General features: G+C 37.4%; 5 protein-coding genes and 1 pseudogene across 9 annotated transcripts; 4 read left to right on the top strand and 2 right to left on the bottom strand.

Annotated features, from left to right (window-relative positions):
* Positions 1–377: 377 nt before the first annotated feature.
* LOC103438902 (APO protein 3, mitochondrial) lies at positions 378–4,505 on the top strand. Of its 3 annotated transcripts, none has more exons than XM_008377441.4 (3): positions 378–517; positions 2,013–2,410; positions 3,006–4,505. In XM_008377441.4, the coding sequence occupies exons 2-3, from the start codon at positions 2,028–2,030 to the stop codon at positions 3,901–3,903; spliced, it is 1,281 nt and encodes a 426-aa protein (XP_008375663.3). In that variant the 5' UTR covers positions 378–517; positions 2,013–2,027; the 3' UTR covers positions 3,904–4,505. The 3 variants fall into 3 exon arrangements, with proteins under 3 accessions (XP_008375663.3, XP_070680679.1, XP_028961299.2); XM_070824578.1 differs by having other exon boundaries at positions 426–569; XM_029105466.2 differs by lacking the exon at positions 378–517 and adding an exon at positions 911–1,111.
* Positions 4,506–5,561: 1,056 nt separating this feature from the next.
* On the bottom strand, positions 5,562–8,658 carry LOC103438903 (uncharacterized). Of its 3 annotated transcripts, none has more exons than XM_008377442.4 (7): positions 8,386–8,658; positions 7,945–8,117; positions 7,749–7,801; positions 7,117–7,231; positions 6,832–6,954; positions 6,421–6,604; positions 5,562–6,210 (listed from the first exon to the last, which is right to left on the bottom strand). In XM_008377442.4, exons 1-7 carry the CDS (start codon positions 8,575–8,577, stop codon positions 6,025–6,027), a joined length of 1,026 nt encoding a protein of 341 aa, XP_008375664.3. In that variant the 5' UTR covers positions 8,578–8,658; the 3' UTR covers positions 5,562–6,024. The 3 variants fall into 3 exon arrangements, with proteins under 3 accessions (XP_008375664.3, XP_028961301.2, XP_028961300.2); XM_029105468.2 differs by having other exon boundaries at positions 7,945–8,269; positions 8,386–8,570; XM_029105467.2 differs by having other exon boundaries at positions 7,704–7,801; positions 7,945–8,269; positions 8,386–8,538.
* Positions 8,659–14,952: 6,294 nt separating this feature from the next.
* Positions 14,953–17,292, top strand: LOC103438901 (pentatricopeptide repeat-containing protein At5g16420, mitochondrial-like; annotated as a pseudogene).
* A 429-nt stretch (positions 17,293–17,721) lies between these two features.
* LOC139197658 (uncharacterized) lies at positions 17,722–18,666 on the bottom strand. Its single transcript, XM_070825602.1, has 2 exons — positions 18,321–18,666; positions 17,722–18,026 (listed from the first exon to the last, which is right to left on the bottom strand). The coding sequence occupies exons 1-2, from the start codon at positions 18,664–18,666 to the stop codon at positions 17,722–17,724; spliced, it is 651 nt and encodes a 216-aa protein (XP_070681703.1).
* A 14,749-nt stretch (positions 18,667–33,415) lies between these two features.
* LOC103438900 (glycine-rich protein A3-like) lies at positions 33,416–35,492 on the top strand. Its single transcript, XM_008377440.4, has 3 exons — positions 33,416–33,524; positions 34,226–34,462; positions 35,065–35,492. Exons 2-3 carry the CDS (start codon positions 34,255–34,257, stop codon positions 35,301–35,303), a joined length of 447 nt encoding a protein of 148 aa, XP_008375662.3. The 5' UTR covers positions 33,416–33,524; positions 34,226–34,254; the 3' UTR covers positions 35,304–35,492.
* Positions 35,493–45,885: 10,393 nt separating this feature from the next.
* On the top strand, positions 45,886–47,593 carry LOC114825991 (glycine-rich protein A3-like). Its single transcript, XM_070824577.1, has 3 exons — positions 45,886–45,911; positions 46,308–46,544; positions 47,189–47,593. The coding sequence occupies exons 2-3, from the start codon at positions 46,337–46,339 to the stop codon at positions 47,380–47,382; spliced, it is 402 nt and encodes a 133-aa protein (XP_070680678.1). The 5' UTR covers positions 45,886–45,911; positions 46,308–46,336; the 3' UTR covers positions 47,383–47,593.
* The last annotated feature ends 13,878 nt before the right edge of the window (positions 47,594–61,471 follow it).

The raw sequence follows: 61,471 nt of genomic DNA, 5'->3' as shown, positions 1-61,471 counted from the left end.
AAATAGAATATGGATAAGAAATATAGAGCAGAAATGTAATTTCATACAACTAAATTTTGTTTTTTGTTTTTTAAAACCTCATATACATATAATCATAATATATCTCTATTAAGAAAAAAAAAAACTTTCCACTTCCACATTCTTTATTACTCCCTCCCTCTCTCCTATTTCAAAAACAAAAATAAAAAATTTTCCATCCACTTTTATGTGTGCCCATATACGAGTTCTTTATAAGATTTCTAAACACAGGAAAACTTTTAGTTGTGATGGGGGCACAGATGATACACCATATATTTTTATGAAAGTGGTGAAAAATTTTAATTTTTAAATCATTAACCTTTAACACACATAACTCATCATTTATATATGAAGTACCAGAACACTGCAAAATCTCTCCTAAACACAAAACCTCTTCCTCCAAATCAGACTCTCTCTCTCTCCCTCTTCTCCGGTTCTCCTCTCGAATTTCTTCAAGGACGGTATCGGCCTCGGCGGCATCTTCCACAGCGCCGTTCAGGTTCGTCCTCCTCCTCTCTCTGTGTCTTCCTCTTGTGTACTCGCGGTTGCAGGTATATGTATGTAATCTGAAAGTGGACGTGTAATTGGTAGTTGGAGTGCTGTGAATTTGGGGGAGATTTAGGGCTTTAATCTGAAAGTAGACATCTAATTGCTAGTTGAAGTTAATAATTTTCCTGATTGATTGTAAACCTTTGATTTGAGTTTGATCTGAATACTGAAAAAGTTTCAATTTTCGCTATGTTAGTTTGGATTTTCCGTATTTAAGTGCCGAGGGGTTGTTGAGTTTACCTTTATGATTTGCGTTTGCGGTTTATAATTTTCAGTAAACTGCTTTATGTTGCCTCAATAGATGTTTCAGATGCCTTTATGTTGAATTTTCGTTCTCAGTCAAGAAACTCTGATGATTCTTATATGGAGAATGACTAGAGTTTGCCTCAATAGATGTTTCAGATGCCTTTATGTTTAGGCAAAAAACCGAACCGTTTTGAACCGAACCCAGCCCTAACTAGAAGGAATGAAGTCAATGTGGAGCAAGTAGGCCAACATTTTGACAAGTTGATTGAACTCGAACACTACCGAATTGAATTTTGAGGTAGCGGGATTCGGAAAGGGAGATACTTGGAGATTTGTTATTGCATTTTTTAATTAGTTGCGAGTTATTTGGATTTGTTTCAAACTTTTATTTAGTGACCGTTTTCTTATTAGTAATGAGTAATGACAACGAGGGGTTGCTATTTTACGCCATGAACGTATATCAAAACACTGTGGTAAAGAATATTTGATAATCATGTGCCCGAAAAGAATATCTGAAAATCAAAATAATCATGTTTTGAAAAATAAAAATAAACTGTAGTCTTAGTCCGGCCTTGTGCCAAACTTCGGCATGATAATACTTAGTCCAGCTTAAATCAAGCCAAGCTAGCTTAGTCCCTGAAATAGTCCAGTACACGACAGAGGCTTTGGACCAAGGGGTAGAGGAAGACCTAGGAAGACTTGGAAAGAGACTCTAAGAAAAGACTTGGAGTACTTGGATCTAACGGAACACTTGGCACAAAACCGAGCGCTGTGGCGTTCTAGGATTCATACAGCTGACTCCACTTAGTGGGATAAGGCTTTGTTGTTGTTGTTGTGGGAGGAGCGACTTCAAATCTCAAGATTTAGCTGATATTTATAGCTAAACTCCTATATCTATATTTGAATGAAAGAAATAATAGATAAAAAAACATATGGATATCAAATATTTTGTACCTAAGTTATTTCAAGTACATGCTGCCTGAGTGTATAGTTTTTATTTTCAACAAATGTAGCCTAACGATCAGATTTTAATCCTTTTATTGTAAAATACATCCAAAAAATTAGGTTTTACAATGGAAGTATTGCAATCGATTGAACTATGCTTGCATTCTTGGAAGATGAAATTAGTTGAGACCTGATAACCCAATGCACTGTTATTAGATTGACTTTAATTTTCATTTCTATTTCAAATGGTGCAGGGCTCTACGCACAATATGCAGAGAAGAATAATATGGAAGCCTTGTCATTTTGCAAGAATTCGTTGCCTAGTTGATCAAAAGGCGTGTTTTACATCCGAGAGAGCCCTTACTTTAGGAGGAGAAACAGATGATCCTGTGTATGCTGATGTACCAAGACCTCCTAAAAAAATGTCAGAAAGGAAGCCTTACCCTACACCCATGAAGGTTTTGATTCGAAGAGCCAAGGAGGAGAAAGAAGCCCGGAAGGTTGAACCTTGCAGGATGCTTGAAGAATCACCTGATAATGGATTGTTGGTCCCTGAATTGGTTGAGGTAGCTCATCAAGTTTACCAAGCTCGAAAGTCCGTCCTGTTTGGCTTGTCAAAACTTTTTCAAGTTGTTCCTGTCCAACGGTGCAGGTATCCAGAGGTTGCCTTTTGTTTTTGTTTCCTTTTTTTCATTCCTTGAGTTTGTTTACAAGTTTATGTGTCAACTCTTATTTGCCAATTTCACCTTAGTGAACCAAATTTGTATGTTCCTATACATCGAGGTTCCTCTTTTGTCCAAATTGCTTAGGATCGTGGATTTAGACTCATATACACTGGGAATCTCCTTTCATCTGTTAGTTGGATTTTGATTTTTTAAGGGGTTGAACGGTTATTGAGGTTGACTTGTATTGATCATGCAGGCGGGATATCGTTGCCTAACGTTTAGATTCTCTTTCTGGCCTGTAATCTCAATATTTTATGTGTATTGCTTGGTGCTTTCAACTTGTAAAAGCAATTTCCTGTATGGATGGCAGGGCTTAGTGTGAAGCTAATTGAGGGAAGATAATTAGAGTCTATGGTAACACATGGAAACATTTTACTGAAAACTATAAGTCAATGGCTAACAAAAATATGCAGGCTCTGAATCTACTTCCTGTAGTTGGTTGATTAACCGTGCCATCCTGATCAGATATATAATATCCTTATGCTTGTTAGTTCGTCGTCTAATTTAAATAATTATTCTCAGGTTTTGCTCCGAAGTTCACATTGGACGTGTCAGTCATGAAATCCGAACTTGTACGGGCCCAAACAGTGGTTTTAGGAGTGGGACACATGTTTGGAGGAAGGGAGGAGTTCAACATGTGGTTTCCTTTCCTAAATGTTTCCATCTTTATGACCGTGTTGGAAAACCAAGAGTTGGGCATGATGAGAGGTTTGAAATCCCGCGAATCCCTGCCATTTTGGAGCTCTGTATACAGGCTGGTTTAGAGATTGACAAGTACCCAACAAAGAGAAGAACGAGACCTGTATATAGTATCGAAGGAAGAATTGTAGACTTTGAGTCGGTCAACAAAATGGATGATGTGGATAGGAACTCATATTCTGGGATTGTTGATCTCGTAGTACATTCTGATATTAAAACTGATGTTGAGGAATTGAGGAATTCAGATTCACAGAGTGATACTAACCTTGTGGATAAAGCATTACCGAGCGATAAAGTGGGGAAGTCTTTGAGCGAGTTAAGTATTATTACAATGGACTCATGGTTTGAGATGATATCGGGAGCAAAGAAGATCATGGAGAAATACAGTGTGAAGACTTGTGGATATTGTTTAGAGGTTCAGGTAGGTCCCAAGGGGCACAAAGTGAGGATGTGCAAGGCTTCAAAGCATCAATCTCGTAATGGTTTGCATGCTTGGCAAGAAGCAACAATAGACGACCTTGTGGGTCCGAATTATGTTTGGCATGTCCGTGACATAGATGGTCCTGCTCTGGATAACAACCTGAAGAGGTATTACGGGAAGGCTCCAGCTGTGGTGGAGCTATGCGTGCAGGCAGGTGCACCTGTGCCAAATGAATATAGGAGTATGATGAGATTAGATGTAGCTTCTCTAGAGCGTGACGAGGTTGATCTGGTGGCTTGAGATAATGTTCCTCTATGTAGATGAATCGGATGTAGTAAAAGAGATGTAAACCTCCATATTGTGACGCAACTGCTAGCAAGGGGAGGTCTCTCGCTAGAACTCCTGGTGTATTAGATTGAAGAAGTATCTACTTCCCTATTGTGGCTTATAAATGCGAGTGTTTTGTCTGCAGTATTAGTAGTCCACAAGGTTAGTAGTCCACAGGGCTAGTGTCTTCTCTGGATTCTGTTGCTCGAATTTGTCAAGTGAAAGAGAGCGAAAGGATGAGGTAAAGAAATATGACTTGTGGGCTGATCGTGCATGAAAAGGTTGTAGGTATGAAAAAAAAAGTCCACAGGGCTAAGAGATGTTATGCAAGGTCTTCTTTTATCGACACAAGTATTTCTTTGGGCAGATGAAGAAAGTTATGCTATATGAACTTCTGGCCCCCAAGATCTTCTCTGTCTTGTCTAAACGTGTGAAACATGATGATTGAAGACCCAATCTCTAGTCTGTGTATTGAGACAATGCTACATGTCAATTAGTATAGCCAATAAGAAGAAACATGCAACAATGTAAGCCTTGGCAATTACCGAAAGGGTTGGAAGACTTTTTAAGTGTTATGTTTTGGACTTACATTGTTGCTTGTTTCTTTTGACGTGAGCACCTAGATGCTGATGGCACGAGACTGTGCGGCCTTGTGGCCTTAATACCTGGAATTTCCGTCCGTGCAACGGTGCAATTCAAATGAGTTGTGCCCTTACATGTCTGTGGGTTGGGTTTGTGTATCAAACTAGTTGGTCTGGGTTTGTGTATCGAACTTCACCAGCAAAGACCCTTCGTCGATTTCGTCAGTTGGTGAGGCCCAAATTTTTTTAATTTTTTTTTTAACATGCGATATTATTTACAAGGGAAAGAGGGTGGGCTTAACTTTACAATAAGTTAGCAATGATGTGGTTCAAATTTGTCTTTAGCAAGAATCAAATCTAAGATCTCTCACTTATAAGTGAAAAGGGATATCACTAGATTGTAGTAGTAAGTGGCTGACAGTCCAAATTAAATATTAATAAAATAAAATAAATAGTGGAGATGGTGAGAGAGAGAGAGAGAGAGAGAGAGAGAGAGAGAGAGAGAGAGAGAGAGAATTAGAGGCGGCTAGGGGTGAGCGGAGGCTGTGGCTATGGAGGCAGGAGTAGATCTATTCATGGACCTTCGAGGATCACCCAACAGTCGGGCGATGGTGGAGGAGAGAAGACCACAATGGCTGTGCATATATTCTTCAAAAGAAGTTTTGAACAAAGAAGAAAGGTCTAATTTTAGCTGATAGGAGCAAAGCCCTGCTGTTTTTTGGACCTTGTTCGGTTGTTCCAACAAAGAAGAAAGACAAAATGACTTTCTTTCTCCATTTTTCTTGTGACGGACTCCCAACTGTCGGCGATGGTGGAGGAGAGGAGACCACAATAGCTGTGCATATATTCTTCAAGAGAAGTTTTGAACAAAGAAGAAATGTCTAATTTTAGCTAATAGGAGCAAAGCTCGGCTGTTTTTGGGACCTTGTTCCAACACAGAAGAAACGGAAAATGACTTTCTTTCTCCATTTTCCATGTGACCGACTCCCAATTTTTTGTTGTCTAATCAGGTTGTGCCACTTAGCATTTCAGTTAATAAACAATGATGCATTACCCAACTAGTATTTTTATTCCACATGTTTGACATCGTTATTTCTTTTAAAATCCATTATAATTCATACGACCTCTAAAATATTTTGTAAAATACTACAGACTTGTAATCACTTGAAATTTCATTTTATACTATCAACTTTACTAAAATACTAAAGCAAAAATTCTGATATCTCATTCCCTTGTTGGTGTTGGTTTCTTCTCTAAAATGGATGGAGAGTGATGACTGATGAGGAAGCCAACAAGAAGGAAGGAGGAAGGAGGATGTTTGCCACCGTCGACGCCACTCTCTCAGCCTCCCTCTACTCTCTTTCCGTCTTTACATGAATCATTACCAGAGCAACGCCAAGGAGTGGCAAGTAAACAGGAATTGCAGTAAACAGATAGCAAGGAGACTGCTGAATATATTCTTAAAAAGGTTCCAGTTATAAATCGTTTTTTCATGAATGTACCTCAGAAATCGTTAGTTAAGGAGATGATTTATCCATTGCTCTACGATGGCAGGAGACCCGTACCATGGTCTCAACATATCATCTGAACCAACTGGTGAGTGGTAAACACCGTCGAAGCTAATGTTGAGGGCACCCTCCAGATGGGCGGATGCTTCTGGTACAACCCCGTCTCCCCAAACATCTGCCTGCCCACATACCTGAAACCAAATGGTAGTCTCATTATCGGCATTCAGCCTGCAACTTTGATACTCGATCGGCTTACAAGAAATGTCAGAGGACATAACACCCAGAAACATAACTATCACAAGATATCAATGCAAACTGTATTCTGTATTTCAATTGATATTCGTAATTTTAATTTGATTGGAAGTGACTGTTTAAACTGCTGAGACAATGGGGAGTTTTACCTGCTTGTACCCTTGCCCGACAAAGCGCGCACGCAAGGTGGTTGTGGTTGTGGTTGATGTTGGAGTGCTCACAGTCGCATCATTTATGAGAGCAACATCTGATGAGGATTCTACACCCTCTATTGGGAGTGCAGAATCAATGGTTTCGTTTGAGTTGCCAAATAAACGAGCACCTTGAATATACCTGCATTATACATATACATGTCTCATATATATTTTGAGGATTTTTCATTCAAGCAACTACTATTGCATAGAAGGTCAAAATCGATAACAGTGACACAAACAGGTACGTGCCATTTCACACCTTTTAATTTGTCCCCAAAAAAAAAAGGTTATTTAAAGTAATTTCATTCAGATAATAACAGAAGCAATCTGAACTAGGACAAAATCAGAATCAAATTATGATTTTACCTCCCTGCGATACATACATATTTCAGTTCGGGAGTGTAAACAGCTTTCGAGCAATGCTTATTAACATAATCCAGGAGACCCCTCGTTTGATCAATGACCCCCGACACGCCTTTTGGTGGTGGCCTGAAACAACAGATAGGTCGTAGTTATGATGAAATTTGAAGTAATTAAGATTATACAGATGGAATAACAGAAGCACCTAAGGATGTCATCGCCAAATAAACCTTAGCTTTACATACGTAGTCATCAGCAAGAAATTATTAAGATAAGAGTTTGATAACATACTGGTGGGGGGTTCCAAGGGTCAATAATAACGAAATATCTGAAAACCCGAATTCTTCCATGTAAAGACGCGCAAGCCATCCTCCTGCTGAGTGTCCAACGAGGGATAAAGTCCCACCTGCAACGAAGTATGTCCAACGGTTTTAGAACTACAACAAATGAAACAAACAATTATACTAGTGTACTTGCTGGAGAACTCGAGTATGCAGTCTAATTAAGTAAAGGTCTTCTAGCATAGCTTAATGGTTGCTTCATGGGGCGGTACTGGATGCCTTCTGGCGTAGAAAAACTGGATATAAATTTCCATTTAAAGCATAAGCTAAGCTGCATTTCAAAAGCTCCTAAAGCATGAGAATTCTGAAATCAAGCAACGCCATTTAAGATCTAGCAGAACGGTAAGAGGTTGACAGAGATGAAATCAATTATCTTTTAGTATCATCTAATAAGATAGGACAAGGCAGCATGTAACAAATGATTTGATGCAGACCCTCATCTCAACAACCCTCAAGGAAACGTTAGTTTTAGGTTTAGCGAGATTCACGGTGAATACAAGTATTCTGGATTCAAAAGAAGTAAACAGGAAGACGTACATAATAACATGTATTGCATAGCAGTAAGACAGAGTTGAGCAAGACCTTGTGACAGCTCCTTGGCCTCTTGTACTGCCTCGTCCACCCTCTTTAAATACCTGCCAACGCAACCTCAGTCGTTGTTAGTTCGAATTCAATCCAGTAATCTAACCTATTATATATTTATAATGTGAGTCAAATTCCGAAGGTTTACTCATAAAGAAACAGACATTAACAATTACTGGAGAGTGAGTCGACATACCAGTCGAGTACAGGCCGAGGACTGAGAGTTCCTCGCCAGTAATTGGGGTCAACCAAGCCGGCGGCATTCCTCAGCCAATCAATTCTTGACACCTTAGCAACCACTGTGCTCACTCCATACCCTCTCAGAGTCTGCTCCAACTTCTGGTAGTCAGCTGAATTGTTCCCCAAACCCTGAAACCAGACAACCACAAAACAGGAATTAAGCTTTGTACAAAATGCCATAATCCAAAGTGCGTGCATAAAATCTTAGTGCAAATTTGGAGATATTGGTTAGATCATTTGGTTATGGCAGTGCGGCTGGCATGGAGTTCGGATCCGGCTCCCTGTAAATTAAAATAGTTTAAAATATCGCTGCCTTGTCAAAAAGGAAATATTATTGCAGATTTTTATAGTAAGTGAAAACTCCAGATGAGGAAAAGAGAGCAATTATGAACTTAACTGGAAGAAGAACAGCAGGTCGGTATGACGAAGACGACGACGATGATGTGTCCTGCGAGAATGCAGAGGTGGAGAAGGCCAGTGGCTTTAAAGGGGATAAAAGCATAGCCATTCCCATAGCCAGACCAGAACAAAGGGAAAGGGGATGTTGGGGTTGGCATTTTGTAGTTGTAGCAAAAATGGAGGGACACATTCCACTGGCTTTCTTTGCAAGTTCGACGGTTGAGGTTAGGTTCAAGGACACGTGGCCTATTGCAATCCTCTATCTCCAATAGGCTTCTTTATTCTTTAAATACTTTGGAACTTTAACGAAAAGCACCCGATACTGTTCACTTTAACGAAAAACCACATTTTTACACTAAAAAGTCAATCCTGGGATTGCTCTCGCGCGAACTCGCTTAAAGTCAATACTAGGGAACTCACACGAGAACTTCCCAGTGAGTCACCTATCATGGGATTGCTCTCGCGCGAACTCGCTTAACTTCAGAGTTCCGATGGAACCCGAAGCCAGTGAGCTCCCAAAAGGCCTTGTGCTAGATAGAGGTGAGAATATACATATAAAGCTTACAGGATCCACTCCCCTGGACGATGTGGGATGTTATAATTCGGGTTTGGTAGTAATGTTTTTGTAATATAAATTTTAAGATGATGACAGTGATAGTGATAATGATGATGGTAGCGAGAGGTGGTGGTCATGGTGGAGGGGTTGATGGTGGTGGTAGGTAGTAACAAAAGTACATGATCAACAACTTTCCTTTCAAGTTTATTTTTAAGATGAAAAATTCTTATTATCAATCCTATTGTTTTATGCGATATGTTATTTTACGTGATATATACAAATACATTTAAGACATTTCACATATTACGTTCTGCGTGGTGACGTTGTTTTTCCTATTTCAACAAAAATGATTTGTAACTTAACTTTCATGGGCGAATTTTCCAAAACAAAAGGATGATGTGTCTTTTTTAATCCGTGTTCTTGTAGTAGCCGAGCTGTGGGTGCTCAACTGTAGATATGCTCTTGTTGCACAATTTAGCCCCATTTAGCCTCATGAAGTGTAGGAGGAGAAATTTTTATGCACCGAGTGTTACAATAAGAGTATATCCAATGCACGCAAACTAGTTTAAGGAAATGTATTTTCTCACTTGAGATGACAAAATTTAATTTCTAACGAAATATATCTAGCCTAGGCTAAAATAGCCAGGGCTTTTCAAGGGGCCAATTTGGCCTTGCTTCTTCAAGGGACCAGTTTAGCCCCGAGTCGTAAATGGTCAACTTAGAAAGAAATTGATAGTCAGTGAAAGCTAGTCATCAAACACTTTTTAGCCTCAACGTCTCAAGAAACAAAATTTTGAAAGGCTCAAATTTCATAAATAATGACATTTTGAGAGGATTAAAGCTTTTAACCTAACGTTGCCCTTTCAACTTGACTTTAAGTGGAGGACATGGTTAGTATGTCCCAGTTTAAGAAATTTTTCTATGAACATTCACTGATATTATAACACGTGAAGTACCCGACTTGCAAGACCATCTCTAACCGAGGGCTGACCAGAGGGCTCGTTTTAGCCCTCTGGCCCTCCAAGATATTAATAATTTAATGAACAATACATGACCATATTTGCCTCCATCTCCAACTGAGGGCCAAAGGGCCATATGGCCAAACATAATTTATTATTTAAAAACTACAACTTATATTCAAATCCAACAGCTAAGTGACGTCAGCTAGCCGTTGGATTTGAATTTTTTTGGGCTATAAATAGGGTGGATATTGGGTTATAATTCACACAACTTTGAATTCAATCTATTTTAATGCAATCTCTTTCAATTCAATATCTTTCAATAGACAACTTGAATGGGATGGCTCTGTTGGTGGTCGCCAAAAGAAGAATGGAGTAGGCGTTTAAGTTTTATGTTGTTAAATGTTTTTAAAAATGTTGTTTAAGTTTCATGTTGTTAAATGTTTTTTTATGTTGTATAATAATTTGTATGTTGGTTAATGTTATTTAATGTTGTTTCATATTGTTTAATGTTGTTTCATGTTACTTAATTTAATTTAATGTTGTATAATGGCTTAGGAAGTTATAGGAAAAAAATAATTTAAAAAAAATATGAAACAAATTTTGTGAAATAGAAGTTATAGGAAAAAATGGAATTTAAAAAAAATATGAAACAAATTTTGGAAAATAAAAGTTATAGGAAAAAAAAATAGAATTTAAGAAAAAATATGAAAAATAGAAGTTATAGGAAAAATTTTGTAAATAAAAAAAAATTGTTAAAAAAAAAAAATCAAATGCAACGGCATCAGCTAGCCGTTGCATTTGAATTTTAGCTTAAGCATTCTTGTTGGTTATAACCGACATGATTAATGTTTTTTCTGGCCAGCCTTCCAGCCCTTTGGCCCTTTCAGATTCCGTGGGGCCACCACTACAAAAGAGGCTATCACTGGCGGTGTAAAAACCGACAATAAAACCCAATTACTGTTGGATTTTTGGTAAAAATCTGACATAAAGTCGTGCAATGTCGGATAGGTGAAGCGACACCATTGCTACCGTTACCAAAAGGGTATTGACGTTGGTTAGTCGCTTTAATCCGCCACCAAGAAGCAAAGTAATATAAAATAAAAAAGAATAACAGCGTCGCTTGACATCCAACATTACGTCGGTTAGAAGCGACGTTAAGTTCTGACATGATGACGGTTCTAAGCGACATCAACCAACAATTAAAGAATTAAAATATCAAACCTATTGTCGGTCTTAAACGACATCACGTAACAGTTAAACAAATAAAATACTCAAACTACTGTCAGTTTTAACCGACATTATATAAAATATGGATACATAAAATAATTATTATGTTGTCGTTCATAAGCGACACCAAATATATTAATAATAAAAAATATATTTTTCCATTTTTAATTAATAATAATTAAAAAAATTATATAAAAATAAATCCCACCATATGTCAATGAAAAAGCAAACAATTTTAAGCAAACTTCATATTAAAAATAAAACTTCTACCAACTATATATTAAATTTAAAATTAACTACAATTCCTAAAAATGTACAACCCATAAAAATTCTTCCCGAACTCTTGCAAAAGATTTTGAACTGGTTGTATGGTTCATAGTTTTCAACTACCGATTATGCTTATTTTTTTAGGCAATCTCCTGAAAAATAAAAGAATTTATTAGACAAATTTCAAGGTATAATAAAATAAATCATGAAACGTTTACCTTTGTTTTTTCTTTATTCCAGTATGCCACCATCAGAATATTTCTGTAATCTCTAACCTCTGCCGCTACATGTTTTGAAAACGCACTAGAATTATTACTAATGCATTTTCCAGGCGAATCAAACGAACAAGGATGTTCTTTTCAATTCGGAATTGAGGGTCCGCATCTCCGTTGAGTTGATCCTTATAAATACATAAAAAACAATTAAAAACCAAGAAACAAAAATAAATTTTCAATTTAAGCATAAAACTAGTTAAAATAAAAAATAGAAACTATAATTAATAATCATAATAATTTAAAAATGAACCACCTTCGAGCTCTTCCTCTTCGAATTGGAGTTCCTTAGAATGTTGATCTTCAAAATGGTGATCCATAGAAAATCGGGAAGGAGAAGAGGAAAAACAGAAAAGGAGAAAGAAAGGGACGCACGTATGAAATGGGGAAGGAGAAGAAGAAAGACTGAAATTGGGGGAGAAATGAAAGCACAGATGAAATGGGAAAGAGAGGGGTTTAAATATGGGTACTGAGTTGGCGTCGGTTTAAACTGACATTAATTGACTGACGTCGGATTAAATGTACATGGCGTCGGTTTTAACCGACATCAACCTGACACACTTTACTGCTATTCACGTCGAGTTAAATGAACCAATCAACTTTTTGGTACTCTTTATTGAAAATACGGCGTCGATTTAAATTAATGTTGGTGTCGGTCTTAATCGACACCAACTTCTGACACACTTTTTGAAATTTATGTAGCGTCGGTTTAATGAAACTTGTGTCGAATTAAAAGATAATAACGTCGGTTAAAACCAACACTAAGTTTGAGAATACATTTCGAGCGGGAAATTTCCCACCTAATATTTCAACATATCCATCCATTTCCCGCCTAATGTTTATCCATCCATTTCAAATTATCTCATATAACATTTTAAGATTTTAATAAATAAAATTTAACTTAAATAAAATACGTAATAAAAAACATAAATATAATTTTATTATAAAATATCATCACATACTAATTGAAACATAGTCTAATTAATATTTAAAATATATAAAATAATTAATATCGATTTTAAATTGAAGATCGAATTCATTCATAAATATAATTTTATTATAAAATATCGATTTTGTGGTATCCACTAGTGTAAATATTTTAAATTGAAGATTGAATTCATTCATTGTATTCATATAGGGTCAAGGAGTGTAGATATCAAAAGTCATCAAAATCAGAGTTAAAATAACCATTAAATTGTGAGTTAAAATAACCATTAAATTGTGATTTTTCGTTTATAACCGTTGAAAAGTTTTGTCCCGTTACTTGATCTTTGAATGTTTGTTTTTTTTGATTTTTGGGGTATACGATCTCGAAGCATATACAAACAAGTTAGACAGTTGGATTGTTGAAATTAGTTTTGTAGGATGTGTATCCCATCAAAATCATAGATTCACTAACACTTAGAGTTTATTTATACTTTCATTAAGTATAACATAAGATTTTGTGGTATCCACTAGTGTAAATATTTTAAATTGAAGATCAAATTCATTCATTGTATTCATATAGGGTCAAGGAGTGTAGCTATAAAAAATAATCAAAATCGGAGTTAAAATAACCGTTAAATCGTGATTTTTCGTTTTATAACCGTCAAAAAGTTTTGTCCCGTTACTTGATCTCTGAATGTTTTTTTTCTTTCAATTTTTTGTGTATACGATCTCGAAGTATATATAAACATGTTTGACGGTTGGATTGTTGAAACTAGTTTTGTAGAATGCGTATCCCATCAAAATCATAGATTCACTAACACTTAGAGTTTATTTATACTTTCATTAAGTATAACATAAGATTTTGTGGTATCCACTAGTGTAAATATTTTAAATTGAAGATCGAATTCATTCATTGTATTCATATAGGGTCAAGGAGTGTAGCTGTAAAAAATAATCAAAATCGGAGTTAAAATAACCGTTAAATCGTGATTTTTCGTTTATAACTTTCGAAATTTTTTTTCCCGTTACTTGATCTCTGAATATTTATTTTTTGTGATTTTTGGCGTATGTGATCTCGAAGCATATACAAACAAGTTTGACGGTTGGATCATTGAAATTAGTTTCGTAGGATGCTTATCCCATCAAAACGATATATTCACTAACACGTTTATTTATACTTTCGTTAAGTATAACATAAGATTTTGTGGTATCCACTTGTGTAAATATTTTAAATTGAAGATCGAAATCTTATGTCATGATGATCGATGAATAAAATTTATCTCATATAACATTTTAAGATTTCAATTAAAATATTGACAGAAGTGGATACCACAAAATCTTATGTCATGATGATCGATGAAAATTGAGGATTTTGTAAAAGGAATAACATGCAAGCTTTGAGTTCCATTGGCAAAGTTTAAACTTTTGAGAAAGGCTTCACAACCTTGAAAACAAAAACTCTTTCATTTTGCATATCCTTGCACATTTAACATTTTGTAATAGAGTAGTAGTGTATAGATGTTTGTTTATTAGGCTCTTATTTTCAAGTATAGATGTAGTACTTAAACGACAAATGTGTTTTAATGGTTTGAAGTAATATTTTTGTGGCAATGTGTGGTATATGCAAATTTAAGAATTTTTTTTTTTCTTAACGGGTCATAACGGGTCACCTGTTAAGGATCCGTTAAGATAATGGGTGAGAAACGACACGACCCGTTAAGATAACAGGTGTTACACGAAAACGATAGACACGACTCGTTTACCAGGCCTAGTTGTGTGCCATCTCATAAACTCATCCTTAAGAAAGATGCAAGAGAGGAAGAAGAAAACACAGGGGATAGTATATAAAGACCATTAATATGTCGCTTACAATCGACACCGGGTTTCAAAATATTAAAAAAAAAAAAATTCTATGTCGCTGAGAACTCATGCAGGCTTTAAAATATTTAAAGATAATAATTAGTGTCAGCTAGAAGCGACACTATTTTTTTTAAAGCAACACCATTATTTAAAAATTATTAAAATGTATGTCGGTTAAAAGCGACATTAAATGTTTACGTCGGTTAAAAGCGACATAGACAGTTTATGACACTTACAAGCGATAATAAATCTGACGTCATATTTAGTAGGTGTCGCAAATGTCTTGTCCTCCACTATATTATATTAAAGCGACATCACCCAGTGACACAATAAGTCCATTTTGTAGTAGTGGGCCCTCTCAGATTCTATGAGCCCTCTGGCCTAGCTTTCGGTTGGAGACGGTTTTCAGGCTATTTTTGGCCCTCTGGCCCTCTAGACCATTCAGTTAGAGATGGCCTAAACATCTTTACTGGCCATGACCCAAATCTTGGGGTAGTAAAATTCGAAACAATGGTCATATAATGTTCAAATGTGGAGGCCATTCGCGGATGCCACTGTCTTCAACTCTTCAACATGCTGTGTCTGAAGATCTCAGCCAAACCCTCCTATCTCCTGCACTCTATTACCACCGTCTCCTTTTCCTCCTCCACCTCCACCTCCACCTCCACCCCAACCCCCACCGTCGATTTCCTCCACTCCTACACCGTGACCATTCCAATCCAACGCTGGCCCTGATGGCTCTACCCAAAACTCCTCATCTCCCTTATCGCTCACCAACCTAACCTCGACCTCGCCCTCAAAATCTTCTTCCACGCCTCCAAATTCCACCCCGGATTCTCACACAATTACCATACCTACCACGCCATCCTTAACTGCCTCTCCCGTTCCCACTCTTTCCACCCCATGATCGACCCCCTCCTCTCCGACCTCAAAAACTCACAAATCCAATGCTCTAAAGACATTTTCATCACCCTAATTTGCAATTTTGGCGTCTTGGGTCGCCCCATACTCGCCTTCAAAGCCTTTCTCGACGTGCTAAATTTTGGAGTTCAACGTTCTGCGAAGGCCCTGAATGCATTGTTGAACTATTTGGTTCAGAACAATGAGTTTAGTTTGTTCACTCTGTGTTAAAAAATTGTGGGCAGAGATTTGAGGTTAGGCCCAATTTGTCCACTTGTAATATACTGATCAAAACGCTCTGCAAAAAGAATGATGTGGAGACTGCGCTTAAGGTGCTTGACGAAATGCCTGCGATGGGGTTTGTCCCGAATATGGTGACTTATACCACGATTATCGGCTGGTATGTTTCGCGGGGTGATATGGTTGGCGCCAGGAGGGTTTTTGGGTAGATTTTGGATAGAGGGTGGTATTCGGATACGACTACTTATACAGGTTTGATGGATGGGTTTGTTAAGCAAGGGAAGTTGGTTGATGCCGTTAAGGTCATGGATGATATGGAGGAAAATAAGGTTGGAGCAAATGAGGTTACTTATGGGGTAATGGTTGAAGCTTACTGTAAGAGAAGTCTTGTGAAGCGGTTATTTTGCTCAGTGATATGATTGCGAAAGGGTATATACCAAGCTTGGCGATTTGCTGTAAGGTGATTGATGTTTTGTGTCGAGAAGGGAAGGTGGATGATGGTCATGAATTGTGGAAGAAGCTTTTAAAGAAAAATTGCACACTAGATAATCCAATCTCAAGCAAGCTCATACACTAGTTTTGTGAGAAGGGAAAAGTCTGGGAAGCTAAGAAACTGTTTGATCAGCTTGGCACATATTTGATTCTAACCGTCATGACTTACAACATGCTTATTGCGGGAATGTGTGAAGTGGGGGAGTTATGTGAGGAAAGGGAGGTTGTGGAATGACATGGTGGAGAAAGGGTGTGCTCCGAATTCTTTTACGTATAGTATGTTGATCAAAGGATTTTGTAAGATTGGAAAACCAGATGAGGGTATTAAGATTTTAGAAGAGATGATGGATAAAGGCTGCTTGCCTAACAAGTCTACATATAATATGTTGATTGAGGGGCTCTGTGACTTAGGAGCAGAAGCTGAAGTCGCAGAAGTTGTTTCAATGGAAATGTCAAGTGGAGGCACAAACATTGCTTCTTGGGATCTTTACGTTACTAGGTTTGTTAGCGATTTGGATACTAGGGAAAGTCTTATGGACAAGATGCTAGTGGAGAACGTTCAACATATACTCTCATTGGAGGAGGAGGAGCCTAAACATTGTAAGAACTGAACTCGGATGCACAAACCATAATCTCGTGCGCCAGAAGCATTTCGTTGCTTGGGGGGAAGTTGAATCCTCTTGTGCATAGAAAGATGAAAGCTTTATGGATGAGGTTCGTGTTCAAGCCCAGAAATAAAAGCCCAATCTCAAAGAGTTGGGTTATGCAAAAAAAAAAAATGAAAATAAGACTAGTGTTGTAGGCCTATTTGATTGAACCAATCTAAGGGATTACAGAGAGGGGGCCGTCGGTATTGAGGGAGAAGAGAAAGTGATTTAATTGTGAGGTGTGTTTGTATTACCCTATTATGCCTTTATTTATAGTAGTAGGATAGGCAAAAACCTTACCCCTTTAGGATTACAACTCTTAATAGGTAATCAACTCCTAATAGGAATATAAGATAGATTCCTATATCTACTAGGATTTACACAATCACATTCCTATTCTAAATATGATTGCAACACTCCCCCTTGAGTGTGTAAATACTCAACAAACAATTGCATCAGATCTTTAGCAGATAAGGTAGAATAGTTGATGCAGTCATTGGCACAATGAGTGAATGCGAGTCTCAAATGTAAAGAAAGTATTCATTGGTAGTAAAACTCACAAAACCTCACTATGGTACAACCCAAGGCATGAGGAAAAACCCATAGGCTAAGGATAAAAGTGAGAAATATGCATAATGTCTAAAACAAACGCCAGACATGACGAAAGTAGTGAACTCAACAGAGTATGATCATCCCAGGATGGGTGCCTCATCAAAAGCTTGTTAGGTAGAAAAAACCCAGTGGGAAAAATGCTCCTAATCATAGGAAAAATAGTACATTAAGATCAAGTAGTATGCTTTAGGATACTCCCCCTGAGTTAGACATAACTTTTAAATAAGAGAACTACAAGCGATTCAACTTAGATAATTTACACATACCGATTCCTTGAACGAGCTTCTGAATAGTAGAATTGGGCAATGACTTGGTGAAGAGAATGGCCAGGTTCTCTTGGGAACAAATTTGCTTAACTTCAATGTTTTGATGCTATTGCTGCTGGTGTGAGTAAAAGAATATTCGCGATATGTACTTGGTATTGTCTCCCTTGATGTATCCCTTTTTTAACTGCTCAATAAATGCTTTATTGTCTTCAAAGATCGTCGTAGGAAGGTCAACGATGGATGTAAGACCATTAGTGCTTCTAATATGTTCTATAACTGCTTTCAGCCAAAAGCATTCACGCGATGCTTCATGCAGGGCGAGAATCTCAGTATGGTTCGAAGAAGTCACAACTAGCATTTGCTTGGTAGACCTTAAAGATATAGCAGTGTCTTTAACGGTAAAGACATAGCCTGTTTGAGAACATGCCCTATATGGGTAGACAGATATCTAGCATCTGCGTAACTAACAACGTGAGAATCAATCCGAGAACCATATGAGGCTGCAACACTCGAAGATTCATGTGTATAGAACAAGCCCAAATCCGTTGTACCCTTGAGGTAGCTGAAAATATCTTTAACACCATTCTAGTACCTGTGTGTGGGGCGCATTGTTGTATCTTGCCAAAAAATTAATAGTGAAGGAGATGTTGGGTCTAGTGCGTTGAGCCAAGTACACTAAAGCCCCAACTGCACTTAGATATGGACCTTTGGGTTCCAAAATCTCATCCTTATCCTCATTTGGACAGAAGGGATCTCGTTTAACATCTAAAGTATGAAAGGTCATATGAGTACTTGAAAGCTTCGCTTTATCCTCATTAAAACGACACAACACCTTTTGGGTGTATTTCGATTGATGTACTAGGATTTCATCTGAACAATGCTCGATCTTCAAGTAGAGGTAGTATTGAGTTTCCCCAAGATCCTTCATCTCAAATTCCAATTTCAAATGCGTAGAAATTTCTTCAAGCTTTGCAGGAGTTCCGATGAGGTTCATGTCATCGACATAAATTGCAACGATTGCAAATTCGGAATGTGACTTCTTTATGAACATGCATGGGAATAATTCGTTGTTCATAACCCTGACTTGTTAAATATTCACTCAAACGGTTATTCCGCATCCGCCTGGATTGTTTCAATCCGTAGAGTGACCTTCTCAACCTAATTGAGAGAGTGTTCCGTGGTCTAGAACTATTTGAACTAGTCAATGTAAGTCTTCCTGGAACGTTCATGTATATTTCCGTATCTAGATCCCCATAGAGATACGCGGTTACCACGTCCATAAGCTGCGTATTCAGTTTTTTAGAAACTACCAAACTGATAAGGTAGCGGAACGTTATAACGTCCATTATAGGGGAATACGTCTCATCGTAATCAATCCTAGGGAGCTAAGAGAAGCCTTGTGCTACGAGGCGTGCTTTGTATTGCACAATTTCATTCATCTCATTACGCTTCCTTACGAAATTCCATTTGTAGCCAACGGGTTTCATGCGTGGTGGTGTAAGAACAATAGGTCCAAACACTTTATGTTTCGTGAGTGAATCGAGTTCGACCTGGATTGTTTATTTCCAGTTTGACCAATCTGTTCTATGTTGGCATTCATCAATGGAACGTGGTTCAATGACATCGCTAAGCATGATGTCAGTAGCTACTGTGTACGCAAATACATCGTCGACGATCATCTCATTCTGATTCCAAACCTCATCCAATATTGCGTATGGACCGAAATCTCACGATTCTCTAGAGGCTGGGTTGTCTCGTCTAAGACATCATTTTAATCTAGAATAACCTCATGCGTTGGAATGGATGAGTAAGCGATGGTCGATTCAAACTAGGGTCACTAGTTGGTGCTGTTTTCCTATTTCGGGGTTGTGAATCCTTTGAACCAAGGGGTTTGCCATGCTTCAGGGTTAGAGCAAATGATTGGCTAACTGCTAATATACGTGCCGCGTGGAAGGTGGGGCCTCCTTATCTTCGAGGAAGGTCTGGCCTTCCCAGACTGGTTATTGATGTACGCGGGGTACATCTATCCTTGCATGTGTGTTTGTAGCGGGTATATGTGATCTTGTCACCTTAGCTAGATCATTAAAAGCATCTGGCATGCTCTGTGTAATGCTCTGAAGAACTATAATTTGTCTCAGCTCAGTTTTAAATTGGATAGTGCAGGAATCTAAATGAGACGTAGTGGGAGCATACCATGACAATTTATGGCATTATTCAGGAATGTTAGCATGCTTATCTCCCCATAACGACATGAAGATTGTCTCATCAAAGTGATATCCGCAAAATGTGCGGCAAAGGGATCTTCTGTCAATGGTTCTAAATAGCGAACAATTAATGGCGAATTATAACTGACATAGATTCCTATTTTTCTCTGAGGACCCATTTTGGTACATAGTGGTGGTGCTATTGGCACATAAATGGCGCATCCAAACACCTGTAAATGTGAGATGTCAGGCTTGTATCCAGTAACCAACTGTAACGGTGAATGTGGTTGGGTAGGGGTGGGCCTCAGGCTGACCAACATAGTTGTGTGCAATATTGCATAACCCAGGCGGATATCAGCAATTGGGTTCTCATAACCAAATTCTGAGCTATCAATTGAAGGCACTTTAAGAAAGCTTCTGCTAGGCCATTTTGGGTGTGAACATAGGGTACATGATGTTCCACATCAATCCCTACTGACATGCAACAATCGTTAAAAGTCTGTGACGTAAACTCTTTAGCGTTATCCAATCGAATTAGCTTAATCGGATAATCAGGGTGTGAGCCCTTAGCTTAATAATTTGTGCTAGGAGTTTAGCAAATGCAGCATTGCGTGTGGACAACAAGCAAACATGTGACCATCATGTCGATGTATAAACTAACACCATAAAATATCTAAATGGTCTGCATGTTGGTTGGATAGGTCCACAAATGTCCCTTTGAATCATCTGAAGAAACTTACGGGGGGAGGTCGTGCATGATCTTTGTAATTGAGAATTAAGTATTTAACTTCCCTAAAGAAAAAGCTTTGCATGGAGGGAATGCAACATATGGAGGTAACCGATGCCCATGTGATGATTTGAGGATACGGTGCATCATATACATCTGGGATGTTCCAAACTGTCCTGGAACTTAAGCATAGGGCCGACCATATAATGGGCTTCTATGCCTCAAATGGTTGTGATGTACAACCTACTCGGGAGACGTTCCAATAATATGTTTCTGGCCATATTTGTACAAAGTGATACAAAGAAATTCAGAACCATTATCTTCAGTGGTTTCAATATTATATTGATTATCACGAATATCTCTAAAACTCAACAACGTTCTTTTGGAACGTGGAGAATAGAGTGCCTCCTTAATGGTTAAGATTATACCATTGGACAACATGATACGAGCCTTTTCGTATCCTTCAATTAGGTTGGATGGGCCTGAGAAAGTTGTCAGAATAGCTTTCTTGGGTATAAAGTTAGTAAAATAATGTCGCTCACACAAGATGGTGTGCGTGGTAGTACAATCAACAAAACAACTAACTTCCCCACTTGACATACTTAGAAATAAATTGATTGAATTGGTCACATGCATAAATATAATTCCATTCATTCAATTAAGCAATTCAAGAAATAATATCCATCAAATAACAATCCATATTTCAAAAAAAAACCAAAACCAAACAAATTATTCCAAATACTTAGAAAAATTGTTCAAAATTAAACCATAAACCTAGGAAAATAGAGGAGATAGGCCGCTACTCCTAGTGGTTTCAACCACTAGGCATAAACACCCTAAAACATGTCTAATTTATTCGTCCATAGGTGCTGAAGCCTCTTGAAAATCCGATATCTCTATAGATGTAGTAGCATATTCCGGATGATCCACATGTGCAAAGTTAGACTCACGACCTGCATGATACTTGGCAATAGCCTCAGGGATAGCTCGGCATACGCGTGACCAATGATAATTTGATCCACAATGGTATCACATGTCCATTTTACTGGAAGTTGACTGAACGAGAGCTTTTTCCTTGTTCTTGAAGTTTGAGGCCTTAGGGGTAAGTGGTGGATGATGTTGGGTCACATTTCCTCCCTTGGGGTCGGTGCTCTGTTGATCTTGGGCACGTGGTTGGGCTTGATGCCCATTTCCATGGCCACGATGATTCTTGCGTCGTTTGTGGTTGCTAGAATTGGTCGCAGCACTTTAGGTGCGACGTTGGAGCTAGTCGGTTGAGCTTGATGATTCTTCATCAAAAGCTGGTTTTGCTTTTTAGAGAGAAGTAAAACAAAGATCAAATCAAAAAATTTGGTGAACTTTTGTGCCTTATATTATTGTTGCAAGACAATATTGGTGGCATGGAAGGTTGAATAGGTATTCTCTAAGATATCTGATTTGGTTAGTTCCACTTTACAGAATTTCAGCTGTGATCGAATTTTACAAACTTCAGAGTTGTATTCATTCACGGACTTAAAGTCTTGGAAGCAAAGATGAAGCCAGTCATGTCTTGCTTCAAGTAAGTAGATGTCTTTCTGGTGATCGAAATGGTCGGCCAAAGCAAGCTAGAGGGTGCGTGGGTCTTCCTCAGGTACTTAGTCTGCAGCGCATCATGGATGTGTCTTCGAATGAAGATCATTGCATTAGCTTTCTGATCTTCGTCGATAGGTTTGTCATCGGTAGATGCCTCAATGGTGGCTCTAATACCTTTTGCAGTAAGATGAAGCTTCACGTCTTGAACCCACTTCAGGTAGTTTCTTCCAGATACTTCTAGAGTGGTGAAATCGAGCTTGTTCAAGTTCGACATGTCCCTAAAACGAAGGGTACAAAAAAAAATGTGATTAGCCATATGGTGATCCATAGATATATATTGTAGAACATTCGGGTTCTATAGACATGTATTTGTTTAATTTATGCATGAAAACTATAGGTTTCATGTGGTATGTTTTGAATGAAAATTTCGGATTTCAAAGGCACTAAATATGAAACTACAGTTCAATTTAGTTTTTATGAATGATTAGTTCATAAAGGAGAGGTTCCTGCAAGAAACACATAATGCAATATGTTGATTTAAGTGTAATGGATTTGAGTTTCTTTGGGAACTCAAGCGTGAGAGCTTCGTTACTACGAAAGTATGTCAACGGTTCAAAGTATAAAAATAAATTATTGAATCATTAATGTCCAAAAGTGATCTTTAGGTTAATAATTTTGGATTCATTATCAGATCAATGGACTGCAGGTTACTTTTAATTAATTCAATAGATCGGGACCAAACATGGTTGATTGTGGAAGCCAAAATAATAATAACATTCGGGTTAAAATTATTTAAAAAGGCAGCCCACGAGCCGAGGGAACTGGGTGAGCCTAGCAGCCAAGGCTGCTGGTATTGGGCCAAAGGGGCGCGCATGGACAAACCCAGCCAAAGTTGGCTTGTGGGTTAGGACACAGAAGGCCTAACCGAAGTTGGAGCCTGGTTTTTGGGCTGGGGAAGAAACCAAACCTACTGGGCTAGCTGTTTGGTTGTGGGCTGAGGCCAAAGCCCAGCAAGTGCAAAGGTTGGCTGGCAAGTTGGGCTAAGCTGCAGGTGGGCTTGGGGCTTTAGGCCCGTTGAAACTGACCCTAGGCTGAAGCCCGGTTGTCATGTGCATGAGTAGGAAGCCCAAAAGGCTACTGCAATAGTCCATGCAGCTGGGCTTCACGCCAGCGACGGTGCATGGTGTTGTCGAAGGTGGTGCCACGGCGGTGGTGCTGCACCATGCCCAATTTTCTTTCCTTTTTTTTTTTCGAAATCCCTAGGGTTTGAAAAACTATAAATTGCTTTTAATTTATTTATATGCTTTGGCTCACAAATTCCACAAAGCAATTTAATTGCGTAATGCATGAAACAAATATATATTGACAAATATATGATTATATACAATATATATATATATATATATATATATATATATATATATATATATCGGAATGAAAATATAAACATAGAGAGGTTCATGCATCATGGGGAATGTTTTCATGATTCGTGGACATTTCAAATATCTTCCTTTATTTTAACTGTACCTAATTGGCAGAAAACAAAGAAGTACCTTTGAATTTTGTGGAAGATAGCTTCTTCCTACGATTCGTCAATTCCTCAGCTTCTGGCAAGAGCATGTTGATAACGTGTTATAAGCCTATTTGATTGAACTAATCTAAGGGATTAGAGAGAGGGGGCCGACGGTATTGAGGGAGAAGAGAGAATGATTTAATTGTTTGGTGTGTTTGTATCATCCTATTGTGCCTTTATTTATAGTAGTTGGATAGGTAAAAACCTTACACTTTTAGGATTACAACTCTTAATAGGTAATCAACTCCTACTAGGAATATAAGATACATTTCTATATCTACTAGGATTTACACAATCACATTCCTATTCTAAATATGACTGCAACAACTAAGGCTATAAGACACACTTTTTGCTATATTTTATTTTAGGGAAAATTAGATTTAATTCCAAAAATGGATAATATTTTTCTTTTCTTTTTTGTTGATAAAATACAAATTTATTGACTAAAAGAAAATAGAGCCCCATCTTTATTGCTACTTTACGTTTCAAATTTGCATCTATGCATGATTGGAGATGCATTGAGAATTTTTAGTGTACAGATGGCAAATGTGAGTATAAAAATCACATTTAAATCTCATTTTCTTTTCAAGGATGTAAGTGTGAGTCTTACATCTCATATTTTAGTCCTAAAAATATAAAATTATATTTTTATTAGTTTTTTATCACTGTTCTAAAAATCTTTGCTAGTGCTGCTAAGGCTCTCAGCAGCTAGTTATCACCTCGACTAATTCCTAGGTATTTAAAAATTAAGGAAGGACGCCCACCTACACCCGTCTAGGCACCCACTGAGGTCGTGACTCTCACTTAGACAAAAAATAGATAACTTTTATTTTGCATTTTATTTTTTTAATAAATTGTAAGCGACTTATTAAATACTTGGATGAACATTCATTATATTCTAGTTCTCCATGTTTTCAATATGTTCTAATACTTTTTAATCTATATGTCATTCTCTTTTTCAATTTATGTATCTCAAAACAATTATAATAAGTTTACTTAAATTTGCCTAATCCACCTAGGTCCCGCCTAACCACCTAGGCGCTAGGCACTAATTCACAGCCAAACTAGCACCTAGCGTCTTTTGAAACCTTGGTTTTTAGTATATCCCAAATATTTCTACATCAATCTAGCAAAAAAAAAAAAAATCATTTCTAAGTAGTGGGTTCTAAGAAAATGAAATGTTCAAATGCCTGGGGCAGGGCCAGCCTTGAGGGTAGCCCAAGTAGGCGCCCGCCTAGGGCCCCCACTTTGGAAGAGCCCAAATTTTTTTTATATCCTGTAATTAACATATAAATATATACAAAAGTAAGAAATATCATAATTCATTTGTTAGTGCAGTGGAAATGTTGGCTTCATTTTTCTTTGGGGTGTTGAGTTCGAAACATGAAGCTGCCTTTTAGTCACTAGATTTTTCTTGATTTTTATTGTTTTTCAAATTTACTGCCAATCCATCTGTCCAACTCCCAATCCATCTGTCAAAATGCATATAAAGTTATAAAACTCAAGTCTCTTTGCAATCTTTTTTCTTTCAACTTCTCATTCTCTCAATTTTTATCGAATGTTTAAACCAACTTCCCATTTTCTCCATTTCTATTGAATGTTTAAACCAACTATCATATGGTCTTAAAGATTGTACTTTAAGGTAATCAAAACTTTGAATTATATATTTTTCTTTTCAATAACTTTTTATTCAATGGATTATTTTAATATTCAATTTGTTAGTGTGATGTTGATTTTAGAAGAAAAAAAAACACAAGAGAAACAATTGGCGTTGAATTTATTATATTTGTCAATCAAGTTTTATTGTTATTTACTCTCTTGATCATCAAGTTTAATTGTTCTTCACTCTCAATCTTGAACTTTTGACTGCAAACATTTAGTATATTTGTGTCTAAAAACGTGAATCGTGTAATGTTTAAATAATGTTTGTATATTTATCTTCTTTTGATATTAATTTTTAATGATATTTGATGTGAAAATAGAACTTTTTATGTATTTAGCGAAATTTTTTTTTTATACAAATCAATATACAAAGAACCGGAGATCAGAGAATTTTAGGACCCCACTTAGAAGGCTCGCCTAGGGCCTCATATTCTCAGGGTCGGCCCTGGCATGGGGGCTTACACTATTTAGTTCTTCTAGGGCTTGATTTGAGCTCCAAAATTTGCCCATTTGCAAAATGCTCTTCATTGCAGACTGTTTTATTCAGTTTTGGGCTAATAGTGGTCTAATGCCCTTGGTTACATTGGAGATGCTCTTAAAACTTTGTATCTTTGTTAGGGGTGGTTTGGGTTAGGATTTCGTACCGAAACTCACAACCCAAATCTCAAACCGATCACTTTTAGAACAAGATTTTGAAAGTTGAAACTGAACCGAAATTTTGGTATTCTTGAAAAAATTTCGGGATTTCATTACGGTTTGGAGTTTCAATTCAATTCCTATTTGCCTTCTTGCAAAATCCAAATCCAGAAATCAAAAATCCAAATCCATGCATATAAAAAACTCAATTACCAAACACCTTCAGATTTCACATAACCATCCATCCATTCATACAGAGTGCACTATTCAGGACATCAGGTTGAAGATTTATACCTTTTGGATCTGAGCATTTTGTGATGTCCATTGCTCTTATTCTTTGTTGAATCTGTGATTTTCGTTTTGAACGTAAACATACTGGGATGTTACTCTCAAATTCTTTTTATCCCAAAGATGGACATAGGAATGAAAGAATCAGATAGGGTTTTGCTAAATTTTACCTTTTTTGGGGTTGTACTTGTTGGGGAAAAACTTAGAGTACAAAACTCTAACACAAGTGTTGGAGAGACAAAACAAATTACTTGTATTAAACTCACAAAATATTACAACACTTAAACTCTCAAGAACACACTTGAGAAGCTATGACACTCACTCACCTTCTAGAGACAAACTCTAGATCACTCACACTCCTCACAAGACTACTCTTACTTCTCACTCTCACTTGGTTGGTTGGTTGATTGGTTGCTTGATTGATACAAATGGTGTGGATGCCTTCTCCTTTTATAGGCATGGATGGAACCTTGGAAAAACATGTAATCATCATGCTAGAGATATCTAGATAATTCTACTAACTACTAATCTTGCATGTTGGTGGAAACCTAATCATTCTTCTAGACTCTTCCACCAACTTGAACTTTGCTAGAATTCTCCAGCATATGTATGGATCTTTCTTTGTCCATGGCCTGGATCTATCTTGGGACAAGGCAAGATTACACTTCAACACAAACACCAATTGGGCTAGTGTTGATCTTCAACACTCCCCCTTAACACTAGCTCATTCTTTCCTCTATGCTGAGTTAACAACGAAATTTTTCAAACTTGCCAGTACTCAAACCTTTAGTGAACAAGTCCGCAACTTGTTCATCTGTATTAATTTGTCTCATCTCAATCTCTTCTTGCAAGGCATTCTCTCTAATGAAATGATAGTGCACCTCCACATGTTTAGTTCTTGCATGAAAGAATGGATTTTCCGCCAAGCGAATTGCCGATTGGTTATCACAGTACAATGGTACTATTGATAAGAGTGGCAAGTTGCCAAATAATATTAGAGTACAGGTTATACATTTCATCACCTGATTGGTGGCACGAAGGTGAGTTCCTTATTCACCTGGTTGGTGATAAGAGTGGCAAGTTGCTAAATAATATTAAAGTACAAGTTGTACATTTCATCACCTGGTTGGTGGCACAAAAGTGAGTTCATTCTTCACCTAGTTGGTGATAAGAATGGCAAGTTGCCAAATAATATTAGAGTACGGGTTGTACATTTCATCACTTGATTGGTGGCACGAAAAAAGGGCAAGGTGTCAAAGCACATTGTAGCAAGTGTCGAATGACACAAAGTATGTTGAACCCTTTCAAAGCACAGTTGGCTTATGTATGGATGTGTTGGAATGTATGAAGTTTATGAATGAATGTGTTGGAATGTATGATGTTTATGTATGAATGTATTGGAATGTATGATGTTTATGTTGATTGGCATAAGTGATGTTTATGAAAGTTTTGTTATGCATGAAGGGATCCATGCTTTCAATATGTGAACCATGTTGGTTGTAACACTTAGTATCACATACTTTGTGTCAAAGTACGCATGTTGAAGCTCTGAGTTAGAGTATAAAGGTAGGTCAGCGTAAACCAAGTGTTCCAGTGTTAGGAATGCAAAAGACTCAGAAGAAGTTGTCTGAATTCCCTCTTTTTTAAATATTTGTCGAATGACTTGTGTGACAAAAGATCTTAAGCGGTTAAGGGTCAAAACATTTATAATATGTATGCCTTCTTATAATAACATTTCATTCAGTACCTAGTCCTCCACTTTGAAAGAGTGAGGCTTGGCCCTATAGTCATAATAGTCGATGGTACATTCACCCCTGATTGTCTTGATACGAACTTTTATCCCTCTTGTTGTAATGGGCTTGCTGAGAGAAAATCCTTCCTCTTACCAAGAGACAAATTTGTTTGGTGACTTAATAAGTAGCTAAATAGGGCAGTAGATGATGCAATGGGTGTCTGAATGGCCAAGATCCCTTCACTTGGTAGAACTGGACTTCCACTTCCCACTTGTTGATAGGGGTTAATCATATGGGGGTTCCCTTGGTATGTCATTGCTTCAGCGAAGGCGTGGTTGTAAGCATGTGCCATCACCTCAGAGTAAGTCTTCCAAGTGTTGGCAATGATTATGTACTTGAAGAAACAATCATGTAGGCCTACTGTGAAGGCCTTTAGGGTGGTCTTATCATCTGCCTCAGCGCAGCGAGAATACTCATGGCTAAAGTGACCGACATACTCTTGTAGTGACTCATCCGGCTTCTGGTGAATAGTGTACAAGTCATCTGCAGAATGTAAGTGATCGGTCTGGAAGATGTGTTGAAAGACAAACAGTTTTCTTAGTTCCTCAAATGAGTCTATTGTCTCAGGTGGAAGACGACAATACCAGTTTAGAGCTCCGCCAAAGAGGGTGGAAGGGAAGAGAAGACATCGCTCTTCGTCGGTCTGCATCCGATATGCCATGGTGGACTTAAAGAGGTTAAGGTGTTCAATCGGGTTCTCCCTTCCAGTATAGAGTTGTAAACCTAGCTTTTGTTTAGTCTTCCCTGGAAAGGGGTGTCGAGGATCCTACTTATGAGAGGGCCAGGCTTGGGTTGGTTCCAGTCAGGTATCTCGGCCTAACGTTTAGCCTTTAACTTGTTTACTTCCTCAAGGAGCTATAGGACAAAGGGGTCTTGAGTGGAGTCATGTACCACTGGAATTTTCTTCCGTAAGTCTTCATCGCCTCTTGGAAGTAGGAAAGTTTGAGCAAGAGTGTGTGGTTTTTCTTTGGACTCGCCGTACTGACTTCTAAGGTGAGTTTTTCGGAATACATCTGAGTCCCTTTTACCTTTATGTTCCTCTGGGACCTGTCATTCCTTCCTTAGATTGGAAGCTGGCCTGGGTCGTGGGAGGGGACCGAGTCTTTCAGAAACCCTTGGGTCATTAATCTTCGAGCTTATGTAGAAGGGATTTTCTTGACGTTACTTTAGGAAGTCTCGGTAGTCATGATAAACGACTTTCGATTCTTATAACCCTTTTGCAAGGAGGTGTCTTCCTCCACTTCTCCTACTTCGGGTCGAAGCAGTTGGGTTAAGAGAAGTCTCATGTTGATCAATGTTTTGTTGATTAGCTCGTTCCTCATCAAGGATACTCATGTCGAATGAAGGTGACCCTCTGTGTTGGGGGCACCCAGATGATGGTTGATGTCCACATGTGCAACAAGCTCACGTGTTTGAGTACGCCTAGTCTTGTGGAACGTCTTAAAGAGCTTCTCATATCGTTCTTGAATGATCTCATTCTTTATTGCTATCTTGTTGTTCTAAGCCTCCAACTCCTCGACTTTAGCTTGAAGAACGAGCTTCTTTCGTTCCTTTTTTCATTGCTTCGCACTAGGTGCGAGTGGGTGTCGTTCTACGTGCTATGGCTTCCTTCGCTCCCCATGTTGGATAGGGATGCCTGGTCAAAAGAGAGAGTAGGAATAAATACATTTGCCACAGACGGCGCCTAATGTTGATGCACAAAATCAGTGAAGACTTTGGTACAACAGAAAGTGTCAACTTTGTGACCTTCGCTAGATTGCTCCGGTCACTAATGTGGATAAGTATGAAAATGGATAGAGACAAGGAAACAAACACAAGATGTACGTGGTTCACCCAGATTGGCTACGTTCACGGAGTAGAGGAGTTCTCATTAATTGTGAAGGGTTTACACAAGTATATAGGCTCAAGCTTTCCTTTAGTGAGTACTAGTGAATGATTTAGTACAAATGACATTAGGAAATATTGTGGGAGAATGATCTCTTTTTATAGAAGAGAGTTTCTAGCAATGTTCTGACATTGACACGTGTTGTGTTGTGATTGGCTTCTGATGTTGACACATGTTGCACTATGATTGGCTTCTGATGTCGATACGTGTCGCTGTGATTGGCCTCCTGGTTGGAAGGAAACTCTTCTGGATCCTTGACGGTATAACTTTGATCGGTGCTCGGTAGTTTCGGGATTGGTCAAGTATGGTACAAACAAACCTCTTTTAAGAAAACGAAGGAAGAAATAATAAAGCTTAAGCCAAGGAATATAACCATATTAAACTCAAAATATTTGACTTTCATGACACAAATTCAATCTCGTATAACCAGGCATAAACTTTATCCTAGAGGCTCATAGCGCTACAACCAATACATTTAGAAAACCAGGCGTCTTCTAAGTAAAGCAACATGTCCTCCTAATTCAATTAAATTTTCCAATGAACTAGAATCAATAACGAAGGTAATCAAGATGGTAAACCATGGACTATTGAATAAATTTTGAACACCCACTTTAAATGTGATAACCATGCACAACAATATATATAAAATAGGCTTTGAATAAAACTAAGGCATATAATTATATACCTCAATATCCTTAGGAACCAACCTTCTCCCTCCAACGACTCAAATTCCTGAAATTCCATTAGTACTATATAAATGAAAACACAATTGAAATCCATCAAACAAAACAATCCTGCAATTTAAACGATTCAATCCTACTACAATTGAAAATCCCTAGAGAGGAACTTCAGCACAAATTTGCATATATATTGAAAAGGAAGTTCAATAAGTATTCAACATCTGGAACTTGACAGACATAAACCATCTAGTCTATTGTTCTTCCATAGGTACGCTAATTGAATTACATATACCTTTAAATAAGAATCAACATTTTCTATGCGAACTATTACCGAAGATTCATCGTAAGTTAGGTCTACTCAACTCAAATCTTTTTGTTTTTCGACAACTTCATAGGAACGAAATTATATATCTCACTTTCTCTCTCTCTCTTCAAAGAGAAATTCTCAACCAATACAAAGAACTCAGTAGGTGCTGATGAATGAAATAACTCAGAATTTTTTTTTACATTTGTATTATTTTCCCATTTTTCACATAGACAAATTAAACCAATATGCTTAAAAAAATTGATACATGTAAAGCCGGAGACTGCTTTCAACGCCTTTTACTTTTCATTGTCATTACGTAAATCCAATTTCAGCACCATCTTCAGCAGAAAGAAAACAATTTTCAATTAACAAATTGTTTTGGAAGAGAATGGAAATCCATTAATTCAAATGCCAATACCGATTTCTGGGATTTTAGGGTTCTTTGTTACCCTTGCAACTGAAAGCCTAAAATCCCAAAAAAATGAGCAAGAAGCTTAAGCAGAAAAAATCATATTAATACTTCCAACTGGTCCTTCAGCTTCAGCCCATATTGGCTGTGGAGGTTTCAAACCAAACAGAGAACTTAGAAGTTGACTCCAAATGTCATGTTTAAGAAGAATATGCAGATACTGTTTAGCATGTCCAAATACTTGCTACCTAACACTCCTGTAAAATGTTCTAAAGAATCCAATTACAATAAACCCTATACACAAAAGCACCAAAAAACTACACCCACACTCAAAATCCGAACGCAGGAACAAAAATAAAAAGTTTACAGAAAACGGATGTACAAATGGAACATATAACTTTGTGATCCAGGTAAATGTTGTAAATTAGACTTCTAATTGCAATTTTCTTTCTTTATGAATTTTTAATTGTAAGTTTACCCTGTGGCTTTTGAAATTTTGGTTGAAATTGTGAATGTTGTTATGTTAATTAAATGTTGAATGGATTTTGCAAAAACAATTTATATATGTTTTCTAGAGACCCAGAATATACCAAATCTCTACCCACCAATAAAAACAGAGAAGACCATCACATAAGCAACAGAAGCCGAAAATAAATCCCACATTTTACAACCAAATCATTACATCCTAAAACAAAAACACAAAAGCATGTAACTTCGAAAGTTTGAAACATTAAACTCTAAGAACAAAAAAGAATAATAACGGTACCTTGAAATGAACCGTCAGGTCAAAACCTCTTGCTTTGCAAGCTGAAACAAATGAAAGAAATCAAAACCCACGAACCCACAATCAGATCAAAACAATTTTCCATGAAAAACAAAACCAAGATTGGTATACAAAAACCCATTACATTTGTAAATTGATAAGACGACATATGGTTTTCTCTGACCATCCCCACTCTTCCACTTGTGAAATCAATCACCCATCCCCCTCCCCATCAAATTGTAATCTTTGATGGCAGAACTGTAATTAAATCATTGAGGGCCTGACTGAGGGCTGGGCTTCTTAGCGAAACCAACACAAAGCTCATGAAGAGAAGGGGGAGCCTAAACCCCAGCCCAACACAGATTTGGTGGCAGCATTGTGTAAATAAAACAAAATCAAAGGGCAAAAATTTGACTGTAGCTCAACTTTAGAATAGATAATATTAATAAATATATCAAGCATTATAAAGTTGCGGATTGATAACAACAGTGGTAGCATACCTCAAATTTGTCGATCCAAACCAATGGTTTGGCTTAGACCATCTCCAACCCTTGGGCTAAAAGCCAAATTTTTTAGCCCGGAAAATTTAGCTTTTAGCCCAGAAACATCTTTTCTGCTCCAACCCTTCTACCCTAAAATTTTAGTCCGGAATTATTAAAGAATGAAATTAGCCTAAATTTTTTTCTTAAATCAATTTTAAAAAAATAAATAAATATGTAGATTATTGTAAATTAATTTTATGAACATTTTAATCTAAACAAATTTAAATTCCGATAAACATTTCGCATTTAGCCCGGGGGGAAAGCTGGGGGGTATTTGGCCCAGAAATAACATTTGGCATTTAGCCTAAAATTTTAGCATGAGTTAGAAAGTGTTTGGGGGGGTAATTTGGGGGGTAATTTGGCTTTTAGCCCAGGGTTGGAGATGGTCTTAGTTTTGAATAAAAAGTTAAGCAATTACTTTTTAAGTTGTTAATTTTATAATACAAGTATCTCACAACTTATACAATGATACGTAGTATACTACCTTATGTTTCGAGTACACTGAAAATATCTCCTACTTATCCTAGAAAAATCACATGTCATTAAGTGTTAGTGGTTGACCAAAAAAAAAAGTGTTAGTAGTACTTTACTATAGGGCATAAAATAAAGCAAATGCACGTTGAACAAACGCTGTGCATCAACTTTATGGAATCTATCATTTTAACATGTCCATTGGTATCAAATTGATAAGAATATATACTTGTTTATTTATATCATCTCATATTCATTGGGATCAAATTCATAAGAACATATACTTATTTACTTTATGATCCCTATAAATACGTACTTCATTTATTCAAGTTTCACATAAGCGTTTCTTTGAGTAGTGTTGAGGGCAAACTTATTAAGAGTCCCAGCACAACTGTTTGTGAGCCATCTCTCTCTCTCTCTAATCTCTAGTTGTCTTCTGTTTCTGCATTAACATATATGCTTTATACAGGGATCATCGCATCATAACTGTTCATTGTACGTGCGGTCAGTTTCGTTAGGTATTATTTGTGTTTAATTTTAAATAAAAAAATTCAAATGATTTCTAACCACACGATATACAATGAATGACTAAAAGATGTGAGGATTCCTAGAATTTCCTCAATTTGAATCCGGATGGAATCCAAATCCTTTAAAGATGGATTTCTTATTATTTGTAGCTTAATAGCTGGTTAGTTACATAAGCTCACACAAATGTTTTGAGATTTACGTCCTACTTAATTGGAAATAATTTTCTTTGTCTAGGGTTCTGAAGATTGGTCCCATCTGAGTAATATATCTTTTATTATTTAAAGCTGATCAGCATAACAATTGTTACAATAAGAAATGCTGAGGAGACTCTCTTATAAATATATGAACTTTCCGCTATTTCATCTTTGTGGCACAATACTAGTGCTAATATTATAAAACAATGTGCCAAAAAGATAAAGTGGCAGAGAGTCATTAAAAAGTCTTACTTTAAGAGAGTTTCCTTAGCATTTATTGCTTGTTGCAATTATCTATGATATGTTACAACAAAATTCTCTAACATGGTGCCTCCCATTTGATAAGTAGATGTTCATTTTGAATAATGATATGCAGCTAGGTATCAACCTTACGCACTTGATAAGATGGGAGGTGGAAAGGACGAGAAACATGAGACAACTGAGAAAGCACTATTTTCATATGGTAGTGGGTATGGATCATACCCTCCACAAGGATATGGATACCCCCCGCAAGCACATCAAGCATACCCTTCTCCTGGCGGGTATCCTCCAGCTGCCTATCCTTCTTATGGGGGATATCCACCAACCTCCTATCCACCGGCTGGTTATTCTGGTACATCAGCGTCTTTATCATTCTGCATGCAATCGAATCCCATCACGGTCGTCCCTAATCATTTTTGTAACTTTACCAGTTTTCTGGGTTATAATTATTCTGAAGTATATACATGGGCACTACAAAATTATAGGGCCAATAATATTCATGGGTATATTAATCAAGACCAAATTCAAAATTTTATTGAAGGATGGCAATCTGATTTTCCCCCCCCTTGTTTTTTTCAATGGAATCGATAGAGAAGAGATAATATAAAAGAAAATGCTGTGGATATACAACATTTTTGTAAGACATGACAATAAATTAAACAAGAAAAGGGAAAATATTATTGGCACTTCAAAATTCTCATTGTACATATTTCTCACGTGTGTATTTTCTTTCTAAATAAATAAAATTTGGAGTGCACAATGAGTATTTTAGATTGTCAATAACAATTACGTTTTGAAAATATATTTTCTCATTTCGCATCGACATCTATCAATTGATGTTCTTAATTTTATTCCAGCTAGTGATCATCTTATATGAAGAACCAATTGGAATGACATTAAAGTAGAATATTATTTTCGTTTTCTTGGTGACCAATGAAAGATTATCACGTACAGGGCATGGAGCTCCTGGTATCGGAATGGGAGGAATGTTAGCTGGGGTTCCTGTCGCAGCTGCTCCTGCGAATGGGGCTAACCATCTTGTGCATGGAGGTGGGGCCCACCATGGCTATGGTGCTTACCATGGTCATGGTGGTTCCCATGACTTTGGGGTTGGCCACGGCTACGGTCATGGCAAATTTCAGCATGGGAAGTTTGGCAAGCCCTTTGGTGGCAAGTTCAACAAATGGCATTAAAACATATGATATGGTGGATCTAAGGCAAATATCATGGTCGCTTCATCAAGATTCAAATCTAGTCTAAAATAATCTTCTTACGAGTTACGCCCTTTCTAATAATTACTTTAAAAATAAATAAGGGCGTATTTGTATTTTGTACTGTATTTCCATACAAAAAATAAATAATAACGTATTTATATTTTTGTATTTTTCTCTTTCCAAGAGCCCATAGACTATCGTTTAGGACTGGCTTAGCCATTTTAGCTCATGAAACAAAAAATATTGGAATCGATTGAACTTAGACAAGGGTATCTATAAATCAACGGTGACTGAGCTGACCAACTTTAATCTCCCCCCATAAGTTAAAACTTTTGCTAGACTTTTTGTTTAAGGGACGGGCTAAAATCTCAAACCAGGCTTGCTTCACATATTAACCATGTTGATTTGATCCCACATGCCCTCTATGCGTCATTCTTTCCGTGAAATAGTGGATCAGTTATTTAACACTTGTCCCTTCACTCAATTTAATTAGACTGTCCTTGGAGGCTTAAAACTGTCCTAAAAGATATCAAAGAGTTTAAATGTTATTTCTGTTTCAATTAGGGGCCGTTTGATAAACATACTGCTTTCAGTTTTTATTTTCATTTTTTTTTTTATATTTGAAAGTTGAAATCTGAGAACCAAAAACGGAAAACTAAATTTGGACACGGCCAAAACTCTGGTTGTACTTGGATTCGCGTCTCTTCCCTTCTATTGGAAATTCTCTTCATCTTGAAACTGCTTGTATTGGTTGACCGCATAGCTTTTTGCTATTCACACTTCAAAAATCTGTGCACTCCTAGTAAGTTTTTTTTTTTTTTTTTTTTTCTAAATATAGAAAGTTTGAAGTGCTAATAGCACTACCCATAATTTATTCTCCTTTCAAAATCCATCTTTTTTCTCTGTTTTCATTTCAATTCACCTACAAGTGATAGATTGCTTTGGTGGTTAAAAGCTTAAAACCTTTCTTTTTAATCAACCGTGTCTCGAGTTCAAACTCCCCATTTCTTTTTTAGTGTACAATGTCACTTGTATAATTGGATATAACACGAATTTTTTATTCTCATATTTTGCCCAATTTGTTCGGGGAGTATAGTTGGTATGACTCGGCACTTTAGAATTAAACAACTGAAGTTTCTATTTAGGCCAACCATAAACTTAGGATGGTGCTATCCACACGTCATTTTTTACTTTTCACACACCATTTTCAATTTCTGTCCGTCGAATAGAATGGATTGAAGAAGATTAAAGGATGAAAATTAACAAAAAGCATGTGGGAAGTAAAATAAGTGTATAAATAGCATTACCCTAAACTTATAACAGTTCGTGTGCATTCAGCTAGCTCTGAAATATTTCTTTTCTATGAAAATAATAATTATCTAATATTTTTTCTAATTTACTATAAAAATTTATGTCACGGTTTCAAAGGACCATTAGAAGTTTTTGTGGATGACATATAAAGTACAGGCGTTGATTTAACGCAGCGCAATATTAGTTCTTGACTTATTGGTGATTTGTTCGTTGAACTTGTATAGAGTTTTGATGGCTCATTCACATAGAAAGTGTACGAAAACAACTAGAGGAAGAAAAGAAGAATAAAAAAGCAATATGCCCATATTAGGGATAAATTTGTTGTAAACATTCCTAGTTTAAGTATGATTGTGTAAATCCTAAATAAGATTTGATTCTAGTTATCCTTTCCTATTACAACTTGTATTACTTGGAGGAGAAGGAATATCTTCTCTCCCTTTACTACTATAAATAAAGGCACAATGTAGGAGGGATAACAACACACACATTCCCCTACAATTCTACAAACACACATCTCTCTCCTCTCTCTCTCTGCCGCCGGCCCTAGTCCCTCTGTCAGATAAAATAGACCACAACACGTTATCAGCACGCTCCTACCGCTGCGCTTAGGAATCTGACGTTGGAGATTTTTTTTTCTGCATCAAACCAGTTCATCCATATCATCACGCAATCAGGTTCTTTCCAAACAACGGCTTTTAACTCGATATTTTGCAAGCCCTGATAGCATGAACATTCACCATGATGCATGACCCAACTTTACGTTTTACGTATTTTAGATTCTACGTAAATTGTGTATGCTTCATAATCAAAATTGCTACAATTATGTGAATTTGATATTTGTCATGAATTGAATCCTACATATGTACATGCATTGAAACTATTATTTGCATATGCATCAACGTAAATATGTGATTCATTAACATTATACATGCATATAATATAATTGAATTGAAACAAAAAACATTTTTTTTGCGATTGGGATATGAGTTCTTTCGAACCCGTGACCACCATCCTGCAGATGGGGTATCACACGCAAATCAGAGAGCATTCAGCTCTCCTTGTTCCCAGAAACCCACGGAGCCAAGCCCCAAAAACCCAAAATCCCGACACCCTTCATGGTGTCCCCCGATCATGGAGTGGCCTACAGCCACAACCACGAACCTATTGGTTCTTGCTATAAACGACCTGAAGTCGTCCCATGTCGGTAATTGAACCGAGATTCACCAGAATCTCGTCGGAATTTTTTTTTTTTGAAAAATTCGATTTCAATTTTTTTTAGGGTTTTATAGTTGTTGAAACGTTGAGATTTTCTTATCTCCGTGATTGTCCACGACAACCATGACTCACCCTAAGTCCTAACAACCCCGATGCCGTCAAAATTTTCCGGCTTTCTTCTTCGGCATTGCACACCCAGCACGGCTGGGATTTCTTTTGGGTCTCTTTCCCGAACCCTACTCGGGCTCTGTCTCTCGGCCCGTGTAACAAAAGAAAAAAACAATTTTTTTTTGCTGGGCTCGCTTGCAGCGGCCCAGCCCACAAAGAAAACAATTTGTTTTTTTTATTTTCCTGGGCTCGCCTGCAGCGGCCCATACCGAAAAAAAAAGAGAAATTTTTTTTAGGGCTGCACACAGCAGCCCATTCCCTTCTCACCCCGTGGGCCTGCAGCCTACACCCGGGGGTCCTCGGCCTATATTTTTAGGCCCCGAGATTTTATTATTTAATTTTTTTAAATAATATTGGTTTTTATATTTTCACCCACACTTTGATTTGGCCCCGAAGACCAAAAATAAATTAATTCACTTATCATTATACAATATTTCTGCATATATTCTTTGCATATTTGTTTGCATATATATTTGTGTTTGCCTGCAGGAATATATGAACCTGAAGTTCATAATTACTTTGAAACCCGAAGTTTCTTATACACATGCCTTGTTAGAAAACCCGAAGTTTTCACTTAAACATATCACCCATGAAAACCCGAAGTTTTTCATGCAAAATTAAACCAATACATGTCTATTAGAACCTGTATGTTCTACTCCTATGTGAATGGATTGATTTTTCTCCATTACACTAACCACTTCTTGTCCATCTATTTTGTGATAGGAACATGTCGAACTTGAACAAACTCGACTTCACCGCTTTAGAGGTTTCTGGTAGGAACTACCTCAAGTGGGTTCAAGATGTGAAGCTCCACCTCACTGCAAAGAACTTGCGTCCTGCTATTGAAGAAGCAACAGATAAACCTGTTGGCGAAGCTGAAAAAGCCACTGCTATGATCTTCATCCGAAGACATATCCATGACGCTCTGCAAACTGAGTACCTTGCTGAGGAGGATCCACGTGCATTATGGGTCGCTTTGGCTGATCGTTTCGATCACCAAAAGGACATATTCTTGCCTGAAGCAAGACACGACTGGCAGCACTTGCGCTTCCAAGACTTTAAGTCTGTGAATGAATATAATTCTGAAGTTTGTCGAATCCGATCACTTCTCAAGTTTTACAATGAAACTTTGACTGAAGAGGATCTCCTGGAGAAGACCTACTCGACCTTCTCTGCTTCTAATATTGTCCTGCAGCAATAATATAGAGCTCAGAAGTTCACTAAGTTCTCGGATTTGATCTCTGTTTTACTTCTTGCTGAAAAGCAGAACCAGCTGTTGATGAAGAATCATTAAGCTCGACCTACTGGGGCTACTGCTGTGCCTGAAGCACATTATAGCACTAATCAGCACCCAAAACGCCAAAAGAGGCGTGGTAAGGGCGGCCAGAAGCCATCCCACCAAGGTTAACAGAGCCAAGGCCCATCCAAGGGAGGAAACAAAGCCCAAAAGCGCCCAAACCTCGCTCCCAAGGCCCCGAACTTCAAGAATAAGGGCAAAGCACCTGCCACAATGAATGACGATATGTGCTATCGTTGTGGTTCCAAGGACCATTGGTCCCGTATTTGCCGTGCTCCCAAGAAGGTTGTGGATGCATATCATTCTCGTCGTACGAAGTTTGAATCAAACTTCCTGCAAGTGGACGAACCGGAGACTACAAAGATGGAGGTTTCTGATTTTCAGGAGGATACCACTCCTATGGAAGATTAGAATCTTAGAAATAGACTTATTTTTCAGTTAAAATAAGACAAATGGGGCCGAATTCCACCTTGTGGCCGAACCCCACCTTGTTTTTGGTTGATTTTGAACAATTTTCCTTTATGTTTTGGATTATTAGTTGGCGATTTATTTTGGATATTAAGTTTTTTCCTTGAATAAATGAAATTATTTTGAATTGATACTTGTTTTTATAAACTTTTATGCATATGACCGATTCAAATTAATTTTTCATTCTAGGTATGACTAGTGGGAAAGTTAGTTGTCTGGCAGATAGTGCAACCACGCATACTGTTTTGCGTGAACGCATCTATTTCACTAACTTCGTACCTAAGAATGCACCTCTGACAACCCTCTCAGGCCCATCTAACCTGATCGAAGGATACGGTAAGGCACGTATAATGTTGTCCAATGGTACAATCTTGACCATTGCTGAGGCACTCTATTCTCCACGTTCCGGAAGAACGTTACTAAGTTTCAAGGACATTAGAGATAACAATTACCACGCTGAAACCCACGTAGAAAACGGAGTTGAATTTCTGTGCGTAACTTCCTACGAATATGGCCAGAAGCGTATTCTAGAGAAGATGGAGCGTAACCCGAGTGGTCTGTATACAACGACCATACGCCCCATAGAATGCCACTATGTGGCCGGCCCTACCACAGGGACCGCGCACGAAATTACACTTTGGCATGATCGTTTGGGACATCCTGGACGAATAGCGATGCGCCGTATCCTCAAAACTTCACACGGGCATCCACTAACCCGAAGCTTAGGTTCGATCCATGAAATTGCATGTCAAACATGTTCTATGGGAAAGCTTATTACTAAGCCTTCTTATAACAAGATTCGTTCGAATCCTCCCATTTTTCTACAACGGATTTAGGGGGACATTTGTGGACCGATTCAACCTCCCTGCGGACCATTTAGATATTTTATGGTTTTGGTTGACGCTTCTACACGTTGGTCACACGTGTGCTTGTTGTCCACAAGGAACGCTGCATTCTCCAAACTGTTGGCTCAGGTTATCAAGCTCAGGGCTCACCACCCTGATTATCCGATCAAATCTATTCGATTGGATAATGCTGGAGAATTCACATCTAAAACTTTTGATGACTATTGCATGTCGGTTGGGGTTGAAGTTGAACATCTTGTACCCCATGTTCACACCCAGAACGGCCTGGCAGAGGCTTTCATTAAGCGTTTACAAATGATTGCTCGATCGTTGGTCATACGTACCAAGCTCCCGATCGCTGCTTGGGGCCATGCAATATTGCACGTAGCAAAGTTGGTCCGCCTGAGGCCTGTTGCGACACAACCATTTAGTGCCCTTCAGTTGGTCACCGGATGCGAACCTGACATATCACATCTGCGCGTTTTTGGTTGTGCGGTCTATGTGCCGATCTCGCCGCCCTTACGTACAAAAATGGGGCCTCAGCGAAGGATGGGAATCTATGTCGGATATGATTCTCCTTCGATTATTCGTTACTTAGAACCTTTGACAGGCGATCTGTTTACCGCTCGTTTCGCGGATTGTCACTTCTATGAGACCGTCTTCCCGTCGTTAGGGGGAGATAAGAACGTCAACGTTCCTAATGAACGACGCGAATTATCGTGGACGACTCCCACTTTGTCTCATTTAGATCCCCGCACCGCTCAGTCTGAAGCTGAAGTGCAGCGCATATTAGATCTCCAGAGTATGCCAGATGCTTTCACCGATCTAGCGCGCGTGACAAGATCACATATTCCAGCTGCGAATACGCCTGCAAAGATGGATGTACCAAATGTACGACGGACTACCCTCCTGGAAGCCCGGGACGCCAATTCTGGTGATCCACGTACATTAGCGGCTAGCCAATCATCTGCCCCTACACAAAAGCGTGGCAGACCCCTTGGTTCAAAGGATTCACACCCCCGGAAGAGGAAAACCATGGCACAAGGTCCTGAAGAGCCTACCGTGAATCCGACTATCGCTTACTCATTTTACCCAACTCATGAGGAAATTCTAGATTATGGAAGCGTCCTTGAAGAGACGAATCCTCCTCCCGAGAATCGTGAGATTTCGGTCTATTATGCTAGCTTAGATGATGTGTGGCGTAGAAATGAGATGATTGTCGACGATGCATTAGCATTTGCAGTAGCTACTGAGATCATGTTGAGCGATGACATTGAACCGCGTTCCGTTGATGAATGTCGACGTAGAGCTGATTGGTCAAACTGGAAAACAAGCAATCCAAGTCGAACTTGATTCACTTGCGAAACGTAAGGTGTTTGGACCTGTAGTTCCTACTCCTCCACATGTGACGCCCGTTGGCTACAAGTGGGTTTTCGTTCGGAAGCGTAATGAGAAGAACAAAATTGTGCGTTACAAAGCTCGTCTTGTAGCACAAGGTTTCTCACAACGCCCCGGGATTGACTATGACGAAACTTACTCACCCGTTATGGATGTGATTACTTTTCGATACCTTATTAGTTTGGTAGTTTCCGAAAAACTGGATATGCAGCTGATGGACGTAGTAACCGCGTATCTCTATGGGGATCTTGATACGGAAATTTATATGAAAGTTCCCGAAGGACTTACATTGACTGGTTCAAATATTTCCAAACCCCGGAACACGCTCTCAATTCGGCTGAGGCGTTCACTATACGGTTTGAAACAATCCGGAAGAATGTGGTATAACCGTTTAAGTGAGTATTTGACTAGTCAGGGATATGTGAATAACGAACTATGCCCTTGTGTGTTCATTAAGAAGTCACATTCTGGATTTGCGATTGTTGCAGTATATGTCGATGACATGAATCTCATCGGAACTCCTGAAGAGATCGCGAGAACTGCTTCGCACCTGAAGTCGGAATTTGAGATGAAAGATCTAGGTAAGACTCGATACTGTCTCGGCCTCGAGATAGAGCATTGTTCGGATGGAATCCTAGTACATCAATCGAACTACACCCAGAAGGTGTTGCGCCGTTTTAATGAGGATAAAGCGAAGTCTTCGAGTACTCCTATGGTCGTTCGTACGCTAGATGCAAAGCGAGATCCCTTCCGTCCGAAGGAGGATGATGAAGAGATTTTGGAGCCTGAAGTTCCTTATCTAAGTGCGATAGGCGCTTTATTGTACTTAGCTCAATGCACTAGACCCGACATCTCATTCGCTGTTAATCTTTTAGCAAGATACAGCAATGCACCAACACGCAGACATTGGACTGGCGTGAAAGACATCTTCCGTTACCTTAAGGGTACTACGGATTTGGGCTTATTCTATCCCTACGAATCCTCGAGTGATGCCGCACCCTATGCTCATCGGGTTGATTCTCGCCTTGTTGGTTATGTCGACGCTGGATACTTATCTGATCCGCACAAGGCGCGTTCTCAAACGGGTTATGTCTTTACCGTTGGAGGCACCGCAATATCTTGGAGGTCAACTAAACAGACCTTAGTTGCCACTTCGTCTAACCATGCTGAAATTCTCGCCTTACATGAAGCAACTCGGGAATGCTTTTGGTTGAGAGCAGTAGTGGGCCATATTCGAAGCTCCTGTGATCTTCATCCCACCGTTAATGCCCCGACGACGATTTTTGAAGACAACGCAGCTTGCATCGAACAGCTCAAGAAGGGTTACATCAAAGGAGACAACACCAAGCATATTGCGCCGAAGTTCTTCTTTACACATCAACAACAAGAGCATCAGAAGTTTGAAGTCACGCAAATCCGATCACAAGACAATCTGGCCGACCTCTTCACCAAATCACTACCGAAGGCGACGTTTCAGAAGCTTGTTCATGGAATTGGTATGCGTAAACTTTCTGAGTTGTAACTTTGCTATTTCTCTTTGGAATTATGTCAAACTCAGGGGGAGTATCTTCTAGATACTTGCTTGATCTTAATGTACTCTTTTTCCCTACGATTAGGAGCATTTTTCCCACTGGGTTTTTGCTACCTAACTAGGTTTTAACGAGGCACCCACCTTGGGCTGGTCATATCCCTGATGACGTCCTGTAGACGTTTCTTTTGACTTTGCATTTCTCACGCATTTTTCCTTAGACTATGGATTTTGTCCCTACTTGGGTTTTTGCCATAGCCTTAGAGTTTTTTAGTGAGACTTACTACTTATGCAAGTTCCTACCTTATTGAGAATAAGCGTTGTTCCTTGGAATCAATGCCGACGAGTCGACTTCCTCAACTTCTGCATGATGCTGAATCTACCTTGAGTATTTACCCACTCAAGGGGGAGTGTTGTAAACATTCCTAGTTTAAGTATGATTGTGTAAATCCTAGATAAGATTTGATTCTAGTTATCCTTTCCTATTACAACTTGTATTACTTGGAGGAGAAGGAATATCTTCTCTCCCTTTACTACTATAAATAAAGGCACAATGTAGGAGGGATAACAACACACACATTCCCCTACAATTCTACAAACACACATCTCTCTCCTCTCTCTCTCTGCCGCCGGCCCTAGTCCCTCTGTCAGATAAAATAGACCACAACAAAATTAACTCTATCGCCCCAAATATTTGCATTGTGACCAAAATTGGATGGGAAATTTCCAAATCTAACGTCAGGGGGAGTTGACCAATCATAAAAGTCCAGGCAGGGAAGTAATCGACTAATTTAAAGTTTAGAAGAGAAATTAGCAACTCTTTACAAGTTCGGAGAGGGGGGAATAGACAAGTACCTCTTACTTCTTATCTAGTATCCTAACTTTATGTATTTTATTATATATATATGGTGATAGATTCGTATCTCATTTTGCGCTTCTCACACGTTTATTTTTCTTTCTAAATATAAAAAGTTTGGAGTGTAAAAATGAGAATATTGAAGTGCTAATAACAATTTAAAAAAAAAGGAATGGATTTTACATGAAAAGAAAAATAGGTACATTTTATATTTTAAAAAACTGTGTAGATTTTACCTATATAAGATTGGTATATTTAAGAATGGGTGCATTTAATAAATTAAAAAAAAAATTATATGCTTGGTTACATTTATGATTCAAAACTCAAAAATATTTTATATTAAATTAATAAGTACAAACTGTAACATCCCACATCGCCCAGGGGAGTGGATCTTGTAAGCCTTATATGTATATTCTCATCTCTACCTAGCACGAGGCTTTTTAGGAGTTCACTGGCTTTGGGTTCCGTTGGAACTTCGAAGTTAAGCGAGAAAGGGGCCATAGCATTCTCAGGATGGGTGACCCATTGGGAAGTTCTGCTCTTGTGAGTTCCCAAAAACAAAACCGTGAGGGCGTGGTCGGGGCTCAAAGCGGATAATATTGTGCTTCGGTGGAGTTGAGCCTGGGATGCGGTGAGGGCCCAGGCGGGGATTTGACACAAACTTCTTTTTTTATGTATTTTGGAAATGTTTTAAATTGAAAATTAATTAGCAATTGATGAAGGTGTGAGGATTAAAATTCTAAATCAACTATTAATTTTTATTTAAAAAAATTATGTAATTGAGATGTACTAAATTCATTAACACCTTAATATTAGGGACTTGCAAAATCTGAAAAACAATAAGATCTTACTAAGAACATTAGTAGTTAGAGACCAAATAATAATTTTTCCTAAATTAAAATACAAAGCATTAAGCTTGGGCTCCAAAGCCTAAACTGGTTTTAACCAAACCGCATAACAACGGTTTGTTTGGGTTGTCTTCACCTGTATTTTAGTTAAAATCAAAGCGATTCAACCGGGCTGTATCGCCCCTACTTATACTAGAGAAATCACATTCAGTCCCCCTACTTATACTAGAGAAATCACATGTCATTATTAGTGGTCTTTTTTTTTTTTGACCAAAAAAAATAGTGGTCTTTTTACTATATAGGGCATAAAATAAAGCGCACACGTTGAAGTAATGCGGTGCATCAACTTTAAGGAATCTATCATTGTATTATATTCATTGGGACCAAATTCAAAAGAATATATGCTTGTTTACTTTATGATCCCTATATATACGTATATACTTCATTTCTTCAAGTTTCACACAGGCGTTCGCTTGAGTAGTGTTGAGGGCAAACTTAAGTGTCCCAACGCAACTGTTTGTGAGCCATCTCTATCTCTATAATCTCTAGTTATTGTCTTCTGTTTCTGCATTAACATATATGCTTTATTTTTATTTTATTTTTTGGTCCAACAATATATATGGGCAAACTTAAGTGTCCCAACGCAACTGTTTGTGAGCCATCTCTATCTCTATAATCTCTAGTTATTGTCTTCTGTTTCTGCATTAACATATATGCTTTATTTTTATTTTATTTTTTGGTCCAACAATATATATGCTTTATATATGAACATGGATTTCATATTTTTTGTAGCTTAATAGCTGGTTAGTTACATAAGCTCGTGAGATATATAAGCTTGTAATATATGCACCCAAATGTTTAGAGATTTACGTCCTGCTTAATTGGAAAGAATTTTCTTTGTGTAGGGTTTTGAAGATTGGTCCCCCAGCTGGGTAATATCTTTTATTATTTAAAGCTGAGCATATATAACAATATTATTGCAATCATGTATGCTGAATTAAGTAAAATCATGACTTAAGTAGATGGTCATTTTGAGTAATGATATGCAGCTAGGTGTCAATCTTACGTACTTGATAAGATGGGAGGTGGAAATGACGAGAAACATGAGACAACTGAGAAAGCACTATTTTCATATGGTGGTGTGTATGGATCATACCCTCCCCAAGGATATGGATATCCCCCGCAAGCACATCATGCATACCCTTCTTCTGGCGGGTATCCTCCACCTGCCTATCCTTCTTATTTGGGATATCCACCAACCTCCTATCCACCAACTGGTTATCCAGGTAAATCAGCGTCTTATCATTATGCTTATTGCAATCGAATCACATCACAATCGTCCCTAATCTATTTTGTAACTTTACCAGTTTCTGGTTTATAATTAGTCTGAATTGTATGCTTAGGTACTACAAAATTATAGGCCAATAATACTCATGGTTATATTAATCATATTAATCGAAAGACTAAATTATAATTTTATTGAAGGATGGCAATCCGATTTTTTTCCCCCTTCTTTTCAATGGAAGATACAGAGAAGAGCAATATATAAAGGAAATGTTAAGGATAATAAATTTGTAAGTCAGCATGATAATAATTAGTCACCAAATGATGAAACAGAAGAAAATACATAGATATATATAATTTTAAAAATGAAACTGCTATTGATATTCCAAAAATCTCATTATACACTTCACAAAAGTATTTTTTTTTTCTTCTAAATATCATTAAATCTAGAGTGCACAATAAAAATTTTGGAGTGTAAACCAATAACAATTTCCTTTTGAAAATATATTTTCTCATTTCGCATTGAAATTTATCAAGTGATGTTCTTAATTTTATTCCTGCTACATATGAAGAACCAATTAAATTGACATTAGGTAGATTATTATTTTTGTTTTCTTGATGACTGATGAATGATTATTACGTACAGTGCATGGAGCTGCTGGCATGGGAATGGGAGGGATGTTATCTGGGGGTGCTGCCGCAGCTGTTCCTGCGTATGAGGCCGACCATCTTGTGTATGAAGGTGGGGGCAACCATAACTATGGCGCTTACCATGGATATGGTGGTTGCCGTGGCTATGGGGGTGCCCCCGGCTATATTGGCAAGCCCTTTGTGGGCTAGTTCAACAAATGGAAGTAAAACATATGATATGGTAGATCTGCCGATCTAAGGCAAATTTCATGATCCCTGGACCCTGCATCAAGGTCCAAAACTAGTCTAAGATAATCTACTTACGCCCTTTCTAATAATTACTCTAAAAATAAATACAAACTCATTTGTATTTTATATTGTATTTATATACATAAAAATAAATAAAGGGCGTATTTGTATATTGTATTTTTCTCTCTTCCAAGAGCCCCTATCTTAATATTTGCGACTTTAAATCTCGTTTACCTATGATTAGGGCTAGCCATTTTAGCTAATGAAACCAAATTAACCGGTCTGGTCAGTTCAAACTAGTGTGTTTTTTTTAATGAAAAAAAATCATTATGTTGTCTAAAAATATTGAATCAATTTAACTCGAACAAGGATATTTGTAAATCAGTAACGACAGAGCTGACTAACTTTAACCTCTCCCCATAAGTTAAAATCTCGAGCTAGGCTTGCTTCACATATGAACTATGTTGATTTGATCCCACACGCCCTCTGTGTGTCGCTCTTCCCCTGAAATAGTGAATCAATTATTTTAACACTTGCAGTCAATTTAATTAGACAGTCTTTGGAGGCATAACGAAAATATGCCTCTCCAAACTTAATTCAGTAGGCATAGGTCAATGAGGTAGGCACATGGTAGTTCACCAATTTACTCCTCAACCGTTAAGAGTCAAGCATCTCCAAGTTTTTCTACAAATTATTTCCCTCCCCAAACTTAAAAAATAAAATAAAATAAAAAGTATTGAGTAATTATCTGGATTTTGGAATAACGTTGTTCATTGTTTTGGGTAATTACAAAAAGTAACCCGTCCAAGTACTCCCCACCATCTTCTTCCATCTCCATCATATGTCATCCCTCGTCTTCCATGATGGCAATTATCCATCCATTCTTTAAATAGATGCTTTATTTCACTTCAAAATTAAAGCATTATTTCAAAGTCATGGAATCTATCCTGGATTTCTCCACCTGGGTTTAATTCTCAAGTTATGCAATGATCTACCCATTCTTTAAGTAGGAGCAACACCAGCCATCAACAAGATTCTTGATGAGATTGAGATTGTCGGATCTCATGAGCTAGAATTGCGAAGTCACATTGCGTAAAGCTTCTCGGCTTCCGCTCTATTTGGATCCATGGTTCTCCAATGCTGACGAAGATGTTTGCTAGTTTTAGAATTAGGGAAAAGAAAATGCCAAAAATCGAAATGGGAAAATTGAAAATAGAAATGTTTCTTCATCATACCAAAGAGAGAGATCATCCCCGATTCGAGCGGTCCGCGGATGAGGAGGTGCAACTACTGGAGGATGATTGGATCAGAAAACGAAAATTTCTTCATGAAGCAATCACACTTGTTCGGATTTGAGCGAAGCTCGGCATCAGAGTATAGCGAACGATGGTGACGCTGCAACTATGCCCCAGATCAGACACTACATTGCAGTTTCTGTTGTAGCGTTGTAAATTCAGACTCTGCATTGTAGTTTCTGTTTTTTTATAGTCAAATTATTCACATTTAATATTAGATTTAATTAAGTCTTATATAAAGGAGTCAGACTCACTCATACTAAAGCCCCAATACTCGATACGACTAATTGGACTTCAATAAAATAGAAATTGTATCGCAGCAGAGTCTGGATTCACAAAATTGTAAAACAAAAACTGCAATGATGTGTTTAATGTCAGGTTGACCTACTCCTAAATATAAAAAAATATAAGAAGAGGGCTGCCAACTCTAATGCCCGCTGTGATGTAATGGCATTTGGTAATTTTGTTTGATTTAAGTGGAACAATATACATTAAAGTCTTATTGACATGTTTATAATTAACATAAATATTATTGACATATTCTCAACATATAACTTTTTCTTGTTTTTAAAGAAATCACCCTTTTAAAAAATTACGAACTGAGATATACTAAATCATTAACACATTAATATTAGGAACTTGCAAAATCTGAAAACCAATAATGTCTTAACCAAAAAATATTAGTAGCTAGAGACCAAATACTAAATTTTCCTAAAATAAAATGCTTTGATTAGGCTCCAAAGCCTCAACTGGTTTAATAAAACAGCATAACAATGGTTTGTTTGGGTGGGCTTCACCTGTAATTTTAATTAAAATCAATCCAATATGTTATACAATAATTAGTTTAGCTATATTTTGAGTGTCAGAGCGAATCAAACCAAACTGTATCGCCCCTACTTATACTGGAGAAATCACATGTCATCAAATGTTAGTGGTCCTTTACTGTATGGAATAAATAAAAAACACACGTTGAAGTAACGCAGTGCTATCATTATATCATATTCATTGGATTGGGATCATATTGACAAGAAATATATACTTGTTTATTTATCATTGTATCATTCATTGGGATCAAATTAACAAGAATATATACTTGTTTTTCGTTTCTTCAAGTTTCACACACACGTTTGTTTGAGCAGTGTTGAGGGCAAACTTAAGAGTCCCCACAAAGCTGTTTGTGAGCCATCTCCATCTCTCTAATCTCTAGTTCTTGTCTTCTGTTTCTGCATTAATAGATATGCTTTATTTTAATTTTTTTGGTCCAACAATGTGTATGCATGCTAACATGGATTTCTTATTATTTGTAGCTTAATAAGCTCGTGACATGTATAAACTGTTTTGAGATTTACGTCCTGCTTAATTGGAAAGGATTATCTTTGTCTAGGGTTCTGAAGAATGATCCCAGCTGGGTAATATATATCTTTTATTATTTAAATCCGATCAGCATAACAATTGTTTGTAATTATGTGTGATACGTTACGACAAAACTCTCTAACATGTTTTGTTCTTTGAACCATGAATTAAGTCGTGCCTCCCATTTGGATAATGATATGCAGCTAGGTGTCAATCTTACCTACTTGATAACATGGGAGGCGGAAAGCACGAGAACCATGAGACAACTAAGAAAGCACTATCAGAAGAGAAGGTTTTTGGAATAGTATTGTGTGTCTATTCATCCCTCAAGGAGGAATTTATAGGATGTTACAATCATATCAATAAGGAAAGAAATAATTACAGGAAATCATACTATGCTAAGAATCCCAAGATTACAGGAATATACACAAAAGTCAACGTCCCCCTCAAGTTGGTGCATACAAGTCACAAATGCCCAACTTGTGTAAGAAACTTGAAAACTTTTGACTTGAAACAACAATAAGTGTAGTCAACTTTCCATTTTTTCTTTTAAAAAATAAAGTATGATCAGAATTACTTTGCTTGTAACCAAACGCTCTCATAGATTTTGTGAATCTTCCAAACCATGCTCGAGGGGACTACTTCAAACCATATAAGGATTTCTTCAACCTACAAACCTTTCTTTTGTATTTATCTGGAGCATTACATCTTGGTGGAAGATCCAACTAAATCTTTTATGTCAAATCTCCATGCAAGAAGGCATTCTTCACATCGAATTGTTGTAAGGGCCAATTAAGATTTGCAGCCAAAGATAACAAAACACGGATCGTGTTGATTTTGGCCACAGGAGCAAAAGTATCCATATAATCGATTCCATATTTTTTAATGTACCCTTTTGCTACCAGTCTCGCCTTGAAGCGATCCATCGTCTCATTGGCTTTATACTTCACAGTATAAACTAGGCCTGGCAATTCCTGACACGACCCGATAACCCGACACGACACGACACGAAATTAACATGTGTTCAGGTCAACACGATAACGAATCGAGTTTTATCGGGTAACCCGATAAGCACCTGTTAAGATAACGGGTTGGTTCAGATATACACGTGGGTAACACGATACACGATAAGCAAAATATTAATTTTATAATTTTATAACCCTAAAAAAATACTATAATAAATATATATATATATATATATATATTAATTTAACAATTTTATACCCCTAATAACTATAATAATTATATATAATAATTATTATATATATATATATATATATTAAATTAAATATTAAAAATTGGTGACCATTGGATCGGTTTAAATATACATACCATTCAATTTCTTAACTGTTATATGTACAAAATAAATAAATAAATTTAAATCTACTTAATAAATATATATATATATATATATATATATCATTGAACTTGATGGGATACGAATTCTACGAAACTAATTTCAACGATCCAACCGTCAACCTTGTTTGTATATGCTTCGAGATCGCATCAGCAAAAAATTGCAAAAAACAAACATTCAGAGATCAAGTAACGGGACAAAACTTTTCGACAGTTATCAACGAAAAATCACGATTTAGCGGTTATTTTAACTCCGATTTTGATGATTTTTTACAGCTACACTCCTTGACCTAAATGAATACAATGAATGAATTCGATCTTCAATTTAAAATATTCACACTAGTGGATACCACAAAATCTTATGTTATACTTAATGAAAGTATGAATAAATTCTTAAGTGTTAGTGAATATATTGTTTTGATAGGATACGCATTCTACGAAACTAGTTTCAACGATCCAACCGTCAAACATGTTTGTATATACTTCGAGATCGCATACGCCAAAAATTGCAAAAAACAAACATTTAGAGATCAAGTAACGGGATAAAACTTTTCGACGGTTATCAACTAAAAATCACGATTTAACGGTTATTTTAACTCCGATTTTGATGATTTTTTACAGTTACACTCCTTGACCCTATATGAATACAATGAATGAATTCGATCTTTAATTTAAAATATTGACACTAGTGGATGTGGATACCACAAAATCTTATGTTATATTTAATGAAAGTATAAATAAACTCTAAGTGTTAGTGAATCTATCGTTTTGATGAGATACGCATTCTACGAAACTAATTTCAACAACCCAACCGTCAAACTTGTTTGTGTATGCTTCAAGATCGCATGCACTAAAAATCGCAAAAAATAAACATTCAGAAGTAACAGGACACAACTTTTCGACTATTATCAACAAAAAATCATGATTTAACGGTTATTTTAACTCCGATTTTGATGATTTTTTACAGCTACACTCCTTGACCCTATACGAATACAATGAATGAACTTGATCTTCAATTTAAAATATTTACACTAGTGGATACCACAAAATCTTATGTTATACTTAATGAAAGTATGAATAAACTCTTAAGTGTTAGTGAATTGTTTTGATGGGATACACATTCTACGAAACTAGTTTCAACGATCCAACTGTCAAACATGTTTGTATATACTTCGAGATAGCATACACAAAAAATTGTAGAAAACAAACATTCATAGATCAAGTAACGGGACAAAACTTTTCGACGGTTATCAACGAAAAATCATGATTTAACGGTTATTTTAACTCCGATTTTGATGATTTTTTACAGCTACACTCTTTGACCCTATATGAATACAATCAATGAACTTGATCTTCAATTTAAAGTATTCACACTAGTGGATACCACAAAATCTTATGTTATACTTAATGAAAGTATGAATAGACTCTTAAGTATTAGTGAATATATTGTTTTGATGGGATACATATTTTACGAAACTAGTTTCAACTATCCAACCGTCAAACATTATTGTATATACGTCGAGATCGCATACGCTAAAAATTGCAAAAAACAAACATTCAGAGATCAAGTAACAAGATAAAACTTTTCGACAGTTATCAACTAAAAATCACGATTTAACGATTATTTTAACTCCGATTTTGATGATTTTTTACAGCTACCCTGCTTGACCCTATATGAATACAATGAATGAATTTGATCTTCAAATTAAAATATTTACACTAGTGGATACCACAAAATCTTATGTTATACTTAATGAAAGTATAAATAAACTCTAAGTGTTAGTGAATCTATCGTTTTGATGGGATACACATTCTACAAAGCCAATTTCAACAATCCAACCGTCAAACTTGTTTGTATATGCTTCAAGATCGCATATGCCAAAAATCGCAAAAAACAAACATTCAGAGATCAAGTAACGGGACAAAAAATTTCGACGATTATCAACTAAAAATCACGATTTAACGGTTATTTTAACTCCGATTTTGATGATTTTTACAGCTACACTCATTGACTCTATATGAATACAATGAATGAATTTGATCTTCAATTTAAAATATTTATACTAGTGGATATCACAAAATCTTATGTCATGATGATTGATGAAAATTGAGGATTTTGTAAAAGGAATAACATGCAAGCTTTAAGTTCCATTGGCAAGGTTTAAACGTTTGAGAAAGGCTTCACAGCCTTGAAAACAAAAACTCTTTTATTTTGCATATCCTTGCACATTTAATATTTTGTAATAGACTACTAGTGTATGGATGTTTGTTTATTATGCTCTTATTTTCGAGATGTAGTACTTAAACGAAAAATGTGTTTTAATGTTTTGAAGTAATATTTATGTGGCAATGTGTGGTATGTGCAAATTTAAGAAAAAAAATATTTTTCTTAACGGGTCATAACGGGTCGGGTCACTTTACCCGTTGGGTAAAGTGACTCGACCTGTTAAGGACCCGTTAAGATAACGGGTGTGACACGACACGACCCGTTAAGATAACAGGTGTTACACGAAAATGACACAAACATGACAGACACGACCTGTTTGCCAGGCCTAGTATAAACCCAGTTACATCCCACAGGTTTCTTGCTAGCTGGCAAGTCTGTGATCTCCCAGGTAGCATTCTTCTTCAAATACTCATTGTTGCTTGCCAATATGGATCAGCTAATGTAACAACCCGTCCCGATTTTATTGGAATGAAGGAGGTATTTTCGTTAAATTTGACCTTGGGCTAGATCTTTTTCTTTTAAAATTGTTTTTGGATCTTAATAGGTGAGCCCAAGGGGCCCACCTCCTGATTTGTCCCTCGGTTCCCTTCCCATTTTCTTTCTTTTTATGATTTTTATAACTATTTCTCTCTCTCATCTCTCTTCTCCCCGTAACCTCATATTTCTCTCCCTCTTCTTCTGCTTTCTTTCACTCTCATATATGACTCTCGGACCTCTCTCTTCCTCTGTCATCTCTCTCTCTCTTCTTAAGTTTGTCACTCACATAAGCAACAACAACCCCAAACCCACACCACTGGACGTAGGAACCTCGAGAAAACTTAAGCAAACCTTCATGGAACCCCAACAATGACGGTGTCACTGTTCATCTTCTCCGACGTGTTTCGTGTTTTTCCAACATTGGTAAGCTTCTAGAAACCCTTGGGTTATGTTATAAGGTTATATCAAAGGTTGTTTTAAGTGGTGTATATGTGTGAACCGCAGAAAATAACTCGGAGTAGCTTTTCCAAATTTTTCGGCAAGCACCACCCTTTTTGAGGCAATTTTCAGCCAAACCACAGTGAGTTGGCAGACATGTAAGGTATCAATCTCTTTATCTCGTTGAGTACTACAACTTTTCTTTTTGAATCACCCAATTTCGTTGAGTATTGAAGAAGTTATGTTCATTTGAATCTTACCTAGTTTTCGGCGACCTCCGAGGCTTTCAAGGCATTTGCCGGCCAAACCACAGCGAGTTAGCCGTTGTACGAAGTACCATTCTCTTCGTCTCGTCGAGAACTATGAATTTTGAATCCCTCGATTTGGTTGAGTAACGAATTAGTTATGAGCCTTGGAAAATCAACTTAGAAACCAGCAAAAACTTGGCCTGAAAACTGATCACCCCAACCCGTTAACACCCAAAGCCCTTAACCCAATTATTAAAACCCATCAGAAAACCTTCAGAGCCTAGCCCATTTTTCCCTAACCCAAAAAACTTTTAGTTTAGGCATTTGGGCCTTGGAACCCAGCCACTTTTAGGACCATAACCCAAGCCCAAAACCCAGTTGGAACCTTCCAAGAATAATCTCGTGTTGACTTTTGTTGACTTCTTCAAAATTTACCTGGGACCCCTCTCATAGTAAATCAACGTCCTGAATCCGTTTTTGATGTTTGCTTTCCCAAATTAAATTGTTTGGATAGAGCTTCATTAACTGTACCATTTATGTGCTTTGGTGCATATATTGTGACAATTTTGTCTTCGCTAGTTTATGTGGCTCTTCAGCAGCTAAGTATTTGTGAGTGGACCCCTTCTAAAAATGCATTTTTTAATAATAGAAATGCATAAATGAAAAGCATGATTTAATGATTACGTTTTATGAGATAACATGCTTACTGAGCCTATTTTGAATTATTACTATTTTTCCTATAACCCGTGTTCTTTATAGAATATCTAATGAATGACAATATAATATTTAAAACATGTTTCAAACACCTCTTTATAGTATAGACGATGGATGACTTTATATGTTCAATGGTTTTGTACTTACCTAGTGGTCCCTATTCCACTACAGGGCGAGGGATAGATTCCGTCACGGGCGAAGTTATGGTGTTGGCATAGGGCCTAAAGGTTATTTTCCTCTGGCAATTAGCCCAGGGACGGGGAGCTGGCACGGGGCCTAAAGGTGATTTTCCTCTGGCAATTGGCACAGGGACGGGGAGCTGGCACGGGGCCTGGGGTGAGATTGGACATTCACTAGCGATTACGATATATACGAGATATGTTTTGAGACATTGCACAACATGCTAGGTTTCGGAAAACCTATTTTAATCATGTTATATAAGTTTTCATAAAACCTGGGGGTTAGTATGTTGATAAATGTTTTATTATATCTATATCAACTTGATCCACTCATGTTTGTTTTGCGCCCTTTTCAGTACTAGAATCGAGACATACAATCCTCGCGTCAAGGCACTTCCGCATCAGCATCTTCGAGTCCTCTCGGTGTAGGACCCATCTCTTTGTTCATTCAATTTTATATTAATTCATTTAACGTTCTAGTTAGTTGTATGCTCTAAACATGTTCCTTAAATGCATATTCATTATATTTAAATTTATAAGTCTTATTTATTCCTTATTCTCAGCCTTTGCATTCAATAAATGGCTTTCGTCACCGTCGGGTGTCAGCCAGCACGTGCCTATCCTGGTGTTCGTGGAATATCGGGATCGGGGCATGTCAACTAAAGCCTCATGCACATTGTTAGGAATACCTCGAGTGACACGGTGAGGGAGACAACATGGTGATGGTGCATCTGGGATCGAAGATGATTGGTTATGGTCATTAGGGCTCAAAAGTGGCGAGACTGACTGTGAGATAGCATGCATCACTGGATTGTCCAATGGTGAGGAAGGCAATGAGTTGTCTAGTCACATTAGCTTATTCCTTGCAAGGCTTTCAACATCGTTTTCATGTGAATGATCACCAGTTATCTCCAAAACATTACCACTTAATTCCACATCATTCACATCACTATTTTCACATGAATGATCACCACTTGTCTCCAAAACATTACCACTAAATTCCACATCATTCATAATATTTGTATCCGGAATTGTATAATCAAGAGTTTGAACTTCTATTTGATTCTCCCCTTAAAGTGTAGACTTGAGATTGCCAAAGTGTAACTCATGGTCATGAAATGCAACATTTATAGTAATAAACAGCTTTTTTGTTGGAGGGTGATAACATCGATATCCTTTTTTACTGGAGGCATATCCTACAAACACACACCGTAAGACTCGAGGTTCAAGCTTACCCATCTGCTGTTTGTGGGTGAACAAAGGCCACACAGCCAAACACGTGAGGTGGAAGATTGGGGATTGCGGGAGCATCAACATGTGAAGAGAGAACTTGAAGTGGTGTCTGAAATTCAACTGATCGAGATGGAACACGATTAATAAGATACGCAGCTGAAGTGAGAGCTTCTCCCTAGTAGGATAACGAGAGACACACCTCGAGCAAGGAAGCACAAACAACCTTCAGAAGTTGACGGTTCTTGCGTTCTGCAACTCCATTTTGCTGTGGAGTATATGAGCATGTAGTTTGATAAACAATACCATGATGATTGAGAAAGGCATGAAGTTCAAAGTTCACATACTCACCACCTTTATCACTCATGAGAACCTGTATTTGTGACTTATATTGTACTTGCACCATTTTGTGAAATTGTTGAAACAAAGAAGGACTCACTTTTAAACTTCATTAAACAAACCCAAGTCATACATGTGCAATCATCAATAAAAGTAACGAACCAATGAGCACCACCAAATGTAGCAGTTTTAGAGGGTCCCCACACATTGGAATGAATTATCATAAATGAAATTGAACTTTTACTCAAACTAGATGGAAACGAAGTATGATGACTTGTAGCCAATTCACAAACACCACATTTAAATCTAGAAACATCATTATGAACAAATAAGCTAGGAAACAACCTTCGTAAATAACCAAAAGAAGCATGACCAAGTCAACGATGCCACAACCAAACATCTAAAACTTTATTCCTCTCCCCCTCAGATCCTTCCACGGCAAGAGCTTGAGTATTGGGTACTATTCGATGTCAGTTCTAAGTAGTAGAGCTTCCCTTTCCTAATACCATAACCAATCGTCTTGCGAGTCCGAATGTCCTTAAAAACACAAAAAGAAGGCCAAAAAATCACAAGGCAATGTAGGGCGACAATTATTTAAGCAACAAATAATAAATTATAGTCAAGAGAAGGAACAACAAGTAAAAAAATCAAGATTAAGGGTATCAACAAGAGAGATAGCACATTCCCCAATAATGGGGGCAACATTACCATTAGCAACATCCATGTTAGTTTTGGTGGATGGGTTTAGTGTTTGTACCTATCTAGAGTCACAAGTCATATGTTTAGTAACACTAGAATCAATTATCCATATATTATTCAGAACAGATACAGAAACCTTTAAAGTCTTACCATCATTACTTATATGACTAGAATCTACCTTAACTTCGGCAATCAATGCACACGATTTGTTACCGCAGAGATCACGAGTCTTGTCCCAATTATCAGGATAACTAGGACATTTGCTAGGCTGGCGATATGAGGAATCTCCAAGAGTTTTGGACCAGTCATTATTGGTCATACTCTTGTGTCTAATTCGATCAAATCGGTTTGGAAGAGCACAAGCACAAATTGCCATTGTGAGTTGGGTGCAACGCTTGGAGGTGCCAAATGCAACATGTTTTAACTAACACGTTTCTGTCTTCAAACAACATCTTCCCTTTTTTTTTTCCTTTTCCTTCAACTAACACATTTTAACCTTTTTTTTCCTTTTTCGTCAATCACACTTTGTTCTTCCTTTTCCTCAACCAACAGCAATTTAATGTGGTATGCAGCTGAGGATTATCAGGCAACGGTGGTTTGTAACAAGTCAAGTAGCAGCAAGTGTGGATCATATTGGTGTGGACATATATGGTACTAGTACGAGTTGTTGATCAGGTGGGTCTAACAATAGGTTCACGGGTCTGGTGCGAGTTTCGGACAATAGCAAGATTTCTAGGTTTCGATCTTGGTTCGTGGGCACGTGATGCAGCAGCAGGTAGTGGTGGGTGGATGCACGAATCGACTCAGTGAACTTGGGTTATCAACGACGGCATCACTCGTTGGTCGAATGGTACACTGCATAATTGGCTACGTGACAGGTGGTTCTAGGTTCTTTGGTCAGCAACGACGACTTCGCTTGCTGGTTGGATGACACAACACAAATGGTTTCGCAGCTGGTGATTTTGTTTCTGTGCACAGCGCACTGATTTTTCCTTTTTTCTTACCTAGGCTCTAATACCAAAAAGAGAATGTTTTTGGAATAGTATTGTGTGTATTCATCTCTCAAGGAGGAATTTATAGGATGTTACAATCATATCAATAAGGAAAGAAATAATTATAGGAAATCATACTATGCTAAGAATCCCAAGACTACATGAATATACACAAAAGTTAACACTATTTTCATATGGTAGTGGGTATGGATCATACCGTCCACAAGGATATGGATATCCCCTGCAAGCACATCATGCATACCCTTCTTCTGGTGGGTATCCTCCAACTGCCTATCCTTCTCATTGGGGATATCCACCAACTGGTTATCCAGGACCAAGTACAGTAGCGTCTTATCATTCTGCGTGTGCTCGAATCACAACCCGATCGTCCCTAATCTATTTTATAACTTTACCAGTTTTCTGGTTTATAATTATTCTGATTTATATACTTGGGTTCTACAAAATTATAGGTCAATAATATTCATGGGTATATTAATCAAAGACTAAATTCAAAATTTTATTGAAGGATGACAATCTGATTTTTCCCCTTTCTTTTCAATGAAAGAGATAGAGAAGAGAACTATATAAAGGAATATGGAAACCATGTTTTTGTAAATTAGCATGACAATAAATTAGACACGAAATGATGAAACAGAAGAAAATAAATAATTGTTATTGGTACTAAAAAAAAATCTCAAACAAAGGTGAAGGCTAAGAAGGAATGTTGTAAACCTTATACAAGGATATGACCGATGAAAATGGTGAATGGTATAGAATAGCGAAGCAGGAGGTGAAGAAAGTTGTGAGAGAAGCTAAGCTAGTGGCTTATGAAGATATGTATAAGCGACTAGATACCAAAGAAGGAGAGTTGGATATCTATAAACTAGCTAGAGAAAGGGAAAAGAAGACAAGGGACCTAAATCAAGTGAGGTGCATCAAGGATGACGATGGAAAGGTTCTTGCTACAGAGAACGCAGTCAAAGACAGATGGAGAGGTTATTTTCATAATATTTTCAATGAAGGACATGATAGGAGTACTTCTTTAAGGGAGTTGAGTAACTCAGAAGAGTGTAGAAACTACTCATTTTACCGCCGAATTAGGAAGGAATAAGTGGTTGTAGCTTTGAAAAAGATGAAACATAGAAAAGTAGTGGGCTCAGATGATATACCGATCGAAGTGTGGAAAGTCTTGGGACAGACGAGTATAACATGGCTCACAGACCTTTTCAATATGATTTAAAAAATGAAGAAGATGCCAAATGAGTGGAAAAAGAGCACTGTGGTGCCTAGCTACAAGAATAAGGGTGACGTACAAAATTGCATAAACTATAAGGGTTTAAGCTAATGTGTCAGATGTCAAAAGATAAATGTCAAATTTTAATTTGATGTGTCAGATTTCTCTTTTTCCAACCGATATGTTTTTTTATTATAAATGATATTTGTAGGACTCATTTTTTAAAAGAAATCAATTAAAATAAATTTTCAAGATCTATAATTAGTGCATTAATGAGATCCATACAATAAAATAATTAAAAATTATTTGACATCACATTTTCGCATATGTCAAATTTGACATATGAAAACTCATATGTCCATTGGAGCTTACTCCTACCTTCAAATTTGATTACATGACATTCCACTTAAGATTTGATATCTTTTTTTAAAGATGGTATTAGAGATGCTCTTAATAGATCATCTTCCTCCCATTTTACCCGTGCGTTTGACACAACAAAATATAAAAATAAATAAAAATAAACGCACAAGCATTTATTTGTGTGTATATATGGTCGAAGCCTCCAACGATCCAACTCCGCATGCAACAGGAGAACAATAAACAACGTTTCCAAATATTTGTCACACCAATCACAAATATTCTGCAACACCAATAGGTGAGCCTTCCATAATTTTCTCATTTTAGCTTTTGAAATCATGGTGATATTTCATTGCCTCCATGAATATTTCTTGTGGTTACGTATATTTTTCATTTTTTTTTCTTCTGGGTTTGTGGTTTCCTGATTTTTGTTGTCATTGTTTCTTTTTGTTGTTTGAAATTGATTGAAGTGATTTTGGCATGAGTTTCTTTTGGGATATCTTTTAGCATTGTGATAATCACTTAATTATTTTGGGTTTCTTATTTATTTTTTTCATGGTGATAAACCACGATTAACTCTGCCTGTGTAAGTTTATCTTACATTGCCGGTCCCAAGCCCAGGTAAAGGAGGAGGGGGAATGCGTCAGGTAGTCGACAGCCGGCACTCCTAGTTTACGTCGAATCATTATGAAAATGAATCCAGAACGAAATCGCACTAAAGCTAGGGCGTCACCCGTAAGTGGCGCGCTGTGTGGCCCGAGCACAGTGATAAGTGAGCAAGGGTCGCTGTATCTCCATCGGCACCCGGATGCAGTGTTAAATGAGCAAGAGGGCCATAGAAACTTCTTTTCGAACGACTCCACTCAAAGTTGTTTGGGAGCATATGCTCCTATCAACTTTACACAGAACACA

Source organism: Malus domestica, chromosome 07 (genome assembly GCF_042453785.1).
Source record: "Malus domestica chromosome 07, GDT2T_hap1".
In the NCBI taxonomy this organism is placed as follows: domain Eukaryota; kingdom Viridiplantae; phylum Streptophyta; class Magnoliopsida; order Rosales; family Rosaceae; genus Malus; species Malus domestica.
Note: the sequence above shows the minus strand (reverse complement) of the source record. Positions and strands in the feature narration are given on the sequence as shown.

Coding starts and splice junctions, on each gene's coding strand:
- LOC103438902 (XM_008377441.4), top strand. CDS start 2,028: ATGCAGAGAAGAATAATATGGAAGCCTTGTCATTTTGCAAGAATTCGT. Junction 2,411..3,005: donor GTTCCTGTCCAACGGTGCAG/GTATCCAGAGGT, acceptor AATTATTCTCAG/GTTTTGCTCCGAAGTTCACA.
- LOC103438900 (XM_008377440.4), top strand. CDS start 34,255: ATGGGAGGTGGAAAGGACGAGAAACATGAGACAACTGAGAAAGCACTA. Junction 34,463..35,064: donor TCCACCGGCTGGTTATTCTG/GTACATCAGCGT, acceptor TATCACGTACAG/GGCATGGAGCTCCTGGTATC.
- LOC139197658 (XM_070825602.1), bottom strand. CDS start 18,666: ATGTTCATAAAGAAGTCACATTCCGAATTTGCAATCGTTGCAATTTAT. Junction 18,027..18,320: donor TGAGATTTTGGAACCCAAAG/GTCCATATCTAA, acceptor GTTCTCAAACAG/GCTATGTCTTTACCGTTAAA.
- LOC114825991 (XM_070824577.1), top strand. CDS start 46,337: ATGGGAGGTGGAAATGACGAGAAACATGAGACAACTGAGAAAGCACTA. Junction 46,545..47,188: donor TCCACCAACTGGTTATCCAG/GTAAATCAGCGT, acceptor TATTACGTACAG/TGCATGGAGCTGCTGGCATG.
- LOC103438903 (XM_008377442.4), bottom strand. CDS start 8,577: ATGTGTCCCTCCATTTTTGCTACAACTACAAAATGCCAACCCCAACAT. Junction 8,118..8,385: donor GACCTGCTGTTCTTCTTCCA/GTTAAGTTCATA, acceptor GTCTGGTTTCAG/GGTTTGGGGAACAATTCAGC. Junction 6,605..6,831: donor TATGTATGTATCGCAGGGAG/GTAAAATCATAA, acceptor TGTATAATGCAG/GTATATTCAAGGTGCTCGTT.